Here is a 72,089-nt window from a genome sequence, read left to right on the forward strand (position 1 = left end):
TAAATATATTTAATTACAAATATATAATTATATATTATATAATATAATAAATATATAATATATAATTATTATATTATATAATATATAACATAATATATATTATATAATATATATAATAAAATGTATATAATATATAATAATATATAACATATAAATATATATAGCAATACCAAAAAGGAAGCATGTATGTGCTACTTTGCATTCCAAAGCCTAGTACTCAGAAAAACATGCACACACACACACAGGCAGGCACACATATGCACACATGGGCACACCACACAGAGGAGTCCTCTCCACACAATCTCAAAACATCCTGCCAAGCCAATAAAAAACAGTCTTAGCCACTCCAAGGAAAAACAGCCTGAAAACCTTCATGCTTCCTATTTTTATTTTGGAAGAGGAAAGAGAAGAGGTGATAAAGAAGGGGAGAAAAAAGAAGGGGATTGGCAAGGGAACAGCTTGGAGGCTGAAGGCTGAACTTCTGGCCTTCTTTTTTTAGATCTTTCAGTACTCCAGGCTCACTACTGACATTTGTCTCCTGTGAGCTGAAACCTCTGGGTACTTGAAAGTCCATCACATCCATTCATGTGCTAAGGCTTCCTTCTTTCTCCCTTCTCTCCCTGTTTTTGCCCTCCTTTCCTAACAAAAGGATTTTCTCTTAACTTGAGTGTGCTGTTCACCCACCTTGGAAGGATCACCATTTCCTGGGCAGGAAATATATAATAATTATATATTATATATTTACTTTATTATATAATTATTCATTATATATTTATATATCATATACATTTATATATTATATATAATTGTATATATAAAACCACATACATATACTCTACCCTCAGTATGTGGTAGTAACTCAGTTTCCCCTTGAGACGGTTAATTGCCCCCGAAGTGCTACAGTAACCCCTTTGCTTATCAATCTCCTAGCATGCAGACCTCAAAGTAGTCAGGTGGCCGTGTTAGTTTACAGTTAACAGCTGTTGTTTGTCCCTGGTGGACAACCCCCTGTGAAAAGCACACAAAACCTGCTCCTGTTTTCTCAAAGCTACAGATGTCTTCTTGGGCTCTCCTTTGGAGCAACTTTCCAATTTCCTCTGAAACATGACCTTGGAATTCAAGGCATATTAAGTCTTTCACACACAAGTTCCATTTGGAAACCAAGAATGTGTAAGAAGAGGGAGGTGGAGGAGGAGAACATTCCTTTTCAAGGAAGGTGGGTTCTTCCAGAGGGGATTATATCACAGTCGTTCCTTGTCCTTGGCCCTAGCACCATCAACATTGTTGCTTGTGGATCTAAAACTCTATTTTCTGGTGTGATGTGTCATGAGAAAACGAACATGAGAAACCTACATGGAAGAGCAATGAGATCATGTGATTCTTGGGACCTGGTGCTATATTAATTCAGAAATGTGAAATAATTCTGGAAAGAAAACCAGAAAAACTATCCTCCAGTCTTGCACAGGGCTTCTTTTAAAAATAATAATAATAATTTTATGAGGTTAAAAATAACAAAAATTATAGGTTGAAAAAATATTGAACACTTAGTTCAAGACAGAAATTGGTAGAGTAGGAGGAGAGATTTGCATTGGCTGAGTTTTAACTTATAAATCAAGAAAAATCAACAGAGAATTTAATCTAAACATGCACTGCACATAGTTTCTACTGGGCTTGTGTTACCAAGGTTAGTGTTGTGGTTAAGTTGGCTAGGAAGGAAGCATGAAAAATTGATGACATCTGTCCTCTTAGGTCTTTTTTGCTTTTCTGATAGCTACTTCAGAGGCCTTGGCATTTTGTGATAAACTCTTCAGAGGACTGGTGAAAATGTAATCATGGGGATTGAACAATTGGAAACCAGAAGTCTGTTTGTGTTTCTGGGACTCTTGTGAAGCATTTTCCCCTTGCCACCAACAAGATCAGAGAATCTGGAGGTTCTATAGTAGAGTTGTCCTAAATAATGAAAAGCCACTAAGATGGTAAGAAAGATTAACAGTCATACCAAATCAGTGAAAATCAGGGTATCCTTGCCTCCTGTCACCATCACCATCTCATTCATTCGTTCAACAAAAACTTAGTAAAACACTGTGGCAGATGCTGTTGGTTATTGCCCATCTCCTTTGGGTCTTGCCACTTGTGTGGACTCCAGCCAACTTCTTCTGCCAGTATCTGTATCTCTTTGTTTGAGGGATTCTCCAAAGCCATTCTGCCACAACCACTTCTAGATGAGGAGGTGAGGAATTGGTGCCACCTGGAGCAGTCCCCCACCAATGATTGGCAAGAGTTTCCTTATAAATACCTCAGCTCCCTTACTCCTGGGTGAGATAATGCTGAGGTGCATTTCTTTACCATATCCCAGTGTCCCCATGGGACTGACCTTCTGTGGCCCATGACATTAGCTGGTCTGATGGCACATCCTTTACCATCTGCTTTCCTTCCCTGTGTAGCTCCCCATCCCCTCCCAGTGTTTTCTACACCTCCCGAGTCCACTCTTTCTACTTGCATCCTCACTCAGAGTCTACTCCTGGGGAACCCAAACACCTACTGTGTGCCAGGGATTCACTGATTGACGATACAGCAGATGATGAGATTTCAGACACCAGTGACGGGCTGGTGGGAAGATGTTTGATGGAAGTTTGAGAATTTATTCTAACAACTTACTTTATAGAATTTGTATGAGGCTTGAACTTATAAAACTCTTAAAAGAGTGTTTGGCATATAGCAGCAACTAAGAAATTATTAGTTATTATATTCATTATTCTGATGAGCTAAGGCATTGGGTGTTTACTAGTTCTCTTGTTAAAATAGCAATTTCTATGCAAAGGTAGTACATTAAGCTCTTAGTGGCCATTAAAGCTTTAAGAGGAGTAGATTTGTCAAGAAGCTTTCATCACTGTGCTAGACTTTGAAGGAATGAGTCAAAAGGCAAGGTAAGCTTTAAAGGTGGTAGGGGAAGGAGCAAGAGCTGACTGACATGAGCCCTGGGATCAGTTCCTGGGATCTCCTGGTAGGCAAGAACCATCGTGGGGCTCCAGGTTGCCTGAGTGCCAAGGCACAGTCTAGAGCAGGCAAATCCAGGCTTCTCTGAGTCCAAAGCCCTCAACAGAAAAGTGGCAGTGCTGAGATTTGAACATAGGTCGCACTCATTCATTTATTCATTTAGTATTTTCTTAGATTTGTTCAATTTTTTTTTTGAGTTGGAGTTTCAAAGGTTATCAGAGGATTCCCAGTGGAAGAGCAAGTATTTGTAAACCAATGGTGTGCAATAAGATATCCTAAGTGCTTTGGGAGAACATATGTGTGGATCAGAAACAAGAGAATGGCTCCTTCTGCCCTGGGAGGAAGGGGAGGAGGGTCATGAAGAGGGAACTCTTGATCTGAATTTTGGCAGGCGGCTGACCCTCCAGCCTACTTCATTCCATTGCATCCCCAGTGCTGCTGGGGCATGGGCAAGTCACTTCACTTCTCTGAACCTCACTCAGGTTCTTCACCTGTGACATGGGGATCCTCACCCCAAACTCACAGGGCAGCTCTGAGCATTGCAGAAGAGCAGGTGTGGGAAAGTACTGAGCAGCACCTCTGAAAATGCCATTTTCCATGCAAGATGCGGCTAAGCAAACTACTTCTTAATATGAGGATCACCTAGGCCTGAGGGAGCCCTGGCACAGGCTGCATGAGGACATGAGCAGGAGGGCACAGACAAGAAGGAGTCAAGCTCTGGAGTCAGATGGCTTCAAACCAAATCTTGGCTTTATTCCTTATTGATTATGTGACCTTGGGCAAGTTCCTGAAATCTTTGAGCTTCAGTAACTTCATCCATGCAGCATGAGTGATAATATTAATAGTTCTCACCTCTTGGTATTGTTATAAGAATGAAATGAGATAATTTAAGTGCCTGGTGCACAGTAAGCACTCAGTAGATGTCATTATTATTTAGAAGGAACTCCTGGTAGAGGGAAAAATTATGTGACAAGATTCCTATCCTCTACATGTGGATGACTATCATTCAACAATCTAGGATTGGGTCCGAATGTTTGACACTTTAGATTTAGGGGGCTTTGTGTTTTGACTCACTGGCTGCAGATATTGGCAATGCCTGACTCAGGTACCCTAGACTTTCTTCTCCATAGGCTGAAGGCTCTGTACTGGACACACCTGTGACTCCCTGCCTAAGAGGATGCAAACTTGGTCTGCACACCCGGCAGGCTGAATGTGCCCTTAGACACAATGACAAAGGAAAGCTGATGGATGAGCACCCTGGCTTCCTTGCCCTCTTGTTGGGGTGTGATTCTGAGGCATTTCTACAACGACCTTGCTAGTCACCCTGCAAGATTCAGTTCCAGTTGCCCATAGTGGTAACTAGCTGAACAACATACTCCTTATTACCTTCTTTCCCTTCTCTATCTCGGGCTCCCATTCCTCCACTAGTATACTCTAGGATCACCTCCTAAGTAAATTAACTGCACTGAAATCCTTCATTATGGGTCTGTTTCCGGGAGAACCCAAACCAAGACACTCACTGGCATGTGCCTCTAAACAAGTTCAACACGGGCCAAATGAAGTACAAGGTCATATAGCTACCTGCATATAATCACAACTGTCTAGACAGCCAGTTCAGGCCCAAGCAGATTTTTGCTTGCTTGAATTATTTGGGTTGGCTTGGCCAGGCAGCTCTGGACTCCCTCCAAAATTCTTCCAGCCCCCGCTTTCCTTTCGTCTCAGAGACTCAACCTCTGAAGCTGGCAGGCCTCAGATGTGAACAACACAGGATTCTGCGAAGGGCGAAATGTGGGCTGCTCCTGTGAGCAAGCACAGGATAGAAATGCAGCTTTTCTCTTGTTCTCAAAATGAAACACCAAGGCCCTCCCATCTGTTCTGAGTCCGGAGATGAGGCTCAAACAGTTCTCTGGAATCAACGCCACTATTAAAGGTGAGATATCAACACAGAGTTGGAGGTATGTATGGGAATGGGAGCAAGTCGTCACCACTTGGAAACACTAATAGCAGGTCCACCCTGGGGTCATTCACATCTGGCTCCCATGTTACTCTCATGACTATACAGCAGAGCTGATGTGATTTATGCATTTATCATGATGCCCAGGCCCTCGTGAAAAGTCTGCCAGCTAAGCAGATGGAAAGCACCAAATTCATCTCAAATTCAGAGGTGGGAAGGAGATTTAATCACAGCAGCCCTCCTCTTCCCAATAGACCCCCTTGAGAAGAAGGAGCAGGGAGGAGCCAGGATCTCAACATTGCAGAATTAGAAATGAGAGGGCATGGATTTCAAGAGAAGACAGAAGCCACTGAGGTAGTAAAGAAAAGTGAGCATTTATTGAGGGCCTCACATGTGCTGAGCCTTGCGCTAAGTAAGCACATCATATACATGATTGTAGTTAGTCTCTCTCCCTTTCTCCCTTTCTCTCTCTGACTCGCTCTCTCTCTTTTTCTCTCTCTCCTTCTGTCTTTCTCTTTTGCATATATTATCCAAGTTTAGAGATGGGAAAATTGAGATTTAGAGAGAATAATTTTTTTGCCCAAGATCACTTGCACAAAAAGAGGGTAAAAAAGAGAAATGAGGCTTGACCTAGGTGTAACTTACCCTAAGTTTGTGTTCTTATCCATGGCACTTAGAAAGCCTGACTCATTAGAAAACCGTGAATTGTGACCCTTCTGGTCCTCCTCATTACCAGGTCTGGCAATAGATATTTGGGGGTAAATGTACCCTCTGTTAAGTACTAGCATGGAAGATACAAAGATAAATAAAAATGGGCCCTCTTTCCTTATTATCACTTTGATTTTTTTTTCTTTCTGTGCCTTTTATCACCACATTCAATTATCCAACAAGCTTCTTTCACAAAGTCATCCAGACTTTGACCTTCCTTTTGACTTCCCGAGTCACCAGGTGATGGGTCCTCATCACATCTCCTCTGGGAGTGTCACGGCCTCAGCCACCTGGTGGCCTTTCTGCCTTCAGTTTATTGGGATAACCTTTTGAACCATAACCTCTGCAATGTCACCTGATAGGCAGAAGCTGACATCTATTCCCTCTGCTATCATTGGGACACATAGGGAAAGAGGACAGGATTGGGAAATGAGTGGCTCGGAATCTGGCCTTGCTCTGCCATTAACTGCTGGGTGACCTTGACCAAGTCACTTCTCTTTTGGGGCCTCAGGTTTTCATCTGTAAAATGGAAGAATGGGATTTAGGGGTTTGGAATTTCCTGGGAGTGTTTTATGGGCCTCTTTAGAGGGTTTATTGATTCATTATTCATTAAGCCCCCAATATGTGCCAAGGATTGTTCTTAGCAACAGGGATTGAGCAGTGAATAAAAACAGAAAAAGCACCTGCTCTTGCTCAGCTTACTTACTTTCTAATCAGGGAGACCAGCCAGGCGTGTGGCTCACACCTGGAATCCCAGCACTTTGGGAGGCTGAAGTGGGTGGATCGCTTAAGGCCAGGAATCTGAGACCAGCCTGGTCTGGCCGGTACAAAAATAGAAAAATTAGCCAGGTGTAGTGGTGCATGCCCATGGTCCCAGCTACTTGGGAGGCTCAGATGGAAGGATCACCTGAGTCCAGGAGGTCAAGGCTGCAGTGAGTCGTGATCATGCCACTGCCCTCCAGCCTGGGCAACATAGTAAGATTCTGTCTCAAAAATAGATAGACAGAATGATAGATAGATAGATAGATAGATAGATAGATAGATAGATAGATAGATAAAGGAGACCAACAGTAACACATAATCTATTTCAGGTAATTGTCAGTGCTGAGAAGAATAATAAACTGGATAAGGACACAGGGAGACAGGGTGCTATGCTAAATAGCTGGCCAGGGAAGGACTTATGGTGGCTTGACAAAGCGGGTCCTGAAGGCGGTGAGGGGCAGAGTCATGCAGATGGGTAGGGTAGAGTTCTCCAGGTAGAAGGAACAGCCTATGCAAAGGCCATCGTGGGTGTGAGCATGGCATACGTAAGTAACAAGCAAGGGGCCAGGCATGGTGGCTCACGCCTGTAATCCCAGCACTTTGGGAGGCCAAGGCAGGTGGATCACCTGAAGTCAGGAGTTCAAGACCAGCCTGACCAACATGGAGAAACCCTGTCTCTCCTAAAGATACAAAATTAGCCGGGCATGGTGGTGCATGTAATCCCAGCTACTCATGAAGGCTGAGGCAGAAGAATTGCTTCAACGCAGGAGGCAGAGGTTGCGGTGAGCCAAGATCATGCCATTGCACTCCAGCCTGGGCAACAAGAGCAAAACTCTGTCTCAAAAAAAAAAAAAACAAAGCAACAAGAAAGGGACCAGTGAGGGAAGTGGAGTCACTTACAGCATGGCAGGAAATACTGTTAGAGACTTGATGAGGCACATGATCATAGAGAGCTTGGAAACCCTGTAGGACTGTTGGAACTCACCAGAGGGTTTGAAGGAAAGAATGACAAGACCCAACTTAACATTTAAAAATGTAGCAATAGAATGTAGATTATCAAGAAAGAATTAGGGAGATCAGTTAGAAAACTTTTGCAAAATCCAGATCAGAGCTGGTGGTGACCTGACCAGCATAAGAACTGTGGAAGATAAATGCTCAAATGTGGAGTCACACTGGCAGGATTTGCTGATAGATGGAATGTGGGGTGAGAGAAAAGGGAGGCAAGGCTTATGGCCTGCGAAGCTAGAAAAATTAATTGCCATTTACAGAGATGTGAAATTCTGGGAGGAGGAGCAGGTTTGGGGGGCGGTAAGGAGTTTGGTTTTGAACACTTTAAGTTCAATAGCTAGTAGACATGTGATGTAATAGTAGACGTGTAGCTAGTAGACATGTGATGTAAGGCATTTGCTTTATGAGTCTAGCATGCTGAGAAGCTGTCTGAACTGGAGAAAGAAATTAGCGGCTCATCAGCATTAGGGATGGTGTTTAAGTGGTGACACTGACTGAGCTTAAGTAGGGCATGAGTATGCATAGCAGACTGGGCTATGGAGCACAACAGCATTTAATGACAGGGAAGAAGGGAGAACCCAGTAAAAGAGGCTGAGAAGGAACAACCTGCAAGATAGAAAGAGGACTGAGAAAGGGGCATCCTAAACTAAGAGGACAAGTCTTCAAAGAAGAGGATGTGATGAGCCATAGCCAATGCTGCTAACAGGGCAAGATGGAGGAGGACTGAGAAGTGACCACTGAATTTGGTATCATGAGGGCCACTGATTGCCTTTTACGTGTGATTTCAGTGAACTGGAAAGTTGTGAAGAAGGCTAAGTGTGCAGGGCTCTGACCCCTTCCTTGGTCCCCTTCAGCCAGTGGCGAAATCTTGGCTCACTGCAACCTCCGCTTCCTGGGTTAGAGCGATTCTCCTGCCTCAGCCTCCTGAGTAGCTGGGACTACAGGTGCACGGCACCACACCTGGCTATTTGTGTGTGTGTGTGTGTGTGTGTGTGTGCGTGTGTGTGTGTGTGTGTATTTTAGTAGAGATGGGGTTTCACCATGTTGCCCAGGCTGGTCTCGAACTCCTGAGCTCAGGCAATCTGCCCGCCTCAGCCTCCCAAAGTGCTAGGATTACAGGTGTGAGACACCACGCCTGGCCAAGTTTTATCAAAAGAAAATAAATCCTCAATAATCTGGACACCAAGAGAAGAATGGAGACTTTCTACCTCAATGTGAGTTGTAGAGGAGAGAGGAAGTTTCAGTCCTCCAGACCTTCAGACCACCTGGTCCACCATCCTTAGGAGACTAGATGAGAGACACCTGGGCTAGGGTAGGCTGAAGGCAGAGGTCAGGGTGGGATCTTGAAGGGTGCTGTATTAGTCTGCTCTCACACTGCTAATAAAGACATACATGAGACTGGGTAATTTATAAAGAAAAAGGTTTTATGGACTTACAATTCTGCATGGCTAAGAAGGCCTCACAATCATGGCAGAAGGCAAAGGAGGAGCAAAGACACATCTTACGTAGTGGCAGGCAAGAGAGCTTGTGTAGGGGAACTGCCCTTTATAAAACCATCAGATCTCGTGAGACTTATTCGCTATCACGAGAACAGCATGGGAAAAAGCCGCCCCCATGATTCAATGACCTCCAACTAGGTCCCTCCCATGACACGTGGGGATTATAGGAGCTACAATCAAGATGAGATTTGTGGGGGGACATAGCCAAACCATGTCTGATGCCTTTGGGGTGTTAAATAAGAGGACCAAACCTTGCTGATAAGATAGGGTACACAGAAAAGCACACGGAGGGAACCGGAGCTCAGAATCCAGAGGCTGGCAGGCACCAGGGAGCTTTGTGGGAGCCAAGCTATAGCCTGCAACTCATCTGTTTCAATTGCATTAGCAACACATAACACCATCACCTGGGAGGAACCACATAGCTGCTCTTCCCATTGCTATCTGATGAGCTTTTGCCACCACCTATCTTACCATTTTTGTTGGATTTTCCAGCTGAAAAGATTCCTGCTCATGCTCTTAAAATTTTGCAGCTCTGATCCTCACTACCCAATTGGACACACTGCTTTTTAATGACTCAGGACACTTGTAAATCCCCTGAAACAGCATGGGTGAGAAGGTGGTGCTCTTGATACCCAATGGCACCAGGAGATATAGATGAGAAATTCTCCAGCAGTAGCACCTGGATTGAGTTGGATAATGATGAGACTCACCTCAGATAAAGAGATTTTATTTGAGAAAATATTTTTGATCTTAAAAGTGTTTGGGAAGATTCTGGTTTCAGCTTCAACATGTAAAGAGCTTAGAAGTTGTCACTCCCATCCTCACAATGAGAAAAAAGATGAAAAAACTGAAAAGGAATCATTTTTCTTAGACCCATCAGAGATCTGAGATTACAGAGGAAACCACCACCCTGAAATCTGGCGGGTTCTTAGGAAGCCCAAAGACAATAGAAAACCCAAAACAAGGACAAGAGAGACGAATTTGAAGCCTGTGGCACCCACAGATACAGCAAACATTAAACGCAGTCCAACATGTAGCCAGGTTAACATACATCCTCACATTAGAGGCCTATTTACCTTTGTTCCTATTACCTGATACAACATATTCAGCTTTCTACAAAAAATTGCAAGGCATTCTAAAAGTCAAGGGGAAACAGTCTGAAGAGTCAAGCTGAGCATCAAAACCAGACTCAGCCACATGGATTTTGGAATTATCAGCCACATGATCAAGGCCAACGTCAACACTGATGTTGAGACAGAGTTCCCTGGACCCCTTCGTGGGACTTGTGACAGGGGTGGGGCTTGCTTACTCGGCCACTGTGCTCAAATTCCTTGCAGGAGCGGGAGCAAGTAGGTGGTGGGTGCCGGGGCCGGGGCAAGTAACTTTTGGCCTCTGGCCCCATGGTAGCACCTAGGGGTGTGTTGCAATTAATGCTCTTTTAGCAGTTGCTGTCCACAGATGGCTAAGTATTAACCAGCTCAGTGGAGAGTCGGGGTGACAGCCTTTTACACTCTGCCCTCTTGGTACCAGTTCCTTGTCTGGTGTCCAGGAAGAATCAGGTCACAAAGACTTGAAGGATGGTGAATGTGGAGGTTTTTTTGAGTGATGGAGGTGGCTCTCAGCTGAACGGGGCACTGGAAAAGGGATGGAGTGGGAAGATAATCTTCCCCTGGATTTAGGCCATCCCTGGCTGAACTCCTTTCTGACCATTTAGCTGTCTCTTCAATGTTCAGGCACTTATTTTCTCTCCTTTTCTACTGTGCCACTCTGCTCCTCTGCCAGTGGAGTTTAGGTTTTTTTATGGGTACAGGATGGGGGCGTGGTGGGCCAGGGTGGTTTTGGAAAAAGCAACATTTGGGCAGGAAAACATGGGTGTGAAGTTCTCTTTAGGATGGCAGGCCGAGGCTCGTGCGTGGGGCCTTTGCTGAGGAACCGTCTTCTCCTATCCAGTATTTCCCTGCTTCCTGTCCATATCAATAGTAGGTACCCTTGATATGATGTGATGAAAATGATACTTTACCTCTGTGGTTTTCATCCCAAGAACAGATCGCTCCAGTCTAATTTGAGGAAAACATCATCTATAACCATACTAAGGAACATCTTCCACAATACCTGCCCAGTACTCTTCAAAACTGTCAAAGTCACCAAAAACAAGAAAAGTCTAAGAATCTCTATCAAGAGGAACCGAAGGAGATGTGACTATTAAATTAATGTGACATCCTAGATGGAATCCTGGAACAGAAAAAATACATTAGGTAACAACTAAGGCAATCTGAATAACATGAACTTTAGTTAATAATAGTTTATGAACACTGATTGATTAATTGTAACAAATGCACCACAATAATGTAAGATGTTAAAAATAGGGAGAATTGGTGTGGGGTATATGGGTACTCTCTGTACTATCTTTACAATTTTTCTGTAAATCTAAAACTGTTCTAAAAATAAGATCTCTTCAAAGAAAAAAATGTTTTGCAGCACCTGGGCTATTCATCACCAAGGTGTCTGTAGCGCTAATAAACTAAGGGTTTTTTTGGTTTTGTTTTAACTGTTCCATCTAGGGAACCCAGAGGCCCAACTTATTCCTTGGTCCACTGTATAAATACAAAAAAATTGAAAACCCTGGGTGAAAAAAAATGTGAGCAAGGATGTGAGCAAGATGTGAGCAAAAAGATGTGAGCAGGATGTGAACAAGAATGAAAAGGCTGCCAAAATTGATTTTGAAAAGACAGAAAATTGTGATGCTTAAGAGCACAGTCTCTACTATTGATTAGCTGAGTGACCTTAGGCAAGTTATCTAACCCCTCTAGGCCTCGGTTTTCTCATCTGTAAAATGGTGATAATAACAAGAGTATCTAGCTCTCATAAGACCATTATCAGGATTAAATGATACAATGTATGATGGTTACAACAGTCTTTTGGGACGTGGAAAGTACTATAATATAATATAACATATATATATAAAAATGTGGAATAAACAAAAGGTAATTATCTGAAATTAGCAGTCTATGTGGAAGCAGTAGGGTCTGTGGCCAGAATATGGTAGTTATTGTACTATCTGTATTTCCATTAAGAAAAAAACAAAAAGCACAGACAAATCCCCATGACTTTCTTTTTTTAATTTGTTTGTTTGTTTGTTTTTGAGACAGAGTCTCGCTCTATCACCCAGGCTAGAGTGCAGTGGCACGATCTCGGCTCACTGCAAGCTCCGCCTCCCGGGTTCACGCCATTCTCCTGCCTCAGCCTCCTGAGCAGCTGGGATTACAGGCGCCCGCCACCACCACGCCCGGCTAATTTTTTTTTTTTGTATTTTTAGTAGAGACAGGGTTTCACCGTGTTAGCTAAGGTGGTCTCAATCTCCTAACCTTGTGATCTGCCCACCTTGGCCTCCCAAAGTGCTGGGATTACAGGCGTGAGCCACCGCACCCGGCCTTTAATATTTGTTTTGAAATTGAGTCTTGCTATGTTGTCCAGGCTGGCCTCAACTCCCAGGCTCAAGTGTTCCGTTTACCTCAGCCTCCCACGTAGCTGGGCCTACAGGCATATACTACCACACCCAGCTTAAATTTTTCCTGAAGATTTATTTACTACCAAGAGAGAAAATTTTATTTGTCTGACATTGTACTAATCACTTTGCATGTATTTAACGCATTTTGTTAAATACACACAAAGCTCCCATTTTCTGATTCTCTCATTTATTTTCCTTTTTTAACAACTAGGAATGTCTATTCAGCCCATACTGAAACTCCCTGGACTGCCCACTGAAACTGGACTGCTCCAAAATGCCCATCCTTCCCTAATTCCCTAATTCCTGCAGCTGAACCATGAGGCTACCAAGGGGAAAAATATGTTTTCAGCTTCATTCTGTCGTAATCCAACAGTAGCACTTTTTGAGGAAAGCTTATTTCCAGGCTCCTGTGTCCTTTCCTCTTCTCTTTGAGCCACTTTTGCCTCTCCTATCCTAGGAATGAAGTGTCATAGCTGGTGAAGTTGCCCAGATTGCATTCTGATGATGTGTGGGGCTCAGAAAGCTGGAAATGAAGAGCAGGGTGGAATGACTTCGTCTGCCCAGCGTCTCTTCCTCACAAGCCTGTTGCCCGCCGCTGTGGCCATTTTTCCAACCATGAGCTTCAGCTGAGAATCTTCCATCCTCAGGTGTCAATTTATTTTCCTAAGTTGGAGGCTTGGTCTTGGTATCTGGAAAGCAATTTGGATGTTCATGGTGGCTAAAGCTATCCAGTGGAAACATAAGTCACCATCGAGTAATGAGACCAGACTATTGGGTGTCTCATATCCTGGCTGCAAATGCAGATGCCAAAGAGTTCAGGAAAGATTTCAACACAGGCAGCATTGTTGGAATAAGTGACAGTTGCCATGATGACTTAGGGGCCAACACCTATTTGGACGTGTGAGATCTGGTGTTTTAAAAAATCAGTTTCATTATTTATTGATGTACCTGATGCTTCCAATATGGTTGATGGGAGAGTTGAATCCTAGAAGCACCATAGCAACATATTGCTTAATTCTCTATCATTCTGTTATTTATCTTCCTAGGACTGGCTCAACAAATGGTCCCAATTCTTAACCAATTTTATTCTTCTTGAAGGAGCAACACTTGTATTTCTTAATCACCGTTATGGCCTGGATTCACGGCAAAGTCCACTTAATTCTGCCTCCTAATTACTATCATATCTACCCTTTCCATCGCCATCTTAGCTCCTATCTCAGGCTCTCCACAGATTTTTTTCTATGCTAATGCAATCTTTTCCTTAGTCTTCTCTGTGGTTAGCCTCACTGCTGTCCTCAACCCAATGCATTCTTCATCTTGCATAAAAAGTGACATTTTACAGATACATCAGAAATACATACTAATATTTTATTTATATAATTAATAAACCCTGATACCTTTTAAAGTGTAGGAAGATCTTTCTTTGGCAAGTCTTTCTTTGCTGAGTAAAGTGATGGGAATGGAAGTGCTAGAATAGCGCTCAATTGTTCTGCATGAGAAAGGGGAAGAGATAGAGGGATGGGGAGCCAGGAAGCATGATTCCTGAATAAAGACCTAGAGTCAGAGGAAATTACAGGCTTGGAAGGGAGAGGACCCAGAGAAAGATGGGGACTCAGCTAGGAGCCAAAGGAGGGAATGAGGAACGGGGATTTGAGGAGTGTCATTCTGTACACCCTGAAATCTGACTTCCTCCCCAGTCTGACACATAAAACTTCCAGTTTCTGTAGTGATGTAGAAATCTCTACATTGTACAAATGTAGAGAAAATCTTCATTTGTCACTAATGTTTTGTTGAGGGGATTGTTCTTTTGGGGAAATGAGTGGAAGCACCATGTCACTCTACAAGAATGGCGTGAGGCAAACCAACACCAAGACAGGATACAGAGTTGACCAATCTGTGTAATGCACACATCCAATCCCTGCTCCTCTGACAAAGTCTCCTATGGATTCCCATCCTTGCTGGTGGGAGCGGGGGCCTGAAACATTTTAGCATGGAATACCAGATCCTTCCTGATCTAGTCTATACATATCTGTCCAACTGTATCTTGTAAGCACCTCTTCTCAGTCTCACACACACACATACATCCTTTATACCCTAGAGCAATACAAGGACTGCAAAGAGGTTATATGCTGTTTCATCCTGCTAGACTATTCTTTCCCTACTCTTATTCAGTTGGAAAATACCTCCTTCTCCTCCCTCAAGCAGATTTAGGTGCTCCTTCCCCTGGGCTCTCATTTTACCTTGAAAGGCATACACTTTTGTTTTATCATCACACTGTTTTGTAATTGTATATTCACGTGTCCATCTCCCTAACATGACCATAATCTCCTTGAAGCCACATGTAGTTTTATCTCTATGAAAAACTTCTAGCACCTAGCAAAGGATTAGGCATTTAGTCTGATGTTTGGTGAGTACATTTACCTTCTAAGGCTTGTAAGTGTTATAAAGGAGCTACCAAAGAAAAACTAACTGACAAGAGGAAAAATTGGTCTTCTAAAAACTTGCCCAATATTTATGGTTTCTCTCATCATGAAGACCGTTACTTTGGTGGTCCTCAATAAACCATGACTCCTAGCGTTCCAACTCTTGTGTCAGCCTTCCCAACATTGCTTCTGGTCTTGGCCATGTTAGCTTTGGCCACTGGAATATTGGCAAGGATGAAGATAGTGGACGCTTGACCAGTGCTTGTACACTGGGTTTATCCACTTGGAGTGCTCTTTCTTGGAACCCAGATGCCATGCTCCGTGTAAGTCCAAGAAGCCATGTGAAGAAAAACCAAAGCCCCTGGATGATAGTCCCAGGTGAGCATCCAGCTGAGGACCACCAACAACTTTGATGCTCACAGTCATCAAAATCATCCTTGGCTAAAACCATTGTATGTCTCTCTTAAAAGCCATATTAAAGGCATGTTAAAGGTTTAACTGTATTGGTAAAATGCCACTGCCCATGGAAAAGAATGAAACCTCCTTTACAAAAGAATCACTACAATTGCCAAAAAAAATCTGAAACTCATTTATAAATTGGAGATGTTATGGTGGAAGCCTTTTATTAGTTAATGCATCTCTATATTGAGATTACAAGCACATTGTATGATCGCTGGGGAGAGGTATGGGTCCAATTAGTGAAGGGGGTGAATTCTCACAGGAGAAAAGAAAGTGACAGGGGGTCGAGCTGTTCAGGTGGTGGTTCCTACATGACCATAGTCCCATTTCCCTTATTGGCATCCTCATTTTCTGGTATTTCAACATGGATTCGGGTATTTTGAAAAAAAAAAAAGAAGAACATTATAGAAAGAGCAGGCTCAAGAATCACAGTCCAAGTCTGGGCACAACTACATGGAGCAGCTATAAGGATTTCATACTAGTCAAGGTTCTCCAGAGAAACAGAGCCAATAGGATGGGTGGATGGATGGATGGATGGATAGATAGATAGATATAGATAGATAGATAGATAGATAGATAGATAGATGATAGATAGATAGATATTGGTAAATATATAGATAATGATGGATAGATAGGTAGATGTTGGTAAATATATACATACTGATGGATAGATAGATAGATACATAGACAGATAGGTTTAGTATGAGAAATTAGCTCACATGATTATGGAGGAGGAAGAAGACCCATAGTTTGCCATCTGTAAGCTGGAGACCCAGAAAAGATGGTGGTATAGTTAAGTCCAAGTCCAAAGCTCTACAAATTAGGGGACTCAGTGGTGTATGTCTCAGGCCAAAGGCAGGAAAAGAACAATGTCCCAGATCAGTCAATCAGGAAAAAGGAACCAATTCTCCCTTCCCCACCTTTTGTTCTATTCAGGCCCTCATGACTTGGATGATGCCACTTTGGGGAGGGCCATCTGCTTTAGAGTTTACCAATTCAAATGCTAATCTCCTCCCTCACATACATGCCCAGAAATAGTATTTAGCCAAATATCTGGGTACCCCATGTTTCAGTTAAGTTGACAAATAAAATTCACCATCACAGATTTCACCCAAGCTGAACTTGAGCCCCAGACTGTAGATGTACATGAGTGGATGAACATGTGTGTAGGTCTCTCTAGTATCATATATTTTATACATACTATTAATATATTTTATGTATATACATTATTCACTTGTTCATTCACAAATATTTTAAAAGTACCTTCTATGATTTAAGTTCTGGCTGGGTATTAAACAGTGAACAAGACAAATATGATCTCTACCCAAAGCTTATGTCATCACATTTTACAAAACAACTAAGTCCTATAGACAAATAAAGCAGTGATAAATAACTGATAAAAGTTATGAAAAGGAAGAGATACATCATAGCAATTTTATACTTGAAAAATTTATCCCTTAGGTGTAGGGCCTACACCTTCACTATGTAAACTTTTACATTTTTATAGTTCAATAAAAGATTAGCATTTGGTATTTAAATGCATATTTAAGGGAACAATGATCCCAGTGACTCCTCAGTTAAGTATTCCTAAAGGAAGTTTACTACTCAAATCATGAGATATCATCACTATCCTCTTAGGGACAGTATGCACCAAGTACAGGAAGGTTACTCAAAACTTACTAAAAAAGGGACAAAAAGGAGAGTTGGAAATCCTAACCACCTCTCCTCCAAAGATTCTATTTCAAACCTAACTTTCCTGGTACTCTGCCAAACAAAACAACATAAACACCCAGATACAAAAGGAGCGGCTTCTATTGTCTAATTCCCCGTATGGATAAGCTGGTTGCCAGCTCTATAAATATTTAATAAGAACCAAGCTCAACTAGACCCATTAATGACTCTTTGAAAGTATTTTTATTATGAAGTAGCATTAGATACATGTAAAAGAATGCATGAAACTTTGCTTCCAGCCCCTGAATTTTGTGAGTTCTTTGAATCACACTCTGCTCTCTGTTTATGGAGTTTTCTGTTTCTTGCAATGAAAGGAGCTGTGAACATAAGATGTAACTAAAGAAAGTGGAATAACAATATCAATATCTAGCAGTTTTTGAGCACTCCTTACGAGCTGGTTACTGTGCTGCGGGATGCTCATGCCTCATTTTATCAATCTGCCCCAAACCTTTGATGAGGTAGTTGTATCATCCTCTTCCTCTTTGTTTTTTGTTTTCTTAACATTTTTTGCTTGTTTGGTTTTGTAACAGCTTTATTGAGATATAATTTACATACCATACAATTCATCCATTTAAAGTGTACGATTCAGTGGTTTTTTTGCACATTCACAGAGTTGTGCAATTATCAAGACTATTTTAGAATATTTTTAATCACTGCAAAAAAACCCCCTCTGTAACCTTTAGCTATTGCTTTGCTTTGAGTGTGGTGTCTCTCAAAATGTTATGAGTATGTTGAAACTTAATACACATTAAGATGGTAATAAGAGGACGGCCTTTTGGGGAGTGATTAAGTCATGAGGACTCCACCCTTATGAATGGATTACTACCTGTATAAAAGAGGCTTCAGAGAGAGTTTGCCCCTCTTGCCTTCCACCTGCTGCTATATGAGGACACAGCAGCAAGGTGCCATCTTGGAAGCAGAGAACAGCCCTCGCCAGACACCAAAATTGGTGGCTTCAGAACTGTAAGAAGTAAATTTTTGTTCTTTATAAATTACCCCGCCTGTGGTATTTTGTTATAGCAGCATAATTAGACTAAGAGAGCTATTATCCCTAATCCCTCATCATTTCCCCTGTCACTAGACTACTATTAATCCACTTTCTATCACTATTCATTTTCCAACTCTAGACATTTCATATAAACAGAATCATACAGAATGTAGTCTTTTGTGACTGGCTTCATTCATGTGCTGTAGCATGTTTTCAAGGTTTATTCATGCTGTAGTATGTTTCAGCACTTCATTTCTTTGTATGACTAATATTCCATTGTGTGTATACATCACACTTTGTTTATCCATCATCTGTTGATGGACATTTGTTTCCACTCTTTGGCTGTTATAAATCATGTTGCTATGAATAACTGTATACAAGTTTTTGTGTTAACATGTATTTTAAAAAATTATCTTGGGTATATACCTCGAAGTAGAAATGCTGGGTCAAATGGTAACTCTATGTTTTAACTTTTTTAGGAATGGTCACACTGTTTTCCAAAGTGACTGCACCATTTCATATTTCTGCCAGCAACATTATCGTCTTCCTTTTACAGATGAAGAAACTCATATCATGGAAAAGCAAGGATGAAATTCTCTGACCACCCTACATTTAAAGGACCTTTAAAGAGAAAGAACTGACAGTGTAAGTGGAAAAAGAGCAATTGGAAGTAGCAGGATAAGGAAAAACCATTATCATACAACTGGTGGGAAGAAGGAATGTCAAAAACATCAGTGTGAAAATAATTGCAGCAAAAAGGTAAATCCCAGTAATTACTGAAAAGAGTTTTTTAGGATGTGGGCAATGGAAGGTACATGGTGATTCTCAGAAGTCTCATGGGTAAGCAGTGAGTGAGATTGCCATGGGTGACAGCATATGTTACATAAGGAGGTGAAGGCAGCATGATTTTGAAATTCAGGTGATGGAGGGTAATGAGTAGGAATCCTTCATCTTTGAATGGAGAAGCCATGAGCAGGTCTATGGAGGCAAGAAGCTGGAGTGATTAAGATACTGTACAATGAGGTAAAGTGATGTATTGGAAAAGCTGAGGAGGGGATAGCTTCCCAAGAGTTAATGAATGGGGGTGTTTCATACAAAGAGTGACCTATTTCTCTGTGGCTACAGATGGAAGGAGAGATAAGAGTGACTGGGGGCCAGGCACAGTGGCTCACGCCTGTAATCCCAGCACTTTGGGAGGCCGAGGTGGGCGGATCACGAGGTCAGGTGATCGAGACCATCCTGGCTAACATGGTGAAACCCCGTCTCTATTAAAAATACAAAAAATTAGCCGGGCGTGGTGGCGGGCGCCTGTAGTCCCAGCTACTCGGGAGGCTGAGGCAGGAGAATGGCGTGAACCCAGGAGGTGGAGCTTGCAGTGAGCTGAGATCGCACCACTGCACTCCAGCCTGGGCAACAGAGTGAGACTCTGTCTCAAAAAAAAAAAAAAAAAGAGTGACTGGGGGATACATTCTGGTCTGATTACATATCTTCCAGAGTTAATATGTTGATTAGGTTCAGAAGTCCTAAGAAGATGCCAGGACCTGAGCTGTTTTCCTTCCCTCTCTGCAGGAGGAAGGTGATCTCTGGGCTCCAACTCCAACCCCCACTATGCCCTCATAATAGTTTCCAATGCAATGGATAAGAAGTCAATGAGTGGCAAGAGTGGCTTTTTAGCCTACCCCACCCATTCAAGGAAGGCTTAAGCCTTGAGTCAAATCCTAGAGTGAGAATTTCTTTTGTATTTTCTGAGTTTCTCTGTGCATTCATTATAGCACTAATGGAAGCTGGATTTTCCTGATAAGTAAATGTAGATTCCTGAGCTATAAGAAACCAGCTTGGAGAACCCTTCTGAACTGTCATTAATCATGCTTGTTCCTTAGTATATTTATTATGTATTACATTTTCTTCTTCAAAGTCCCAAAAAGCCTTCCTAATTGAGAAGCCAGGAAATAGAACATTGTTTCTTAAAAGTGGAAGTGATAGTACTTTCTTACGGTAAGTCTGGGCCATTCCAGTTGATAGTACTGATTTATAAAGCCCGTTGGGGTTTTCCTCAGAGGAGAAGGAAAAACCTCATTGCATGTACTAGCAGCACACTAACCACAGCCCCCGGCTGATATCAGAGGCATTTTAATAAAATCCAGCATAGAAATGCAGATTTTGTTACACCGATTCCAACTGATAATTAACTACAAACGTTTGACAATCTCAGAAAAAAATGTTTGGCATGACTACATGTGGTTTAAAATCTAGATTACAAATTCTGGGGGTGGTGAGGGGTGGAGAAAGCTGTACTTTCAAGTAAAATGAGAACTTTTGCTGTGGACTGTTAGAACACCTCCTGGGCCCCAGTGAGGGCCACTTCCGAGCAGCTGCAGCCACTTAGACCAGTCCTGCATCTTCCCTCTGCAGAGAAGGATGGCCTATCCCAGGGTCCCTTGTGGTTCTGAATGTGGTCCTGCGTAGTCCATAGACAAGAAAATGTCCCTTTGCATAATTAACTTCCTCTGTTTCTATGGCCCTTTTACATTTTCCAAGGAGGTTTGCATCCAAGGAATCTCTTGTTATTGTTTTGATCACAGCTGATTGGAGAGGCAAGACAGGTGTTTTTACCTGAGGTCCACGGAGATCACAGGGTTTTTCGACTCGTCATGAGCTTGGGTAGGAGAAAGATGGTTCCAAGTTTCTTGGCAACATTGTCTGGAAATGTATTCATCAGACCCTGTCTAGCAGGCAGAGTTTAAAAAGCAATTGCTCCCTTTTGTGTGTGCCTTTAAGGATGAGAGACTAACAGAATAGCTTGAGTATCTGTGGGGCAGGAGGAGGTTTTATATGAAAGACACATCTGATATTGCTAGTACCTACAATACTGATGTTGGTTTCTTTTGGAGACCCCAAGTTCTCCAGCCTACTGGAGTTACCCTGTCCTGTGATATTTAAATAGAAACTGCTTGAACTCTCATTTCATAGAAGTGAAAACTGTTCTGTGTCTTCCCAACCCCTCACATCTGCAGGGATTCCCCACGTACTTATGAGTTTCCTGGGGAGTCCAGGTTTCTACTGAATTCTCCATTTCCTGACATCTCCTTGTACAGCTCCCCCTCTCTACCACCCTATGTCCACCAAGCTAAACTTTTCCCTGAGTTTTCCAAAATCCTAACCATAAAAGAAAATTATGTATAGTGTAATTTAAGTGGAGATTTTGGGGTGATGCCCAAGAGCAATTGCCAGAAGCAATATAAAGGTGAACAGCTATTCTCAAAATTCCCCTGACCACATAGCCCTGCTAGTCCAAAAGACAACTTTCTGTGAACTTAAAGAGTGAATCCTTCAAGGTCTTTATTATCATCTTTTTAAAAGAAAAACCTTAGATAAATTAAATTTAACACAGTTTAGTTGAGCAAAGAATGATTCGTGAATCAGGCAGCCCCCAAACCAGAATAGGTTCAGAGGCTACAACATACTCACAAAATGAAAGAAGATTCATGGACAGAAAAAGGAAGTAAGGTACAGAAATAGCCGGATTTGTTATAGCCCAGTGTTTGGCTTATTTGAACACAGTTTAAACAGCTGGCTGTCTTTGATTGACCAAAACTTGGTGATTGGCGCAAGAATAGGTTACAGTCTGTTTATACCTCCAATCAGGTTACAGTTCACTATGTATGGAGAAACATTTACACTGAATGTAGACTATATAAGGAGTCAGCTTTAGGCCAAACTTAATTTAGCAATTACCCCAACTTTAGGTGTTGATTCATTCTGTCACCATCATAAATGTACTTATTTGTTCTCCAGTTCCACTGGGAAATAGCAGAACAATGGGTTTTATAAGTTGGGAACAAGGACATCAGGCAATTTTTTGTAAGGGTTAGAGTAAAGGAGACCTCCTTGTGCTGCAGTTAAACAAAACATGGTCTGTTTTGGAACCTACCTACTTCCTTAAAGTTTCAGTTTGATTATATCACATTTAGCATGAGTGACTCCATTTTGGTTTGGTCTGGTCTGCTGTGGCCTAGTGCACGAGTCAATCCAAAAATGGCCTCCTGTAATTTTGTTTAACAATTTGCTGAGAAATTGTTCTAACAGTTATGTGAACCAGGAGGCCGATATTGCCAATATTTCTCCCTGGAGTTGTACAGTGCACAACTGACACAGCTGGGAGCGGTGCCATTCCTCCCACAGGAAGCTTCTCCCTGGCCACCCCTTCTCAGGGCCCAGGCTTCCTAAATCTTCACCACTGTCTCTCTTTCTCTCTCTGTCCCTACCCCTTCCTTCCATTAATCTCCCTAAGTTCCTTCTATTCTAGGTTCCTTTACTCACTTGCTTTTGATGTTCCTCGGAGACATTTATAATTCTTAGGCTATTATGCAGAGCATTTAATTTTCTACTTCTCTCCCTTGCCCATTCCATCTCGGCCCAAGGCTTACCTTTTCTCATCTGAAATGGCCCATCCTGGCATTTTACTATTAATTCCCTGAGGACTTCTTCTTCCAGCTTTTTCCAATAACTTTCCTCCACTCCTTGACATATTTATTAAAAAGAGAGAGATTTGGTTAGACTCTTTATTATGATCCCCATAGCAACTTCTATCTCTCCTTTAAAAATCTTCATATTACAAACCTGGCATACAGTGGATGTCCATAAATATTTGCTGATAAAATATTTATGATGGAATGTATAATGCTATGTGGTTTTGGTTTTTTAGACTATATTAGACTCTGAATTAATAATATCAGAATTCCCACCAATAGTTTTGGGTTTTACATTTAAGCCTTTAATCCATCTTGAGTTAATTTTGTATAAGGTGTAAGGAAGGGGTCCAGTTTCAATTTTCTGCATATGGCTAGCCAGTTTTCCCAGCACCATTTATTAAATAGAGAATCCTTTTCCCACTGTTCATTTTTATCAGGTTTTTCAAAGATCAGATGGTTGTAGATGTGCTGTCTTATTTCTGAGATCTCTATTCTGTTCCATTGGTCTATGTGCCTATTTCTGTACCAGTACCAGCTGTTTTGGTTACCGTAGCCTTGTAGTATAGTTTGAAGTCAAGCAGCATGATGCCTCCAACTTTTTTTTTTTTTTTTGCATAGGATCGTCTTGGTTATATGGGCTCTTTTTTGGTTCCATATGAATTTTAAAGTAGTATTTTTCTAATTCTGTGAAGAAAGTCATATGAGAATCCATGGACACAGGGAGGGGAACAACACACACTGTGGCCTGGCCAGAGGGGCTGGGGGAGAGAGAGCATCAGGATAAATAGTTAATGCATGCTAGGCTTAATATCTAGGTGATGGGTTGATAGGTGCAGCAAAACACCATGGCACACACTTACCTATATAACAAAACTGCACATCCTGCGCATGTATCCTGGAACTTAAAATTTAATTTAATTTAATTTAATAATAATAATAACATCAGAATTCTTGGTGTTTAGCAAAGTACCCAGATCACAGTGGGTGCTCAGAAGGTATTCATTAAATGAATATTCATCAACAAGTTAACCCGTTTTTTTACCTAACCCAGTGGAGTCTGCTGAGCTAACCATCATAAGAAATAATGCAGGAGGTATAGGGTTCATTTTAGATCTTTAGGTTTTTATGGCTGATTCATTCATTCATGGAATGAAATTATTTAACATGAAAAATAAACCCTCTAGAATGTTAGTCCCTTTAAAAGAGATTTTTAAGGACCTTATTCTCATTTCTTTCCCCCAGAGCCCTATGAAGCAGATAGTACCTACCCCTCCCCCTGCCACCCCACTTTACAGATGAGAAAACTAAGGCCCAGAGAGATTGAAGCAACGTTGTTAGGTTCACACATCCAGTAAATGATAGAACAAGAACTTGAACATAAACCTACTAATGCCAAGTCTTCTACATTTTCTGCTACATTATAGCTTCTCTGATTCAGAAGAAGAGGACTATGACTCCAAAGTTCTCTTTGCAATGTAGATGTTTATGTTTTTTGTAAAAATGTATATGTATATGTTTTTTGTAAAAAAGTAAAATGCATTACTCAGTACCAATGCAAGTCTTCAGCCTAGAATCCAGACCATTAAGCATGCAGCAGCACAGCATACTTTGAAAGAGGCCTCATAAAAACACAAAGTTGAAATTGTCTCTAAGGATTTTAGCTAAGTAGACTGAATCTAGTGGGGAAAATAAAATCTTTTCCCAGAGCTTCGCAGAAGTGGAAAGTGAAAGATTGAGAGCTTGTGAGAAATAACAGATACTTTAAAAGATGTTGATTAGAAATAGAAGAATGGTAGAAGTAGAAGGATTTTTTAAATGAATAAATAAAAATGGTACAACATTTGGAATATTTTTTAGAATCATATAATTTTAGGACTGAAAGGGACCAGTAAAAGCATCTAAGGCTGTCCTTTTGTAGAAAGAAACAACATTTTGAGTCACAACCAGGACCAGCTATATAATTAGTGCAAAATGAAATTGTGGGGCCCCTTGTTTAAAAAAATATACTAAGATTTCAAGATGATGATAGTACATCATTCAACCAAGGTTGGAACCCTCCTAAGTGCAGGGCCCTATGTGACTACACATTTCACACACCAGTGAAGCCAGCCCTGGTCACAATATTATTAACACCAGCATTTTATACTAATATGTCACTTGAGAGCTTACCTAGACTTTTCACAGGTAATCTAATTTGAGTTTTATAATAGCTCAGTAGAGTAAAGCAAGAATTGTTTTCATTGTAAAACGTGTCTACACAAGAATATATTTATCAAGATGGCCAAATAGGAACAGCTCCGGTCTACAGCTCCCAGCGTGAGCGACGCAGAAGATGGGTGATTTCTGCATTTCCATCTGAGGTACCGTGTTCATCTCACTAGGGAGTGCCACACAGTGGGTGCAGGTCAGTGGGTGAGTGCACCGTGCGCCAGCCGAAGCAGGGGCGAGGCATTGCCTCACTCGGGAAGCTCAAGGGGTCAGGGAGTTCCCTTTCCAGGGGTGACAGATGGCACCTGGAAAATCGGGCCACTCCCACCCGAATACTGTGCTTTTCCGACGGGTTTAGGAAATGGTGCCCCAGGAGATTATAGCCCGCACCTGGCTCAGAGGGTCCTACGCCCACGGAGTCTCGCTGATTGCTAGCACAGCAGTCTGAGATCAAACAGCAAGTCGGCAGCAAGGCTGGGGGAGGGGCGCCCGCCATTGCCCAGGCTCGCTTAGGTAAACAAAGCAGCCTGGAAGCTTGAACTGGGTGGAGCCCAACACAGCTCAAGGAGGCCTGCCTGCCTCTGTAGGCTGCACCTCTGGGGGCAGGGCACAGACAAACAAAAAGACAGCAGTAACCTCTGCAGACTTAAATGTCCCTGTGTGACAGCTTTGAGGAGAGCAGTGGTTCTCCCAGCACGCAGCTGGAGATCTGAGAACGGACAGACTGCCTCCTCAAGTGGGTCCCTGACCCCTGACCCCCGAGCAGCCTAACTGGGAGGCACCCCCCAGCAGGGGCAGACTGACACCTCACATGGCCGGCCAGGTACTCCAACAGACCTGCAGCTGAGGGTCCTGTCTGTTAGAAGGAAAACTAACAGAAAGGACATCCACACCAAAAAACCCATCTGTACATCACCATCATCAAAGACCAAAAGTAGATAAAACCACAAAGATGGGGAAAAAACAGAGCAGAAAAACTGGAAACTCTAAAAAGCAGAGTACCTCTCCTCCTCCAAAGGAACGCAGTTCCTCACCAGCAACGGAACAAAGCTGGTTGGAGAATGACTTTGACGAGCTGAGAGAAGAAGGCTTCAGACGATCAGATTACTCTGAGCTACGGGAGGATATTCAAACCAAAGGCAAAGAAGTTGAAAACTTTGAAAAAAATTTAGAAGAATGTATAACTAGAATAACCAATACAGAAAAGTGCTTAAAGGAGCTGATGGAGCTGAAAACCAAGGCTCGAGAACTATGTGAAGAATGCAGAAGCCTCAGGAGCCGATGTGATCAAATGGAAGAAAGGGTATCAGCCCTGGAAGATGAAATGAATGAAATGAAGTGAGAAGGGAAGTTTAGAGAAAAAAGAATAAAAAGAAATGAGCAAAGCCTCCAAGAAATGTGGGACTATGTGAAAAGACCAAATCTACGTCTGATTGGTGTACCTGAAAGTGACGGGGAGAATGGAACCAAGTTGGAAAACACTCTGCAGGATATTATCCAGGAGAACTTCCCCAATCTAGCAAGGCAGGCCAACATTCAGATTCAGGAAATACAGAGAATGCCACAAAGATACTCCTCGAGAAGAGCAACTCCAAGACACATAATTGTCAGATTCACCAAAGTTGAAATAAAGGAAAAAATGTTAAGGGCAGCCAGAGAGAAAGGTCGGGTTACCATCAAAGGGAAGCCCATCAGACTAACAGCGGATCTCTCGGCAGAAACCCTACAAGTCAGAAGAGAGTGGGGGCCAATATTCAACATTCTTAAAAGAATTTTCAACCCAGAATTTCATATCCAGCCAAACTAAGCTTCATAAGTGAAGGAGAAATAAAATACTTTACAGACAAGCAAATGCTGAGAGATTTTGTCACCACCAGGCCTGCCCTAAAAGACCTCCTGAAGGAAGTGCTAAACATGGAAAGGCACAACCGGTACCAGCCACTGCAAAATCATGCCAAAATGTAAAGACCATCGAGACTAGGAAGAGACTGCATCAACTAACGAGCAAAATATCCAGCTAACATCATAATGACAGGATCAGATTCACACATAACAATATTAACTTTAAATGTAAATGGACTAAATGCTCCAATTAAAAGACACAGACTGGCAAATTGGATAAAGACTCAAGACCCATCAGTGTGCTGTATTCAGGAAACCCATCTCACGTGCAGAGACACACATAGGCTCAAAATAAAAGGATGGAGGAAGATCTACCAAGCAAATGGAAAACAAAAAAAGGCAGGGGTTGCAATCCTAGTCTCTGATAAAACAGACTTTAAACCAACAAAGATCAAAAGAGACAAAGAAGGCCATTACATAATGGTAAAGGGATTAATTCAACAAGAAGAGCTAACTATCCTAAATATATATGCACCCAATACAGGAGCACCCAGATTCATAAAGCAAGTCCTGAGTGACCTACAAAGAGACTTAGACTCCCACACATTAATAATGGGAGACTTTAACACCCCACTGTCAACATTAGACAGATCAACGAGACAGAAAGTCAACAAGGATACCCAGGAATTGAACTCAGCTCTGCACCAAGCAGACCTAATAGACATCTACAGAACTCTCCACCCCAAATCAACAGAATATACATTTTTTTCAGCACCACACCACACCTATTCCAAAATTGACCACATACTTGGAAGTAAAGCTCTCCTCAATTAATGTAAAAGAACAGAAATTATAACAAACTATCCTCAGATCACAGTGCAATCAAGCTAGAACTCAGGATTAAGAATCTCACTCAAAACCGCTCAACTACATGGAAACTGAACAACCTGCTCCTGAATGACTACTGGGTACATAACGAAATGAAGGCAGAAATAAAGATGTTCTTTGAAACCAACGAGAACCAAGACACAACATACCAGAATCTCTGGGATGCATTCAAAGCAGTGTGTAGAGGGAAATTTATAGCACTAAATGCCCACAAGAGAAAGCAGGAAAGATCCAAAATTGACACCTTAATATCACAATTAAAAGAACTAGAAAAGCAAGAGCAAACATATTCAAAAGCTAGCAGAAGGCAAGAAATAACTAAAATCAGAGCAGAACTGAAGGAAATAGAGACACAAAAAACCCTTCAAAAAATTAATGATTCCAGGAGCTGGTTTTTTGAAAGGATCAACAAAATTGATAGACCGCTAGCAAGATTAATAAAGAAAAAAAGAGAGAAGAATCAAATAGATGCAATAAAAAATGATAAAGGGGATATCACCACCGATCCCACAGAAATACAAACTACCATCAGAGAATACTACAAACACCTCTATGCAAATAAACTAGAAAATCTAGAAGAAATGGATAAATTCCTCAACACATACACCCTCCCAAGACTAAACCAGGAAGAAGTTGAATCTCTGAGTAGACCAATAACAGGAGCTGAAATTGTGGCAATAATCAATAGCTTACCAACCAAAAAAAGTCCAGGACCAGATGGGTTCACAGCCGAATTCTACCAGAGGTACAAGGAGGAACTGGTACCATTCCTTCTGAAACTATTCCAATCAACAGAAAAAGAGGGAATCCTCCCTAACTCATTTTATGAGGCCAGCATCATCCTGATACCAAAGCCTGGCAGAGACACAACAAAAAAAGAATTTTAGACCAATATCCTTGATGAACATTGATGCAAAAATCCTCAATAAAATACTGGCAAACAGAATCCAGCAGCACATCAAAAAGCTTATCCACCATGATCAAGTGGGCTTCATCCCTGGGATGCAAGGCTGGTTCAATATACGCAAATCAATAAATGTAATCCAGCATATAAACAGAACCAAAGACAAAAACCACATGATTATCTCAATAGATGCAGAAAAGGCCTTTGACAAAATTCCACAACGCTTCATGCTAAAAACTCTCAATAAATTAGGTATTGATGGGACATATCTCAAAATAATAAGAGCTATCTATGACAAACCCACAGCCAATATCATACTGAATGGGCAAAAACTGGAAGCATTCCCTTTGAAAACTGGCACAAGACAGGGATGCCCTCTCTCACCACTTCTATTCAACATAGTGTTGGAAGTTGTGGCCAGGGAAATTAGGCAGGAGAAGGAAATCAAGGGTATTCAATTAGGAAAAGAGGAAGTCAAATTGTCCATGTTTGCAGATGACATGATTGTATATCTAGAAAACCCCACTGTCTCAGCCCAAAATCTCCTTAAGCTGATAAGCAACTTCAGCAAAGTCTCAGGATACAAAATCAATGTACAAAAATCACAAGCATTCTTATACATCAATAACAGACAAACAGAGAGCCAAATCATGAGTGAACTCCCATTCACAATTGCTTCAAAGAGAATAAAATACCTAGGAATCCAACTTACAAGGGATGTGAAGGACCTCTTCAAGGAGAACTACAAACCACTGCTCAAGGAAATAAAAGAGGATACAAACAAATGGAAGAACATTCCATGCTCATGGGTAGGAAGAATCAATATCGTGAAAATGGCCATCCTTCCCAAGGTAATTTACAGATTCAATGCCATCCCCATCAAGCTACCAATGACTTTCTTCACAGAGTTGGAAAAAACTACTTTAAAGTTCATATGGAACCAAAAAAGAGCCCGCATCGCCAAGTCAATCCTAAGCCAAAAGAACAAAGCTGGAGGCATCACACTACCTGACTTCAAACTATACTTCAAGGCTACAGTAACCAAAACAGCATGGTACTGGTACCAAAACAGAGATATAGATCAATGGAACAGAACAGAGCCGTCAGAAATAATGCCACATATCTACAACTATCTGATCTTTGACAAACCTGAGAAAAACAAGAAATGGGGAAAGGATTCCCTATTTAATAAATGGTGCTGGGAAAACTGGCTAGCCATATGTAGAAAGCTGAAACTGGTTCCCTTCCTTACACCTTATACAAAAATCAATTCAAGATGGATTAAAGACTTAAATGTTAGACCTAAAACCATAAAAAACCCTAGAAGAAAACCTAGGAATTACCATTCAGGACATAGGCATGGGCAAGGACTTCATGTCTAAAACACCAAAAGCCATGGCAACAAAAGCCAAAATTGACAAATGGGATCTAATTAAACTCAAGAGCTTCTGCACAGCAAAAGAAACTACTATCAGAGTGAACAGGCAACCTACAAAATGGGAGAAAATTTTTGCAACCTACTCATCTGACAAAGGGCTAATATCCAGAATCTACAATGAACTCCAACAAATTTACAAGAAAAAAACAAACAACCCCATCAAAAAGTGGGCGAAGGACATGAACAGACACTTCTCAAAAGAAGACTTTTATGCAGCCAAAAAACACATGAATAAATGCTCACCATCACTGGCCATCAGAGAAATGCAAATCAAAACCACAATGAGATACCATCTCACACCAGTTAGAATGGCAATCATTAAAAAGTCAGGAAACAACAGGTGCTGGAGAGGATGTGGAGAAATAGGGACACTTTTACACTGTTGGTGGGACTGTAAACTAGTTCAACCCTTGTGGAAGTCAGTGTGGCGATTCCTCAGGGATCTAGAACTAGAAATTCCATTCGACCCAGCCATCCCATTACTGGGTATATATCCAAAGAACTATAAATCATGCTGCTATAAAGACACATGCACACGTATATTTATTGCGGCATTATTCACAATAGCAAAGACTTGGAACCAACCCAAATGTCCAACAATGATAGACTGGATTAAGAAAATGTGGCACATATACACCATGGAATACTATGCAGCCATAAAAAATGATGAGTTCATGTCCTTTGTAGGGACATGGATGAAATTGGAAATCATCATTCTCAGTAAACTGTCGCAAGAACAAAAAACCAAACATCGCATATTCTCACTCATAGGTGGGAATTGAACAATGAGAACACATGGACACAGGAAGGGGAACATCACACTTCGGGGACTGTTGTGGGGTGGGGGGAGGGGGAAGGGATAGCATTGGGAGGTATACCTAATGCTAGATGACGAGTTAGTGGGTGCAGCGCACCAGCATGGCACATGTATACATATGTAACTTACCTGCACATTGCGCACATGTACCATAAAACCTAAAGTATAATAATAATAATAAAAAGAATACATTTATCAACTATGACATTCTGGTTGACTAAAATGACCCCATGCCCCTTGCACCATTTATGTTTTACATCATGGTATTAGCAGTTTCTATTAGAATAAAAGGGAAGCAATTAAGTTAATTTGCTCATAGATAGTCATTCAACAAACTCTTTAGCATCTACTATGAGCGGAGCACTTGTAAGCATTTCAGACACTGAATTGGAATTTTGCAATAACTTAGTGAAGAAGGTGAATTACCATGCCCAATGTTCTGATGAGCATGCTAAAAATCAGAGACACAAAGTTAGACAGTCGAGGTCATAGATTAGCTACTGAAATAATTAGGATTAGAATGTAGACTATTCTGTGATGCTCTTTTAAAAAGTATTAACTTCTCTAAAATGAGATAAAATGTAAAATTCATTTGTCTGCCAAGGAAATTAAAGCCAAATCAAAGAGTAAATGAGTATTCTCCCTTTTCTACCTCTCCTTCTTCTGCTACAGTTTCTAGAGTAGAAAATAAGAAATATAAAGATGAAAATTTCATACATTTTAGGAGATTGCCTTGTAATTGAATTAAAAATAAATTAATTGACCTGAGCCTTGCCCTTGAGGCCAAGACACTGATTGCTCATTGAATATGCATGAGCTCACCCACTTCACCACTGCCTTGCAAGTCAGGCAATGCCATATGACTTTTTCTGGCCAGTGGACTATAAACAAAAGTAACAGCGTATCATTTCCAGGCTGAGGTAGTGAGAAGCTCCTTTATAATTCTTTGGCTCTATCTTTCCTAAACTCAATGACCTTAGGAGCCATGTGTTAAGCTACTGGAATCACATGATAAAAGCATATTGGCTCCCTGAACCACCACCTGGAAAGCAGCTTCCCTGGAGAGTCACGAGACTTGGCAAAGAACTTTATGTGACCAAAATAAATGTTCATGTGAAAGTCACTGCAATCTGGGAGTGTGTTAATGCAGCGTAACTTAACATCACCCTGACTACTAGACTCATACCTACAATATTTTTCTCCTTCTGGTTTGGTTCTTCCCTGTCTTTTGACCCTCCGTGACTATAATTAACATATATAAAAGCTTTCAAAACCCCTCCTTAAGCTGCTTTTTTTTTCTCCTGAAACCTCCAACAATCCTGCCGGACTCTGCTATTTTCAAAGGCTGAGGCCTCAAGTCTGATTTTTACATTAAAGACATGCAAGCATGACCCAGAAGATGAAAAAACTTAAGAACATCCAAGAGTCAGGGGCTTTGCTAATCACTGGGCTTTGCTAATATAAACGAATTTAGGAAAAAGGTGATGAGCACTGAAATGATAAGCAGATGACTGTCTATCTTACTAACCCAGATAGTTGTTTTCAGGAAAATTTTAACAGGAAAATGTTTCAGCTACTTGTATTTTGTTTTGTTTTGTTTTGTTTTTTTAGCCAGAATGGCGAAGGAAAAACTGAGAACCCCCCTGCATGACCATACATCTCACATTTAAATAGCAATTTAAACAGTTATTTTTTGAAAACAAGATGACATGAGGTGTGATTATCACATAAGTAATGCAACTGACTTATCCCAAAAACGTATAGACAGCATGAATTTTCATAAGGAAAGTGGTCCTTTTCAGAGGCTGAGGACTTTGGTCAAAGAAGTTCTTCCGAATAGTTAGCATCTATGATAACTTCTCTCATTCCTGGATCTGTGTGTTAATTGCAGCAAATTTTGGGTGGTGTCTTAGCTCAGGCTGCTGCAGCAAAATACCACAGACTGGGCGACCTAAACAACCCTTGTTTTTTTGTAGTTCTGGAGGCTGGAAGTCCGTGATCAGGGTGCTGAAAGTCCATGTTCTGGAAGCCAGCATGATCAGGTTCTGGTGAGGGCTCCCTTCTTGGTTTGTAGATGGCTGCCATCATGCTGTATACTCACATGACCCCTTCTTTGTGTGTGCATGGAGACAGAGAAAAAATAAGCTCTCTGGTGCCTCTTCTTGCAAAGGCACTAATCCCATCATAAGGATTCCACCCTTGTCACCTCATCTAAGCTTAATTACCTCCCAGAAGTCCCATCTCCAAATATCACATTTGGGGTTAGGGCTTCAACATAAGAATCATGAATTTGGGGTGGGGAGAGGGACACAGCTGAGTCCATAGCATGTGGGAAACATGGACTTAAGGATCAGAACTGCCTCTTGCTAGCAAAACCTTCCCAAGAGCAAGTAAGCTCACTTCCGTGAGCAGGCAAAGGCTCTTGAAATAACACAGGTCAAAGGTAAGTGGTCCTGAATTGGTATGATCACAGTAAAAGAGGAGATGGGTTTCAGATGGAATATTCATGGCTTGCAGACAAAGTGAAAAATGTTTAACATGACCACCCAGGGTGGAAGTCTGGTGCCTGGGAGAAGGTTGGTGCCATTTACCCAAACTGGAAAGCCAGGAGAAAGAAGCAGTTTGGGGAGAAGGAGGAAAAGGACTTTGGCAACATGCCCACCTTGGGATCATCTTGAGTTTGTGTGGGAATGTTCCAATGTAAGGGAAATATAAAAATGCCACTTATAAGGAAGACTGCATCCAGGCGTGATAATTTATGCTTGTAATCCCAACACTTTGGGAGGCTGAGGCAGGAAGATCACTTGAGCCTAGGAGTTCGAGACCAGCCTGGGCAACATAGAGAGACTTCATCTCTATTTAAAAAAAAAAAAAAAGAATTAAAAAAATTAAAAAAGAAAAATATAGAGAAAAAGAAGACTGTGTCAGCCATGCTTGGGGAGGATGGATAGAAATAGAGTCTGCACATGACTAAGTTCATGAGTGGTCGCTTCACCACTAAGCTAAAATTCTCTATGGTGGACAAAATTCTTATATCAGCAATGATTTCTGGGCATTAAAGCTTTGTGATACAGCAATTAGATACTTGTAGGCAGAGTTGGCTAATTGCCCTTCCATGGCAAAGACAGCTGAAACAGGACTTCTTTACAGTACCACTTGGACACACAAATACTAACGACCATAATTTTTCCACGTATGCTGAGTACCCAGGCAAGAAAATGTACCTGTGGGAGGATCAGGGGAAATACACTGGAAACTTGGCCCAAAAAAGAAGGAAAGAAGTAAGAGGTACAAGCAAGAGGCTATAACTAGATTTCTGAAAGAAGTGAGAAAGGGGAAAACAGAAATGAACCAACAATCGCTGAGCTCTTCCCTTGTTCCAGGGCAGGTGCTGAAAAGACAGTCCTTCAACTCTGTCTAGTGGAGAAAAAGTCTAGTCCAGAAATGAGTGCAAGAAGGCATGCTGGTTCTGTCAGGCATGGTGGCTCATGCCTGTAATCCCAGCACTTAGGGAGGCTGAGGCAGGGGGATCACCTGAGGTCAGGAGTTCAAGAGCAGCCTCGCTAACATAGTGAAACCCCGTCTCTACTAAAAATACAAAAATTAGCTGGGCATGGTGGTGAACACCTGTAATACCTACTACTTGGGTGGCTGAGGCAGCAGAATCATTTGAACCCAGGAGGCAGAGACTGCAGTGAACTGAGATCATGCCATTGTTCTCCAGCCTGGGTGACAGAGTGGGACTCTGCCAAAAAAAAAAAAAAAAAAAAAAAGGCAAAGACATGCTGGTTCTTACAGGAGAGGGAAGCATGTTTTGCTAGGGGCACACCCCATTTAGATGAGCATTAGAGGAGTCCATTTTTAGGTGAAAACTGAGGCTCCATAAAGTTAAATGGGTTGCCTAAAGAATCACAGTGTGATCACTAGGGCTCTGTTGGTTCCATGTGACAGAAGCCAAGTCCAAACAAGTTCAAGAATAACAAAAACCAAAAAAAAAAAAAAAAAAAAGTGGCTCATATGATAGAAAACTACAGTGTGCAGAGGTTAATCCAGCTCCTTTCCTGGACCAAGGTGCCCCATCTGTTCCCTGTCTTTAATGTGGCTTTGTTCTGTGTTGCTGCACCTTCTGGAAGCCTTCCCTCCATTGGGAGGAAAGATGTTCCCAGAAGCCACAGGCTGCCATGGTCCTTCCACCTTGCAGCTCATGGCATCCCCAGAGGGATCCTGATTGGCCCAGCTTGATTGCCTTGGGCCAATTAGCACAACAGGTGGAATCAGAATCGTGAACTCTGATCACGTGCCTGCTGCTGTGGTGAGGCAAGTGCAGCCACCGCATGACTGATATCCCCAACAGAATCACCCACAGTAGGGAGGAATATTTCCACAAAGAAGTATATGGGCGCCATCCCCTTAAAAAGGGGACAAACACAATCCATGTCCTCAATACATATTTTAGAAATTTTCAGAGTTGAGCTGCAAGCCCAGGCTGCATTCTGAAGTTTGTGTCTTTCTACCTTGCAAAGTGCCCTTCCCACATACATCTGACAAATGAGAACAGAAAGAAGATTTAATGGCAGTGCAAATGAAAGGAAAGGCAGAAATAATTCTGGGAGGCCAAAACACCAAAGAAGAAATAAGAAGAGGAAGCAAGAGAAGCAGGATGAGAGAGGCTGTGGGAAAAAATAAAAACGGGGTTGGGAAAAAAGCACCAAGGCCTATCCTGCAGCCTTCAATCCCTCCTCTGGAATCCCTGCCAGAAGCTGTTGGTGTTTTTCAGAAAGCTTTTTCCCTTCCTCTTTGTTAAGAAGCTGAGAGCCAAATGCCCCATTAATCTTTCAAAAGGCCACTTTGGCTTCTTGGGGCAGAGCCACGCACGTTTGGCTTGCCTCCCTCATGTTCATTTTCCTTCCCAAAAGCAGGGGGACTTGGCAGGCCAACCCAACTGCCCATTTAGGATCACAGAGACCAGAGGCTGTTACCACTGTGGTGTGGTCTTACCTGGGAGGGTAGTGGTCATCCCTCGCCTCAAGGATTCTCCTCCCATCTGCTTAGTTAGGCTCCACTTGACCACATTCCATTTCTCAGGCCCATTTGCAGTGTGAGAAACTCAGTAAACAAAAATAAACCCAGAGCTCCAAGTGCCACCACCCCACTGGGCAGCTGCTGTACACCTGGTACAATGCAGGGTTAAGTTGGGGATACTAGGAAGTTGTTTCTTCTAGCAGAGCTACAGTTGGGGTGAGCAGGTGAAAAGGAGACAAACGGACTAAAGAGTAACATGGTATAACAGTGTTGTAACCAACACAAGCAAAACAATGTAGGACGTGTCACTTACGAGACTCTTTTTTCTTCCTGAGAGCCTTCCAGGAACCAAGTCCTGCACTTGGCCGTGAGGGCATAGGGGTGCATCAGATGTGAACTGTTGGTAGGGACACATGTCTTCCCTACACCACGGGGAAGTTTCCCCATGATGTTTCCTCCATGTGGAAGGAGTTCCGCTGGTGGGAAAAAGTTGGCATCTCTTCACCCCTTTACTCCCAGAGGTTGATCGATAGGTGAATGGTCAATTTGGAATAAGTGATGTGTGAATAGTCCACTTGCAAAGACTGTAACAGGGCACGCTTATCTCAGCTCCGCCTGTTTTGTTCTTTGCAGTTGCTTTGCCAGCGGAGAAGTCTACTGTTCTGAGCTGAATTGTGTCTCCTCCTCCCTTGCAAATTTCTAAGCTCATTATTAACCCCCCATACCTTAACATGTGACTGTATTTGGAGATAGGGCCTTTAAAGGAGTAATTAGGGTTAAATAAGATCATCGGAATAGGCTTTAATCTAATATAACTGGTGTCCTTATAAGAAGAGGAGATTAGGATACAGACACATGCAAAGGGAAGACCATGTAAAGATACAAATAGAAGAAGATGACCATCTACAAGCCAAACAGAGGGGCTTCCGAAGAAACCACCTCTGGTGGCACCTTGACGCTAGACTTTTAGCCTCCAAAATTGTAAGAAGAGAAACCTTTGTTGTTTAAGCCACACAGTCTGCGGTATTTGTGATGGCCACCCTAGAAAAATAATAATATACCAACTCCAGCTAGAGTTGGAGCCTATGCCCAGATAAACCTGTAAGACTTGGCTGAGCAGGTCTGTGCCTGACTCCATCCCTCACTGCCCCTACACTCTTCCTGGGGATCACGGCTTCAGTCCAGGGTTGTCTGGATTAAGTTACTAATAAAGCTAAGAGTTTGGCCTCCATCTGTCTTTCTTTTTGTCTTATTTCTTATTTTGTTCAGTTGTTGGGTGAAGAAGTAGGGATACTTTTTACTGGATTCCTTGAAAACTCCAGATTAGACTATAGCAGTCAGAAGAAAAGTTATGGCAGTAGCAACCGCCACATTTCAGTGGCTTAACAAGACAGCACCTGATTCCTTGCTCACATTCTGTTATCAGTCTATCATGGTGAAACTTAGATTCTACCCATCCAACACAGCTCGGCAGGGAGACTCTACTCTCCCCAGCCACTCAGTCACTCAGAGGCAGTCTCATGATGAGGATCCATGACCGCTGTGGCGGCAGGAGCAGGAGATGGTGAATTGCACACTGGCTCTGAAGCCTCCCCCTAGAAATAACACGCATCACTTCCCATCATATTTCATTGGCCAAGCAAGTTATATGATCACAGCTAGCATCAAAAGGGTAAGAAAGTGTCATCTTATTTTATGTCCAGAAGGAGGAGATCTGGGAATACTTGTGAACAGCTCTAATGACCACCACATGAACTACAGTCTCTGCCTGAGACAATGACAGCTTAGAGAAGGAGAATGAGTAATTGCACAAAGATTGTCATTCTTATGTGAGGAAATTGCCCTATTTGTGTGTGTGCATGACCCACCTGAAGGTGCTCAGATAAGCAAGTTGCTCCCCTAAGGAGCGAGACCTCAGGAATGATGGCCCCTGCTCCTGCTCACTCAGTAAACAAATTAATGGGTGCAGCACACCAACATGGCACATGTATACATATGTAACAAACCTGCACGTTGTGCACATGTACCCTAAAACTTAAAGTATAATAATAATAAAATTTAAAAAAACAAATATTTGTTAAGCACCTGTGAATATGCCGGGCACTGTCTGAACCCTGTGGGGTGTGGGGCATCCCTGATCTCCCACTGCCTTAATGCCAGTAGAATTCCCCAATCATTGTGACAACAAAAATATCTCCGAAGATTTTCAGTCTAAAGTCGGGTAGAATTATGGCAGAAATATATGTTTTTGTTGTTGACATTTCATTTTTCATGATAGGAAAAAACATGCTATATTTTTTGGGAGGGGCAGGGAGAAACATTCATTTTATAGCAAGTTAGGTGAGAAAAAGCACCTGGGGACAAAGGAAAAGCAATAGGTTTCCACCTTGATGATCCAAAAGTGAGTTATGACAGGCTCATAGAATGATCATCATCAGAGTTGTTAGGAACCTCAGAAAAATAAGTCCAAATCCCTTATTTTTTAGGCAAACAACAGGGACCTGATGATTGCAGAGACTTTTTTTTTTTTAATTTTTATGGGCACATAGTAGGCATATATATTATTGGGATACATGAGATATTTTAATACAGGCCTACAATGCATAATAATCACATCAGGGTAAATGGGTATCCATCACCGAAAACCTTTATCATTTCATTCCAATTATTCTCTTTTAGTTATTTCAAAAATGTATGATAAATTATTGTTGACTGTAGTCACCCTGTTATACTATCAGATACAAAATCTTATTTATTTTATCTAACTATATTTTTGTACCCATTAACCGTCTCTCTCATTTCCCCACCACCACCCCGACTACCCTTCCCGGCCTCTGGTAACCATCATTCCACTCTGTACAGAGACTTTTTAAAAATTTAATCAGGACTTCAGGTAGAGAAAGAAAAGGCACCTTTCCCCTTCTTCACTGTGCAAATCACAATATCCTCTGTTTTAAGCAGCTCTGGCTACTATAGCAAAATACCATAGACTGAGTGGCTTATTTAAAAAACCAGAAATTTATTTCTCACTATCGTGGAGGCTGGAAGTCCAAGACCAAGGTGCCAGCATGGTTGAGTTCTGGTGAGAGTCCTCTTCTTGGTTGCAGAAGGGTACTTCTGTGTCCTCACATGGTGGAAAGAAGGCAAGACAATTAATTCTCTGGGGCCTCTTTTGTAAGGGCACTAATCCCATTCATGAAGGATCCTCATGACCTAATCACCTCGCAAAGGCTCAGCCTAATACCATCACGTTGGGGGTTTGGATTTAAACATATGAATTTCAGGAGAACACAGACATTCCTTCCATTGCATCCTCCCTCCAACACTGACTCCCACAACTCATACTGTACCTACTACTAAATCCACTACTTTGAATTTGGATGGGTGCTGGCAGGAGGGACTGAGGGGGATCGGAGCGCTAAAAGGGGGCATAACGAAGAGGGAAACTGAGACAGTCAGTACTTGCAGAACAGGTGCTTCTCTTTTAGATGTGGAAATTCAAGCCACTGAAAAAAAAATTTAGAAGAGACCTGTAGAACAGTGGACTTCTGGGCTGACCCAAGCACAGACTGTACACATCAGACAATTTGGAAAGCACCTGGCAGTCACTGTGGAGGAGGATCTCTGATGTAAATACCAAGCAGTAGCATTATTACTGTTTATATTTATAGCATAGTTTCTAAAACCAGCAGCCAAAGAGTTCAGCGGAACTATTTGAGAATGAAGGCAGGAAATCAACTTGTAAGCATCATCAAAACTTTGTCGGTTTCCTCTTCCTCTTTTAGGCTGACAACATGGTTTTTGAAAGGATGAGAAAGTACTTAGTCAGAGCGGTTAGGTACTCCAGATGTTAGATCACCTGCTCCAAGATTTCAGCTGAGACTTGCAAATTTGTTTCATCTAAATTTCTTAAGCTAGTTTCAAGCCTTGGTCCCTGAGGCAGAATCGAAGACTATAAAAATAACCCCCGGTACAACTCCCAGGTTGGAAGACAGATGCTGCAGGCAGAAGTGATTTCCACAGTTAGAACTGCTTCTACTTTGGGGCTGCCCCAGAATTTCCGGAAATGATTAAGGAGATCTGAGGGACCACAGAGATCAGCAGGAGCAGTTTTTTTTTCATTTCCCTGAAGTATGTTTTGGGTATGTTGGTGGATGATGGGAAGGGTTTGTGGGACAGTTGCCAATGGCACCAGGAAGCAAGAAGCCAGCTCCCAAGTCAGTGCTGCCTGGTGTGAGAATACCCCATGGCTCCCTTCTGCATGGACAGGCCTGGGGTTGAGTGTACAAGTGACTGGAAAACACCACAACTCCCTCTGCCCCGCTCTGCGAGCAGTCACACACTTGCAGCTCAGGAAAGAACTCAGTAGGTGTTTTCATCTTCCTTGGAGCAATGAGTGTTCATGTCCCATGTGCAGCTGTAATCTACAAGCATGTCAAGTGGGGTGTGTGTGTGTGTGTGTGTGTGTGTGTGTGTGTATGTGATGGGAGAGATAGCTCCTGTCATCTGAGGACACTTTGTTCCAACTTTGGCCTTACTTTGTTCTTGTGTCAAAATGTATTGTCTAAGACCCCAAAACACCACCTGGTGAAGATTTACCACCTAACCTTAGGGACCTTCTGTAAAGTAGCATATCAGTAATTTGCAGAAAATATTGTGAGCCCTTGATCCAAAGAGAGCAGAAGTCTGACTCCTTCCTTGTCACCTATCCTCTCTCTCTCCTCCAGTAGCTTGCTGCCGGTCCACTGATGATGCTCACCTGCAGGACTCAGCCCACCCAATTTCTACCTGGATCTTGTACTGGGGTATGGGTGCCCCCCGCAGGATTGCTTCCCCCAGGGGTCTGTGCTGAAGTACAAGATCACCAGACTTACCTAGGGCAAATGAAAGAAGTACAGCCAGGCAGGATCTGAACTGTATTGACCAGGGAAGTGAAAATCAAAACTGTAGAAGTGGTTCCAAGCATCAAGTCTGGTGAAAGATGAGGTGAGATGTCAACAGCAAGATGCATCAGCAGAGCAGAAGGAAGAAGGAAGCAGAACCCAAGGCAGCTTGAGGCAAGTTGACCAGAAGACAGGACATGAAATGGATGGACATGTCAGAGGTCCATTTCTACTTGACGGAGACAAACCCTCAAGGAGGTAGAAGGGAGTGGGTGGCTGGTAAACCAATTCCTTCCATAAGCAGCTGCATCAACAGCCTCCATCTTCCCCCTTGTAGGGTTTGGAGTTGAATCAGGCTCCCAGTCCCAGAACTCGGGGGCATGACTGTGGACTGTTTCAGCTCCCATGAAGACCCTTGGACTCTCCTGGCTGCCAAGTAGATCAAGGACTTTTCTGCTGGAAGCAAGCTCTGATATTCAAATCTTAGCTCTCCCAGTGCCTAAGTGGACCCAGGCCATATGACGGTCTTCTTTCTAAACATCCCCTCTAATTCTGAGCCTTTGTGCTTAGTGTCCAGCAACTCCAGCCAGCCTCAACAGGGCCCTCCTGTGACACTCAACTCCCCCATTCCCTGGGGACTGGATTCTGCATTTGATGACCTGACTTCTGGGACGTGTCTTTCTGTATAATTTCAGGTTGAGAGACTTTGGCTCTATCTCAATGACTCCTGAGTAAATGGCAAGAATTTCCTGCAACTGTTCCTCACTCTTCTGTTGGGCAGCTTCCAGGGTGGGATAAAATCATTATATAGTCATCTACAAGGCCTGAGTATCCTCTCAGGCTGGCTTTTAATTAGTAACCCCACCCATGCTGGATTTATTGAGTAGATTTTTCCCCATTCTCCTCCATCTGCATGTTGTTGAAAGTTTAGGATGCCTTGGGCCCAAGCCCATCCAGGCGAAGTAATTTATAGCCTACTTTCATCTACTTCTTTTTGTAAACACAGGCTCCAAGCCTCCTGAGAGCTATATGTTTTTAATATTTCATGGATAGTAGAATGAGTAAAGTTCTAGCTGTCTGGGGTTTCTTCTTTGTGAAATCCAGCTATCCCAGTTGTAGACTGTGGAGAGAGTATCAAGTTAGATTAAATTTTAAGCAGTATCCACATGCTAGTACCTGGAGAGTTTGCCAGTAACTACAACTGAGAGAGTCATACAAGGAGAACTTCCCAGCAGCTACTCTCTGCCTTAAAATGTAGAGCCATCCTAGAAGGTTCATTATTCTACCTCCTTACTCAACGAGTCATTTCACAGGGCTCAGGAATCTATAGGAGGGTTAACATTCACTCCCTAAATCCAAAGAGCCCTATGGAAATCTCAAAAAGGGAAAATAGTCCATGGAATAAGGCAGGTATGTATCTGCTTCTGGCCTGTGTGTGTGGAGGATGACAGTAGGCCCTGAATTTACCTTTCTGTGATGGACACCCCTTAGGTTCTTATGGTTCATAAATCCATACAATCTATTGTAGAAGAGTTTGAGGAATGGGTTGATGGAATAACTCTGACTGTAAACTTGCCTCTCTCTCTGCTCACTCAATTATGTAGAAATAGACTATCAGACAACTTCAACTGTTCAGAACATGATCCCAAACCAGAGACTACCACAAAGATAGATGTACAATCACTTTATAGGTATGGATTCCATTTCTTCAGTGAGTTTATTGTTTTTCTTTCCAGAATAGGTAAGAATCTTTTTTTTATTTATTTCATCTAGAGACACATCTACCATGTTGCCCAAAGCACAACTGGCAGGAAATAGAGATTTTTCTGGATGATAATAGCAGAGTTAAAATGCTTCTTTTGGTAATGTCCACCTATTATAAAATGTCAGTAGCCCACTCACTGGAGCCATCCAGAAAAAGTTGTTGCCTTCCACAGAATAGCCTTTGCTTTTTAAAAGTAATGCTTTTTTTTTTTTCCTGTTTACAGACATTGTAATTTCCTTTGAAATATTTGAAAGCAGCAATCATGTGGACTCTAGAGTGAGACGGGCCAGGATGGAATCCCAGTCACACTTCTCTGTGACCTAGAACTCCTGCAGTGCATTAACCTTCCTTTAATTTTCTTTAATGCTGGGATAACAACCAGAAAGCCATAGAGCTATTGAGAGGAGCTAACACAGGTAATCTGGCTCTAGGAAGACTCAAGGATTTCTTGTTGAATTTAAACAAAGTGAAACAGATCTTAATCCCAGTGTATTTTAATTCCAAGTTTGGTTTGTTTCTCCCTGATGAGTTACCACCAACCCCAATGAGATTGACAGAAAATGCTCTTTGGTTACTTATTCTTCCAAATATCCTTTCCTTCTCTTTAAAAAATAAAACAACACATCTGGGATCTATTATATGGTGGTATATATTTCAGTCTATGTTTCTGCTAATGCCTTAGTAAACAGAAACCGCATGAATGTTGACTGCTCAAATACAGTAGCCGCTAGTCAGCCTCAAGTGAGGCTGAGTATGAAGTTAAACATTACAAGAGTAAAAATAAGTGGGTCTATCAAAAGTGGAACACTATCCCCGGTAGTATCTGAATCACTTTTTATAATTAAGATAATGCTCTTAACCTCCTCCTACTGCTTAGAATAAAGAAAGTTTTAAAAGTCTATGATGTTCTTATTTATATCAAAGGCGAGTGTATCAGTTAGCAACACTTCTGGATGTTAATATCAGTACATTTAACTGACAGTGGATTAAACCAACAGAAGAGTATTTTGTTGTTGTTTTTATATTTTCTTAAACAGAAACCTTGGTCGAGGGCCAGCATCTCTGTGATTTTCTTGGTTTTTCCTCATGGTTGTAGAAAGCTGCCCAGGCACCAGCCATCAAGTTCAAATCCAACTGAAGAGCCAGGAGTAAAGAGACAGGACCAGCCACGTGCCACACTTGTTTTTTTTTGTCAGAAAACCCAGACTTTTCCCAGAAACACTGAACGGAGAGAAACACTAAACATCTCATGGCCAGAGCTGTGTAACAGGGCCACCCCTATCTGCAAGAGAGACTAGAAAAGTGAGGTTTTATGTATTCCAGCCTCTGTAGTGGGGAAAGACAAGACAGAAAGGGGTGGGCATGAGTGTTGGGTTAGCCAATCTCTAGTATCTTCTATCATGAGTCTATAAAAGCCTTTGAAGTCTGAAGCCTATTGCAAATCTCCCCAAACTAACTCTGAAAAACAACAAAGGCATCAGGCTATGGAGGAAAGAAGGAGAACTTTGGAATAGACTCACAAAAGTTTAGATCCTGGCTCAGTCACATACTGAGTTGAATAGCCTTCTCTTTGAACCTCTACTCCCTCACCTGTAATAATCTTGCCTCATAGAGTTATTGTGAAGATGAAAGAATGTGAAAGCACTCTTTTTTTAATGCTGATTATCCCTCTACCCATGTATATTATTATAGCAAAGATAATGGTGGAGGGTGGTGGTAGTGATGTCAGGGGGGTCATTCTGCTAGGTACCTAGGCTTTCAGACAATATTCCAAGAAAGTCACAAGAAATAAAGAAGTAGAGGAGTAGTGAAACATCCAGCTCCGTCCTGTTCAGAAAAGCCAGGCCCACCAGTCCATGATAACTTGGCCTTCTCTTCTTTGGTTCTTCTTTCATGTAGGTCATTATTTCACAGCCAGCCACACACAACCTCACTGAGTCTCACTCACCTTTGAATCTCCAGCACATGGTGCACAGTGGTAGATCCTCAGGGAATGTTTAATGAACAGGTGAATCCCCCAGAAGGGCAGATTAATTGGAAAAAAAACAAAGGAAGTTGGAATTCAACCAAATATATTTAATAAAGACAAAGTTGTTTGGGGAATTATCCAGCAGCTATTTAATAATAACTAGATAAAGAATTCTAAGAGGAATATTTTAAGGAATTTCAGAAGATCTAAAAAGTATGCTTCCACTGCATACTTTCCACATGCAGTGGAAGCATACTTTTTAGATCTTCTGAAATTGTCACAGATCTACTAGGAACGAAAAACAAAACCCATGGGCTGTATTTGAAAAAACTAAGCAATAAGGCATATTCTCAAACCACAAAAATACAGTGGGTGAGAGGAAAATGCCAATAACCACAAGACCTGCATTGATTCACTATATGTGCTGAAGGAGCAGAGGAATCCACAGGATGACTAAGGACCTGAGAACAGGAGAACCCCAGACAGCCCATGGATGTTCTCTGAGAAGCACAGAGGGCTAGTCTGGGAAGAGCACCTGACACCAACATGGGCTTGGCCCACTGGAATAGGGGTGAATACAAGGGGTCTACAGAAAGGACTGAAAATCCTGGGGTGGTCTACCCCCTATGAAATCTTGAAAGTGGCACCCAGTTCTCCCTTTCAGGACAGGGTCTCACACTGAGGAAAAAGTGCTGGGAGTGAAATCAAATTTAGCAAGATCAAGACAAGAGTGATGAGGTAAGGGAAATTTTAGATAAAAGTGGAGGAGAGGAAAAAATCAAACAAAATTTCATAACTTTCATGTATGTTTATGTTTTCAATACCACATGAAAATTACAGAAGAGTGAGTTCTATAAAGTTAGAAATATTATGTGAAGAGAACCACCTTCTAAAAATTAGCAGAACTCAATTCTGCTAATTTTCCACAGAAAACAATGGAGGTCAATTCTACAAAAAGTTATTTTAAGAGAAAAGGGACTAAGACATATGCAACATCCCCATGGACAATGAAAATTTGCCAGAAAGACATGCCATAGAGGAGATCAAAGCTATAATCTATTACTTTAAAATGAGTAAAAGACATTAAGAAAAGTATACCAGACATGTAAGAATAAAATCAATCAGAATTAGAAAAACTCAGAACTCAAAAAGTAATTCAGAATAAAATAAAATATTTTAGAAATGAGAACTAAACTATAAGAAACACACAACAAATAAACACCATATGATGCCTTCAGAGAAGGCAGGAAAAATGAGAAACTTTTAAGAAATCAAAACCAAATGAAGAGCTGAAAAGTACTCCAGGGAACGTGACAAACATTGAAGACAGGTAAAGAAGATCCAATATATGAACAGCAGGAGTCCCCTATCAAGAAAACTAAAACCAGGGAACAGAACAAATTCCAAAAACTATAATTCTAGAAAACTTTTCTGAAATTAAATAACATTCAAAATTACATATTGAAAGAAAATATTGTGTACCTGAGAGTAACAACAGAGACTGAACAATAATGAGAAATACTCTAGTAAAATTGCTTCTTCTGGCAGCAGAGGGCTTTTGCTTTGTATCAGAAATGAAACTTGGGTAAGGGAGAGTTTTCTGCTTGTCCCATGGTGTCAACTGATCACCACCATGCACTCCTGCCGGGTCCAGAGTGGATAGGCTGCTCCTAGCAATTCTGTGCTGCCTTTGAACGTTCACAAACCCTGCTCTCCACCGTGGAGAAGCATGTTCTCAGGTCTCCTACCTTCTTCCATCTTTCTCGTGAGTACTCAGTGGAGGCCCATGGAGAAGAGCTGTTTAATAATAACTAGATAAAGAATTCTAAGAGGAATATTCTAAGAGGAATTTCGAGTACACACAGTCTAAGTACACACACACAGAGTCTGAGTACACACAGACTTCCCCTGTCTCTGGGACTCCCAGCAGTTCTACACCATCACATTAGCCCACACTTACATTTAAGAAGTTGATAAAATTTTGGTTGTTCTTACCCATTTTATGCCTGCCTCCTCCTCCTCCCACATTCCGTCTAAGGTAAACCATTTTGGATGTCCCATTCCTTCTCAGAAGGAATAACCAGTCTTTGGAATTCAGTTTACCTTGTTGTGTTAAGACCTGAACTCTCTGTTTGACTAAAATAATAAGATTTTGTAGATGCCATGACTTTGTTGTTGTTTTAAGGATGGGAATGTATTCTTTTATGGCCTTCTCCATCTTAAATAAAAGTGAAACTCCAACTTCTTTTTAAAAAAGCTATTTTTAGTAATTATAATTGGTAATGGCAGTATGAGTATTGTTATTCTGACTATTGTATGTGTGGTGTGAGATAAAGCAAGTGAGCAATAATGGGATATTTTAATTGTCTCCTTCACTGCGTCCTTGGGAGCCAAGGTATTTGGCATGGAAAAAGCAGATACATATATGACATGGAAGGGATAATTAAAATCCTCCAGCTCTGAATTTCAATTGAAAAGACTAGTACAAACTTATGATTGATACATATAAATATGTTTATCATGCTATTTACTAAAAACACCTGGAAACAATGACTAATCAAGTTACAATAAGCAGCTGTAGTGCCCAAATTATGATCTTCAAATGTTATTTCCTCCAACAAGAAACCAGGGTTTTTTGGAGAAATTGCTGATTCCAAGTCTGTGGCAAGAAATGTAATGACAACTGGCGATGTGTGTGTGTGTGTGTGTGTGTGTGTGTGTGTGTCTGCATGTGTGTAGCTGGGGGAGGTAAACCTAGGACATCTTATCCTACCAAATAGAAAGGATGCTACTAAAGACTATTATGGGCAGTCAAAACAGTTCAGCTGCCAACCTTAAGAGGTTTCCACTGGCCAACGATGGGACACTTTGAGTTCAATAAAGACAAGAATGTACTGTATTTAAACTCAATATATTTAAAATCATGAGTTCATAATGACACATTTAAAAAATCTAATCGGTCACTTTTAGAGGGTGATAGGGAAACCACCCATTATCTTGAAAACAGGTAAGTAATGAGAAGGAATCAAGCATTTGTCCCAACTTTTATATATACACAACTGGGTAACAAAGCAATAGATGAGGGAAGGATCTCTTTATACATTATTCCAGCTAAAAAGTAAAATGTGACATAGAATTAGAATGTCACCATTTTTAAGCCTCAATGGCTGTGATGTAACAAAAAGAGAGACAGCCAGTCATATGCCATCTAATGAAAGAACATGCCACTTCCTGTGATCTTGTAACAATAACTGAGTCAATATTTTGTTGGTCTCTGGATCCACAGGCTGTGATCTGCAGGTAACACAGAGGACAGAGAAACAGGTGCTCATGGTGTACTCATGTGTACCATGAATACACAATCAGCAAAATATAGATAGTGGGAAATTCTACAGGTCAAACCACCAAGGATCTTCAACAAATAAATTATAAGCAAGAGCAAGGGATGGAGAGAAAATCCGTAGATTAAAAGGAAATTAAAAACAACAATTTTTTTTAAAGTGAATAAGAATACACAGTGCTAAGGATGTACACTTGAGTAAAAAAATATAAAGAAATATAAGGAAGTGATTACTATAATAGTCAGGATAGTGGTTATTTTTGGAGAGAGGGAGGTGACATGTTCTGGGATACCTCACAAATATCTATTTCTTAATCTGAGTGGGTGTTAGTCTTATAATTCACTATCTGTTTGTTTTGTATGACTTTTTATGTCTGTTTTATTTTACAATAAAAGTTTTAAAAAACCTGTTTGACTTTAGCAAAACCTCTTGATCCCATCCCCAAAATGGTGAATTGCACATATCCACGTATAAAAATGAAATACAACATAAAATTGCTTAAAAAAATAAATAGGCAGGAAGTAAGAATATATTTTAGATTGAGTTATATTTCCCTAAGTGCCTTTATTAAAACCCATTTCATAAAATCTTTTCCTTCCTTTAAAAATCCTTTCAGAAGATTCTATGCACCTTTATTCTAGACTTGGCAAGCTAAATAGCTAGAAAGTATTTCCTTTCCGAAGTCCAAGGAACATGCAATCCTCCATATAATAAAAAAATATGTATTAAGGCTTCCAATTCTCCACTCTTTTCTTTCATTTGAGTGGGGAAAATATGTGTAGAAATGCACATATTCACATATTTACGAAAGCTCTGTGAATGCTGTAATAGGAATGTGGAAGTGACATTAAAAGGGAAGCCTTCTTCATGCAACATGCAAAAGATAATGTCTTTTTCAGCAAGAGTTAGAGGGTAATAGAGTTTTACCAAAAGTTTAAACACATTAAAGGATTTCATTTGCCATCTGAGCTGAAATGTCAAAGCCAAAATGTGAACCCAATATAGGGATTTTTATCAGTGATTGAACTTGCTGACTTCTGAAATGGGATCCCAGGCCTTCCTAAGTCTTTTGAAGTTCCATTCTGCTTTGTCTTCAAATGTCTCCACATAATCAGGCCATTGATGCCTTGTGCTGTCCTGTGAACGCAAGCATTTGCCCACAACTCCATTTCAGGGCTGGAGACAAGGAGAGGTTCAGCTCCCTTTGACACTGGGTCGGCTGGTCAGGAAGTTCTCAAGTGTGCAGCACTGTGAACTTTTGGCAGAACAGCTGCCCAGTGGGATGCCAGCGCTTTCAATTCCCATCAGCTCAGGGCTTCAAAGGCTGGGGGCATCTGTACCCAGTGACCTGTGTGGCTGGCCTGGACACATCTCTTTCCCATGGGATGGTGGGGGTAGAGGGGCCAGATTGACATGCCTGACATAACTTCATTTCTCAAACTTGAGAGCCAGAACATGTGCGAGACCCACCAAAATCAACAAGTTCACCCCCGGGTTGCACTGGTCACTGAAGGATCACCTGCTTTTTAGAAGCTTCACTTTCCATTCACACTGATTATGATGGTAATGCTGGCACACACCATGTATGCATATTGTTCCTTTAAATCATTTCAACAACTACATAGTAATCATTCTTTCCATATTACAGATGAGGACAATTCACCCAAGATCACACATATAATTAGTGGCAGCACTGGGATTTGAACTCAGACAGCTCAGGCACCCCAGGTTTGTTTCTTTAACCACCAACCTATAGCACCTATGACTGGAGAATATACATATACATATATACATATATACATATACATAGCCCTGTACAGGGTACCGCTGACTATAGCTACTACTTATTTAACCCTTCAATATATTGGGCAGTAGACCAAGCTTTACAAACATTTCATTTAATTATACAAAGTAGATAGAGATAGAGATAGAGATAGATATGTGTAATATACTTGCAGATACTGATATAGATAGATTCCAGTATAGATATATAGACAACAACACAGATACATAAACACCTAATTATTAGAGTCAGACTCTACTTAGACTCCCTAAATTTAATCCCAGCTCCACTCCAGCTGTTTGACTTTGAGCGATTGATTTAGCAGCCCTGGTCCTCAGTCGACGCATCTAAAAACACCTCCCTTACAGGAATACAGTGAGGATTCAATGAAATGATATATGTAAAGCATATATAGTTCCTGACAAAGGATAGGCTTCCAATAAGTTAGACATTACTATTATTATTATAATATACATATAATAATATAAAAGAGTATGTTATTCTTATTGCTATTAGATAGACAGATGATCTACTTTCTAAAACAATTCAGAAAGCTTGGTAAAGAAGAGAAGTGTTCTCCAAATGTATCTGGGTCAAAGTTTAAAAAAAAGTTATGCTGAGCTGTTTCATCCCCCAAGCAGATCAATATTTTGGCAATAAAGCACCAAAGTAAATTGATGAGGCTACAGCTGAAAATAATCCTGAGACTCCTAGCCCCTCATGCTGCGCAAAAGCACTGCTCTGAGCAGGACAGGTGCTAACACTCAGGGCAGTGAGCACTCAACTCATGGTACCATAACAGGTGCTGTCTGTCGGAGGACACAAAAAAGTCCGGTGACCCACTCATCACAATTGATCTTTCAGGCCCTGGATGCTGGTCCTTCTACAGTCAAATCTGTTTCTGTCCTCATGGGCCCTGCAAAAGGATTTAGTATCCAAATCCCATTTGGTGTTCAAATAATACATCCTCATGCAAGGTGGACTTGACGGAATGATAATACAAACAACCGTAGAGGGTATTGAGTCAGTGCTTTGGACCAGGTGCTGCATTAGACACCAGATGATCATAATGCACCAGCATTATGATCGCCTTGAGGTCCCATATCTACTGAGTAGCAGAGGAGTCCTCAAGCTCATCCACTGCTAGGGCTCATGCTGTTAATTCCTGTATTCTACTCCATCCTTGTTCATTTCCAAAGTCTTGTACACTTTATTTCTCCCTTCACCACCAATCCTACTTAAGGAAAGTTATCAGTCTAAGCCAGCTACTTCTATGGGAATTAATTACTTAAAAAAATAGCTATGGATCAATTATTTCTCTCTGTGTATCCATGGTTCTTGGTACACAGCTTCAGTATAGCAGGGAGCTGAACATGATCTCTCTCCATCATTAGACAGTGACACTTTGAAGGCAAGAACGTTGTCTTATTTGTCTTTCTAACCCTAGCCCTTAGCATGGTGCCTGGCATATAGCAGACCCTTAATAAATATTTGCAGGCAGAATAAATGAATGAGTGGATAGTTGGATGCATACATGAATAAATGATTCAAATAACCTCATTCTTTTTTGTTGAAAAGTCTGCACTGAGTCTCAGGTTCTTAAACAGCAAGAAGCGATTGAGTTGCTACAACAGTTAGTGCAATATCTGATACAGAGTTGGTGCCCAATACGTTTTATTGAATAAAAAATATTAGTACATAATTCGGTCCTTAAGGCAGCATAAATCACCTGGAAGATCTATTTTAAAACTATTTGTTCTTCCAGTTCTGAAATCTATCACTAATTAAACCAGGTTAGCAAGATGCTGGGGGCCTGGGTTGCACCAAACGAGGGCTCCACAGGTTGGCTTTTATGGTAGTAGGCTCTGCTGGGCTGGCGTCAGCCTATACTGAAGGAGGCTTCAGGCTGATGACATTTGCCATCATGTCCCCGGTCAGGCTGCTGTAGATGACCTCATTCATTACACACAGAGTTGAGGTCCTGTCTGATTTCAATATTAAAAATAGTTCTTCTGATAAACTGGTCAGTTTTTATGTCATATACTTGGTGAATTGTCTATATTTCCCTTATTCCCAGTTTGTAATGTAATATACTTGGTGAATTGTGTATATTTCCCTTTTTGTTTTGGCCGCTAAAAGATGAAGTCGAGTTTGTAGCTGATCATAGCAAAGGAAAAGGCTTTTTGTTATATACTTTTCCAATGTCAGTCTTGGCTCTCTTTCATTTATGTACTCTAAATTCCTCTTTCCTTCCTTCTTTTTTTCTTTTTCCTTCTTTCTCTCTTCTTTTCCTTTTCTTTTCTTTCTTTCTTCTTTCCTTTTCTTTCCTTTCTTTCTTCTTTCCTTTTCTTTCTTTCTGCTACTAATAATTTTATGTCTCTTTGTTATCTATGAATGATGGTAAGCCATCAGGGATCATCAATGAAACTAACTAAATTTAAAACAGCTTATTTTATTGACTAACTACAGATGAAGCAAATGTATTCAGCAAATATATTGTTATTCAGATACACAGTGATTTTTACCTTCCCCTTGTGTATTTAATGTATTCAGGACTAGAACCATCTCTGGAAGTCAACAGAGGATAAACGCATAAAATATTAAATAAAATATGATATTTTAACAAGTCTGCTAATATCATTCCCTGTGCGTTGGGAGGCTGAGTTATGGGAGGATGATCTTAGCTCTTTTTCTGGCTCATGGGAGGCAGTCACCAAATGTTCATCGCAGGAGGAAAAGAAAAGGGGACAAGAAACACGAAGAAAGAGAAGAAGGGATAGATGAACAAAGTGGGGAATGGAGAGGGAGAGAAGGTCAGTGGAGATGTAGGGGTGGGGAAACAACTGAAGGTACAGAAAATGAACTGACAATTGAATTTACCTTATTAGCTAAGGCCAATGTTTGGACCTCATTGTCTCTGATAGGTTATCTGGCAGCCAGAAATAAGAGGGAAGGTCAGAGTTGATATCACTGCACTTACGGCTTTTTGCTAAAGAAGATGATGTTTCTGTCCTATTCAATTTCAATACAAGCTACATCCTAACCAAATTTTAGAACCAACAACTCATACCTCCTGCTTAGAATGAACCTTCTCATCCCAGAATTTCCTATCCTGAGAAATATAAGACAAAGCTTTTCTCTCCTATTTCTACTTAAGTAAAAATCTGGCCAGTTTTTCCAAAAAGTAAACTTCAAATTAACAAAACTATTTTGGAAAACACTTTTATTATATTAATTTTTTCTTAGAATAATGGTAAACAAATTCATTGTAAAAATATGGAGGCAAAATTGTATTAAAATTATATAAAATTGTCTTTAACTGTTAGCATTGTCAGTTATTTTCATCCAGTCTCATTTATTTTCACATATATGGGGTAGACATATATAGTTATGTGTACACTCAGTCCTGCATCCTTTTTATGTTTTTAACTATATATGTTCCTATTTCAAGAAAAGTCCTCGAAATTTGATTTTTTTTTTTCCTGAGACAGAGTCTCGCTCTGTCGCCCAGGCTGGAGTGCAGTGGTGTGATCTTAGGTCACTGCAACCTCCGCCTGCTGGATTCAAGCCATTCTCCTGCCTCAGTCTCCCAAGTAACTAGGATTATAGGTGTCTGCCACCATGCCTGGCTAATTTTATATTTTTTTAGTACAGACAGGGTTTCACCATGTTGGCCAGGCTGGTCTCAAACTCCTGACCTCAAGTGATCCACCCTCCTCAGCCTCCGAAAGTGCTGGGATTGCAGGTGTGTGCCACTGCGCCTGATTCAAAATTTACCTTTTCTTAAATGTATGCATCATATTACATTTATGGAAATTCCATTATGTATTTTGTCTTGTTATGGAATCTTTAGATAGTTTCCAAAGGATGAATATTCTATACATTTTTTCAATTCCTCTAATCGCAAGGCACTCAAGTAATAAAGTTGTGGTATTAGTGTTAACAGGATCAAACATCAGGTGGGAATCAAAAAAAAAAAAAAAGCAGGGACCACAGTATGGTTGGGATTTACATAGATTAGAATAGGATTCAGGACAGCTTTTGTGGTAGAGATTTTAGCTGTTCATATTATTTCTGGTTCTTTTCCTTCCAGGGACTTGGTGTAGCTTGTATTTCTGTACTTTTCCATCCTCTTGAGGTCAGACATGGCCATGTGACTTATTTTAGCCAATGGAATGTGAGAGGAAGTGAAATGAGCCACACCCACGTGGAAATATTAATTTTTCCGTGTTCATGATTCTCCCCCAGGAAGGATTGGCTGCTAATAACTCACAGCTCTCCTCTTCTCCAGAGAATTGCCTTAACCACCTCTCTCAGAGGAATTACATGATCTCCCCACCCTGAGGGACAGCCAGCTATGAATTACTAACCCAGTAGTATAATTCATGTTCACAAGCTCCCCTTGGGACCAGGCTGAAGCTAGTCTAGAGGAGTCCATATCTTTGCTTAATTTGCTTTTACTATACTAGCCCATCTGCCTCATTCCTCTTCTCCAAAAAGAACTCCCTCAATAAATCACTATCACAAGATTCCAGATCTCAGGCTCTGCTTCTAGGGACCCATCTAAATCTCCCTTTTTTGGGTGATGTGGTAATGTGATCCTGAAGCCTCAGTCGGAGGACAGCACTATGGAGTGCAGTCAGGACACTCCATGAAAGTAAACCTTTGTGTTATCAATACATGCAGACTTGGAGATCTATGAGTCTCTCCTGACAAATAGAATACTGGAAGTAGGTCCCCCATAACAGGAGTTTCTAGATCTAGATTTGTGTGTCTCACTTCACTCATGGCAAACCAGCTACCTCTTCCTTTTCTCTTCCCTTTACCTACTCTACACAATCAAATGCCTCTTAGATCCAGATTGGTTATGACTCGTTACGCTTTTTAGTCTACCTTCTGGATGCTATTTATTGCATCAGTTTCAGTTTTATGGGCAACCTCATTTTCTCTGTGTTTTCCAGTTCAGATTCCCAAAAGTAAAAATCTGATTGGCCAACCTCATTTCCGGGCCTCAGGCGAGTCTATGTCCTGGCTACCTTTGGGTGGAGTTAGCCATAGCCTAAGTCATGAGGCACATGACATGGTTGTTTAGTGTTTTCCCAGATTTCCCTGAAGTAAAAATATTCTGACATGGGTCTATAACTTGAAATTAGGCCATGAATCCAATAGGAAGAGCCAAATGGCTTTCAATCTTATGTGGAACACTTTTCTCTTTGGATTACTCCTTTGTTTTCGAAGTCATATTCAAATTGGTGGCACATTCAGTGGGGTCTGGGGACTCCCCTTGTTGCTGAAAGGGCTGATTCCTTCCACAAAAGGCCAAGTGGGAACCAGACATATAAAAAGCCATAGCACGCCCTGCTGCAAACACGGGCATGTGTCCTGTGTAAGCAAAAGAAGTCCTCATAGCTCACATGATACGAAGAGCCCACATAAAGGTTTAGGAATAATTCCCAAGCGTCTAAAGTGTGCTTAGTGCATCTCTCCCTTGGGGACTGCATTGGCAATCAGTGTCTGAGAAAACACTCCAAAGTTAGGGACCCTGTCCAGGTGCTTTTTACCAGAGATGTCAGTAACAATCGTTGTCATGTACATACATATACTGGTCCATTTGTTTCATCATTCATTGAACAAATATTTGTTGAGCATCAACCATACTTCAGGTACAATTTCACTTCCTGGGGATATATCAATTAACAAAGTAGATGAAATCTTGGCTCTTGTGGCGTTTACCTTCTATTTCAGGAGATGCTCAACAGGCAAACATGGAAGTCTTATGTCAGTTAATGATAATGACTACACAAGAATTCAGGCAGGGTGAGGGGACTGAGAGTGATGGGGTTAGGGGTGATAGTCTAGATAGGATGGTCAGAGAAGACCTCATTAGGAAAATGATATGATGTGAGCAGGCTTCAATGAAGTAAGGGAGGGATTCGGTAAAAGATCTGGAAATGCAAGGATCCAGGCAGAGAAACAGAAGATACAAATGCTTGGCTGGAAAAACTATGAAGTGGAAGCATAGGAAGCAGAACAAACAGCCTGTGTGAAGGCCCTGAGGCAGGAAAGTACTTGGCACAGTCAAGGATCCTAAGGCCAGCACCTCTGAGTGCAGCCCAGAGAATCAAAGAAGCAATAAGTGAGAGGTGCTCATCAGTGATAGGCAGGGCCAGAAGACTCTGTAGGCCCTTTGTAGTTTCCATTACAGATTTCATGTTCTATCCTACATGAAATGGAAACTGGTAAGATAAGCCAAATGCTATTTTTTGCAGTTGAGTTCAGAGCTAATGGCTTGGTCTGGGGGAGAGAAGAGGAGAAGAGAAACAATGGAAATGGGAAAATGCGTGTAGGGCCAACAAACACTTCAAATGTAGGATGGACAGGGCATGGTGATTGATTGGAAGTGAGAAAGAGGTGACAAAAATGGCTCCCAGGGGTCATTGGACTGCTAGCTGGGTTGAGGTGTCATTTACTAAGAAGGGGGCCTGTCAAGCGGGAAATAGATTTGGGAGAGAATAGAGACCTTAGCCAGGTGCGTAAGCCATTATAATAGTGTAGTATCATTATTATTCATATTTGATAACAAGTGAACAGACTCAGAAAGGTTATTTCACTTGCTCAAGATCACACATCTAGTAAGCAGAGGAGCCTACTTTCATACCCAAGTCTACCTGATTGATGCCAAAAACTGTTGTTTCTCACTTCAGTTCTCATACAGCCTCTTAGGAGGAGAGACCAGAGCATCTCATGGAGCATAATTAAAATAGTGACATAGGAAGGCCAATCAGAGAAGTGCCCTGAGTATCCCCTATATGGGTCAAGATAGCCACACTGAGGTCAAATGCCAACACCCAGATTTCCCAAGACCAGCTGTGACTTCCAAGACCAGAAGTCAACTGCCTGTCCCAGTGATTCTGGTCAGAATGGCTTCTTTTCTCAAAACTTTACTGTGGACTGAAAACTGTTAACTTAGAGCTCTGGTCCCCGAATGTGGTCCCTGGACCAGCAGCATCAACATCATCTGCGAACTTATTAGAATGCAAAATCTCTAGCACAGCCCAGACCTACTGATTAGAAACGCCGTGGCTGGGGCCCAGCAATCTGTGTCTTTAAGAAACTTTCTAGAAGATTCTGATGTACACTCAAGCTTGAGAATTACTGAATTAAAGCATCTGGTTTCAACTGATCTAAGTTTCTGCCTCTGTAAAGCCCTTGCCTGAAGTGATTGAGGTATAATTCCAATAACAGGCAGGGGTTGGGCTCATGGGGAAGCTATTGCTGAAGTTGGATAAAGGCTCAATTTTTTTCCCCTGTCCAATTCTCTTACATAAATTCCTGTCCAAAAAGGAAATTTCTCCCCCACTTTTTTGTTAAAAAAAAAAATGGGGGGGGACTGTTGTTTTGTGGCAAAAGGAATGTTTGGCTAATTTTAGGAAGATGGCTTCAGTTATAGACAGGAAGTCTTGAGGGGAGGGAGACTTTGACTTGAATTTTTTAAAATTGTGTTCCTTTATGTTTTTTCTTTAGAAAAGGAAAGGCAACATGATTAACAAACCTCAGCTGACTTTAGAGTTCAAAGAAATCTCTGACTTAGAAGATGAACCATGTGGGAGCCATTCATAGAGTCCCCTCAGCAACCGTTGAATACACATAGAAAGCAATGGCCCTCAAGACTTTGCTTTGAACGGAGAATCTTTGCAGTGTAAATTGACTTTTGGAAGAAGCAGAGCATCTGGCTTCTTGGTAAGATGGATCCTGGAGAATGCTCCGCATCCCTGCCTGCTCAGCTCCACTCACCATGGTGCACCTCAGATTGGTCCCCTCAGGGTATCATCCTGGTAACCACGTGCTGAGGAGTACATCCAGGGTTATCGTTTACAGCAAACAGGGCAGATCGGCCCTTTCACAAGTGAGAAAACTGAGACTTACTTAGGAAGAACATGGGCCTCTTGGATGAATAAAAAATGGTGAGCCATAGGAGTTTTAGATATTTTATGTCATCAAATTTTTGAAGTGAGAAGTAGTCTTGTTTTCCTTTCACAGCTAAGGAAACTGAAGCCTAGAAAGTAGCAGTAATTTACCCAAAGTCACTAAGTTGGGAAATGGGGGTACACTGCTCAGAACCACAGCCTCTGAGACCAAGTCCTACTTGACAGGTCAGAGAGGAGTGCTTTAAAGTAGCCAGTCCAGGAGCTAACATGGACCTCATATTCATCTCCAGAAAAGTCAACATTTAAATATAATTGCTTGGTTAAAATTCAATTTATCAATGTACTAGTCAGGGTTCTCCAGAAAAACAGAATTTTTCAGTCAATGATGGACCACACATACTATGGTGGTCCCATAAGATTATAATGGACCTGAAAAACTCCTGTCACCTAGTAATGTTGTTACCGGGGCTCCTTGCTCCCAGAGCTCCCAAGATGGTGTCCGTGGCTTCCAAAATGGCAGAGGGCTCCTTCCAAGATGGTGGCAAGCCTCTGGACCTGGGGTTCTTGGCCTCATGAATTCCAAGTAATGGAATCTTGGGCCATGCGGTGAGTGTTATAGCTCTATTAGAAGCCGTGGGTCACGGAACAGAACCGTGGAACCCAGTGACTAGTGTTCAGCTCAGTTAGGATGAACCTGGGCACTTAGCCATGCAGGAACAGTGGCAAGCCTTCAGCCCAATCGGGAGTGGCAATAGACGCCTCATTGGATCAGGAGCACAGTGGACATCCTGCTGGATCTAGAGGGATGGAAGTCAGCGGCGGGTCTGCGATGGGTCTGCTACTGCGGCAAGTAACAGTGGTGGATGGTGAGCGAAAGCTCAGCTTCAGCCGTAACAAACACAGACCAGAAGAGAGTGCAGTTGCAAGATTTAATAGAGTGAAAACAGAGCTCCCATACAAAGGGAGGGGACCCAAAGAGGGTAGCCATTGCCGGCTTGAATGCCTGGGTTTATATCCTGATCATTGTCCCTCCTGCTGTGCTCTCAGGCAATAGATGATTGGCTATTTCTTTACCTCCTGTTTTTGCCTAATTAGCTTTTTAGTGAGCTCTCTTTACTACCTGATTGATCGGGTGTAAGCTAAGTTGCAAGCCCCGTCTTTAAAAGTGGATGCGGTCACCTTCCCAGCTAGGCTTAGGGATTCTTAGTCGGCCTAGGAAATCCAGCTAGTCCTGTCTCTCAATGTCATAGTCTTCGTAATGTTGTAGTGCAATGCATTACTCCCGCGTCTGTTGGTGATGCCGGCGTAAACAAACCCACTGCACTGCAGTTGTATAGAAGTCTAGCACATTCAATTATGCACAGTACATAATACTTAATAATGAAAAATGATGATGTTACCGGTTTGTGTATTTACTGTATCACTCTAAAATTATTATTTTAGAGTGTACTCCTTCTACTTATTTTTTTAAAGTTAACTGGAAAGCAGCCGTGGTCAGGTCCTTCAGGAAAGGTATTCCGGAAGAAGGCATTGTTATCTTAGGAGTTGACAGCTCCATGCATGTTATTGCCCCTGAAGACCTTCCAGTGGGACAAGGTGTCAGAGTGAAAGACAGTGAAATTGATTATCCTGACCTTGTGTACACATAAGCTAATGTGTGTGTTTGTGTTTTATTTTTTAACAAAAAGATTTAAAAAGTAAAAAATTTTAAAAAGCTTATAGAATAGGGACACAAAGAAAGAAAATATTTTTGTACAGTTGTACAATGTGTTTGTGTTTTAAGCTAAGTGTTATTATAAAATAAAAAAATTAAAAGTCATAAAGTTAAAAAGTTACAGTAATTGAAGGTTAATTTATAACTGCATTTATTATTGAAGAAATAATTTTTTAATAAATTTAATGTAGCCTAAGTGTACAGTGTTTACAAAGCCTACAGTTGTATACAGTAATGTCCCATGCCTTCACATTCAATCACCACTCATTGACTCACCCAGAGTAACTTGCAGTCCTGCAAGCTTCATTCATGGTAAGTGTCCTACACAGGTGTATCAGTTACCTTTCATACTGTATTTTTACTGTGACTTTTTTGTTTAGATACACAAATCTTACCATTGTGTTACAGTTGACTACAGTATTCAGTATAGTCACATGCTGCACAGGTTTGTAAGCAATAGGATATATCACATAGCTTAGGTGTGTAGTAGGCTATACTATCCAGGTACACTCTCTGATGTTCGCACAATGATGAAATCACTTAACTGCACATTTCTCAGAATGTACCCCTGTCATTAAGCGATGCTTGACTGTTTCAATATACAAGAGGAGATTTTTTATGAAAATTGGCTCACAAGATTAGGGAGGCCATGAAATCCCATAATATGGCCTCTGCAAGCTATAGAACCCCGGGGCCTCTGGCGTAAGTCCCTGGGATACAAAGGCTGGAGAATTTGGAGTTCTGATGTTCAAAGGCAGGGAAAGATGGATGTCCAGTTCAAGCAGAAAGAGAGAATTCCTCCTTCCTCTGCCTTTTTGTTCTATCCAGGCCCTGGATGGATTGGACGATGCCCGCCCACACTGGGAGGGCCATCTGCTTTACTGAGTCCACTGATGCAGATGCCAATCTATTTCTGAGACAAGAATTGTCAAATTCTCCTGGGCTACTCAAAAACCCCAACCCTGATCCCCTGAAAAGTGTAAAAGAAATGTGTCCCCTTTCTTTTTGGCACAGAGCCATGACCTTGGGCTATCACCTCCATCCCACTGTGTGAGGCCCTGTGGGGAGAATCAGAGGCGATTTGGGGAGAAGCTTACTACCCACAAGCGTGGCACCTTCAGGTTCCCTTGGCAAGCCTGAATCAGACTACACGTCCAGGAGGACAGGCCCATTCAAAACAATCTGCTTTATGTGGATTTAAACTGCTGTCCCCTGAGGGCATCTTGATTGCTTTGACCTTCTGTCAGATTTGACCCACGGTGAACGACTGCGACCTAAATGACAGCCTATCACCTTCTGCGTAGAAATATTTGATGACATCCCACTGCCTTCAGGATGAGTCCAAGCTGGAATAGAAATTAGAAATTGTGAAATTTACAAGCAGCAAGAAATCTACCTCTCAATTGTTAAAGATTTGCCCATTCTCTCCTTCATGATTGATTTGCTTAAAACATCCACCTTCCTAATGATGATGATGCTGATGATGATAATGATGATAAAAATAGAGAAAAAAATCAATTTAATAAAACAACAGTGCTCTAGCAGAAATTTGAATATAAAATAGCTTTTACTGGGAAGTTCTGACTTTTTAGGTTGCAGGGAACAAAATATCTTTTTTTAAAAGAAATCAAGTCTGAGTCAATCATCTTTGCCATCTCCCCATCCCTGGGATTGGCTTAGAAATAGGCATGTGTCTAAGTCAGGCCAATGAGACCTCAGGGGATATTTTGTTGGGGCTTCTGAGGAAGAAACTGTTTTGCTCCTAAGGACGAGCTCCTGAAAGAGATGCTCTCTGGTCCTCTGGGGTTATTGTGTGTGGATTGAGGCGGTCATCTTTTTCCTAGCTGGACCCCAGAGGAGGACAAAGTCCAGTGAATTGCAAAGAAATGACCCAAGATCACATCGGGTCTTGTAATATGACCTCTTCCCCCACTCAAGTGTCACTCACAGCTGTCTGGCATAGTATGCCTGGCACAGAGTCTGGCACTGTGAAAGTGACTCAGCCCAGGAACAAGAGGATGAGCAAATAGATGACGGCTAAATCTGAAGATCTCTCAATGATTTTAGTTTGAACTGGTTTAACCTGGTGCAGGTAATATGCTTCCCAGACTGAAGTTCAGGGAAATATAAACCAAATTTTTGATGAAGAGACTTGGGTAGCATGTTGGAGAGAAGAGTGGCAAGAGAGAATGGAGGGAATGAGTGCAACAGGCCGTGGTTTGGTACAGTGCCCAGCCAGAATCACATGTGTGAGGCTGTCCAGGCCACGTACACAGCGTTCTCCTCCAGGTTTGCGCACACTGAGCCAGTGAGGCACTTGCAGGGAGTCTGGAGGAAGCGTTAGACCTTTATTAGCTTAACTACTTTACCAGAGCCTAGATTGCATCCAAACCTGGAAGTTTTCAACAGCAAGCTTGCAGTGGCTTTCCAAAAGCTTGGGGCTTGCCTTTCCTTCAGTCAGAAGGCAAACTGTGCCAGGTACAGCTGAGAACCAGAAAACAACCATGTAGATTTTGAAACTTGCATTGGTTGAGAATTTTCATGCCTTTCTGCTATATAGACATTCAGCCGCACTGTAGAGATAGGTTCAATCCAACCTGCAGGAAGCCTGGCTCTATCTGAGTTAGTGGCTGCCTTATCTTAAGGGAACTTCAAAGTCCAATTGAAAAATGCTGGGCTAGATTGAACTTGAGCACTAATGTAGCTTGGACTAAGTTGCTTGGCCTTTCTGGGCCTATAGGCCCCTCATCTACAAAGCGAAGGAAAGAAAAAAACCAACACTGACATTCTTTGCGTTGAGAAACATCATTACCTGAAATGAAAATCCCAATAGCATTTAGAGAACAAAGAGCATGGGATCCAGGGACAGCCTGGGATCTGAGTCCCAGCTCTGCCACTCACTAAATGTATGACCTCACTTAACTCACTATCCAGCTCTGAATCTGTTTCATTATTTCTAAAATAGAGATCGTAAAACCTATGTTAAAATTTTGGAAGAATTAAAAAAGATGATATAGGCACAGGCACAGAGTAGTTCGTCAATATTAATTCTATAAATATTTATTGAGCATATCCTATATGCCATGTACTATGCTAACCTCCAGAAAGGGAGAGGTGAGTAAATGAGGCATCACCCCTACTCTTATGGGGGTAGACAGAGAAAACCTTAGAGTCGCATTTATGAGTGTCTAACTGTCATATGAGGTAAGATCTACCATGGACAGTCATCAGATGCTTCAGTACAGGCATAACAAAGGCTAGTTCCTATCACAACTCCTCACTCAACAGTGTCACCAAAGTCACCACTCACCAAATGCCTCCCTCATTGTCCTTCTCATGACTCACAAGGGAGAATTCATTGCTCCAAACTATAGTTCCCATTAGGTTAATTTTCTAACATCAGAAGTCTTTGGGAGATGAGCTGATTTCACTTGCAAACCATGCATAAAATAATTGAATACTATTCCTGGGAGTGGGAGGTAAGTCTTTGAACTGATATTGCAACCTTGTGATTGCTCATCTCTGCTGAAGGTAAATTTGATTAATCAACACATCCTGCTACAGTCATCTTCCCCAAAGCTAACTGCAAAGAATGAGGGCTTCCTGCCCAGTCTGACACCCACCTGGCGCCAGGTAGATGCGGGGGCCTCCAGAGAGTAAGCCAACTGGTGTTGAACGTGTCAAAGAGCCAAAGAACAGGGGAAATCTCACTCTACTAGCATGGGAGGTTAGCTTTGTCAGGCAGGTAATGTTTGGCAGCTGAGGGAAACTTGAACATGCCACCTCTAATGTTTGTGCACTTATTTTCTCATTCACAAATGGAAACAACCACAGTCTGATCTGTGCATGGTGCACAGTTTTCATTCAGATCACATGATATAAACATCCTATCAGTTCTTTCAAATCCATCACTTCATTTACACTTCTATAATCATAGTCCTAGTTCAAATCTTGTCATCTCATATTTGGATTATTGCAGTAACCTACTAATGAATCTCTCTTCTTTCAGTCTTATTTCCAAGTCTCTTCTAATTCAGTTATCATATTGCTTTCAAGTTTAAAGTATCAGTGAGAGTCTATCACCTTCTGCTTAAAAATATTTGAGGACAGCCCACTGCTTTCAGGATGAAGCCTAAAATCTTTACCATGGCTTTTGTGGCACAACTGTGAGCTGCCCACATGCAAGTGATGCTTCTCCTCTTCCATATCAGTGGAATCCAATATGACTAAACCAAGAGGATAAACTATGATTGTTCTAAGCCAACTACAATGATCTCTTTCCTCTTTGGACTAAGGGTGGGCCTGTGACACAGTTCCGGTCAATGAGATATAAGAGAAAGTCTACTGGGTCTTCAGGGAAAGACTTTTTTCTTCTTGATAAGACAGAAGTGTTTGAAAAGTAGACCAGTTTTCTGTATGTTTGGGGCTATAGCAGCCATCTTGTGATTTTAAGGGGAGACATTAGGGTAGCTAACTTTTCCCAGTTTGCCTGGGACTTCCCCACTTTTAGCACTAAACAGCCCACATCCTAGGGAACTCTTCAGTCTCAGGATAACCAGGACAGTTGGTCATCCTAGGAGACATCACTGACATACTGAGCATGATAAAGCAAAATGGCATGAAAAGTCTTCATGACCATCATTGAGCTGCTATATAAACTCTAAGGTTGCCTTTCTCAAGTTTTCTTGTGCAAGCTAACTAAATGCCTTCATCATGTGTTTTGTAACCTACAGTTGACGGCATTCCTAATTAATACAGCATTCAAGGTTTTTCATCATATGTCCCAATATGTCTGACTTTCCAATATGTCTGACTTTCCAATCTGAGCTACCACCATTCCTGCCCTTCTGCCATATACATGCAATGTGGATTACTCCCTATTCTCTGGGTTTACTGTGAATCTGCACACCCCTGTGCTTTTGTTAATGCCATCTCCATTATCCAAAATTTCTTTTCTTCCTTTCATCACTGAAAACTTCCAATACATCCCTGAAGGCCAAATTTCCTCCATTCTTCAATGCTCCCATGGTTTTAGCAAGCAGAGAAGCTTCTAGTATATAATTCTCTCTACTTATACTTTGAGTACTGTGAGGGGAAGGGATTATATCTTAGACGTTATTTATCTAAAACCCTTGCTCCAGTCCCTGCCATCTTTACCATACTCAATGAATGTTTATGGAATGAATAATAGCATTTATGGATGAATAATTATACAGAAAAAGTACATGTGTTTTGAAAAAGCAGAGACTCATGGAAAGCACAAGGCATAGTCCTTCTCTTTTTAAGTCTCTGTTCAAGAAACCTTCTTGGACTCTTTTATTCTTATTGAGATTTTCCTTCCCTTGAATTCACTCAACACCCATATTGTTACTGATTTCACCCTAGATGCCACATGCTTCTCAAAGCATTGCTGGCAATTATAGATGACTTGTTCTTGTATGCCTCTTTTCTCCCTAATAAAACAGTAAGGAAAGAATGGATAATACCTACTATTTGATAGCACAACAGGGTGATTATAGTCAATAATAGCTTAATTGTACATTTTAAAATAACTAAAAGAGTATAATTGGATTGTTTGTAAACACAAAGGATAAATGCTTGAGGAGATGGGTAACCCATTCTCCTTGATGTGATTATTTTACATTGCATGCCTGAATCAAAACATCTGATGGACCCCGTAAATATATACACCTACTATATACCTACAAAAATTAAAAATTTAAAACAAAACAATAAGGAAAGTGGCTTCCACTTACGACAAAGGCCACCTGATTTCAAGTCCAGTATTCTGAATGAAGTTTGGGCACCAGAAATGTTGTCTGAGCATAGTCAATAAATGCTGTGTTCTGCTTTTAAATCAAGAATGCCTTTGGCTTCAAGTAATGGAAAAACTACTAAGAGTGACTATGGCAGAGGGAGCTAGCTAACCATTAGAGATTTGGGCTCCCCTTCCATGGTATAGAGTTGTTTAGGGCTTCCTAGGCAGGGATTTCACTTCTCAGCCTTCCTGCGTTAACGGGGAGCTATATGTCTAGTTATAAGCCACTGGAATATGAACTGAAATGAACTATCACTTCCCAACTAAGAAGATTAAGGGGGCTTCCCCCACACTCTTATCGTCTTCAGGGATGACCTTGGAGGCCACAAATTAAAGATGGCAGCAATCCCAAGGTGGAAGGAGCATGAATCCCTGAGGAACCAGTTGGAGAACAGCCTCCTAGGAGAGCACTCAACTCAGAAAAGTCTCACTGGATTTTGTTTGAGCAAGAAATCAACAATTATTATGTTAAAAGACTGAAATTTGGGTTTTTCTTTTCTTTTCTTTTCTTTTTTTTTTTTTTTACAGTATTTAGTCTAAGTACAGTGGCCGACACAAATAGGATATTATTTTCTCACACAATAGAATACCTAAAGGTGGATAGTGGCTGGCATTGTTATTTACTGAAGACTTTTAAGTCTCAAACACTTCTTATGCTTTCACTTGACCACCTTTAGTTCTTTGCTTTTCATCTTGTGGCTGTTGCCTCATGATCACAAGATGGCTACTGCTGCTCCAGGCTTTACATCATCACACCAGCAGGGGAAGAGTCAAAAGGCTAGACTTTATCATTTTAATTCGAGTGGGAACTCCTAGCCAAGTTCCCTTCCTGGATCATTTACCAGGGCTACGTCATGTTGTCAACCCTAACTGCAATAGATGCTGGTAAAGGGACTATTTATCTCTTGCAGATTCTCTAGATGAAGACAGTATCTTCTAGGGAAGATGGTGGTGGAGAAGGGCTTTTTGGACCAGACAACCAACACTGTCTGCCACAGATTTTATTCCAGTTTCCAACCATTTTATTTATAAAATGACCAAATCAGGTTAGAATTTCTCCTAACAAGATTGGGACACTCATGCTGCCATTTCCTTCTTGCTTTTTCCTGGTCTTCTTTCTCCAGAATTCTTCAGAATCGTTCTCAACACACCACTCCCAGGAATCCTTGGCTATCCATTTAAGTTGGCTCTCCATGTGAAATTGATTTGTCACCGTTGGGCTAATTAGATGATACCCAGGTTCTCTTTCAGTTCTAATATTCTCTAATTTTCTCTCTCTCTTTTTTTTTAAATCAGTTGCTCTACTGATGTTGCTACAATGCTATAAATGACAAGCAAATCAGCAATATGTGTGTAGAGGTGCTCTCCTTACCAAAATATCCAGAATTAGTAATTTAAGGCTAATAAACGAACTAATCTTACAATCTGAATCTGATCTTTAGCAAGAGTCCGTTTTCATAAAGGTAACAGTTATCTCTTGCAAATAAGCAGTGACTTATTTGGACATAAGCAGTGACTCCTTTGCTTCTAATAGTCTAGTTTGAAGGGTCTTGGGCTGAGCAGATAGTGACCTGGATGGAAGTTCTGACAAAGAGAGAAGTAAAAATTTGCTAATTATTTGTACCCTGTTGATGAAAATACCCAGGGAGGATGCAGAAATGTCTTCAAATCTCTGAAGGTTCTTCTTATAGAGAAGGGCATGGAATGTTTCCATCTGCCTCTGAGAGTAGAACTAAGACTGAGATTGGCAGCACTATGACAGCAGAGATTGAAAATCGATGGTGTGGGGGCCATGTTCACCTCCCAGAGAATATTTAGAATGTTTTGTTTGGCCTGTACAGTCTTTAAGAGACATTTAAGATAAAGCTAACATCAAAACTTTAAAATTGCACATAAAAATAAAGATTTCCATTGTCTCTTAAAAATTAAGCAGATTGGAAATCCCATCCTTTGGAAGAGCAACTGTGGCTGCCACCCTAGGTTCTGCACTTGGGATTGGAAAGAGGCACTCCATCGAGGGAGATGGTTGCACCTTACTCCTCTTTTCAGATTACCATTAAAATCTAGTTTTTAATTTTAGTATTTAACAATACCCCAAATAGCCTCCTTTCAAGTGTGATTCTTTTGTGTACTCCACACAAGTTAAACTACCCTAGGTCCAAGCAAAGCGCTGGATCTGTTAACTCTGGGCTCGTATTTCTGCAGGGCAATAATCTATTGGTGTGAATAGCAGATGCCTGCTTTGGAAAGGCATCTCTTTAGAAGTTAACTACCCTCCTCCATGACGCCTTGTCTTTACCAGGCCCAGGTCATTCACTTATATTACCTCTCTCTGTACGTGCCTCAGTTTTTGACCTCTGCTACAAGGAAATAGATTTGGGCTTCATATAAGGGAAAATGAATTGTTAACTATCTGAAATTTCAAACAATGCAAAAGCTTTAACATGAGATAGTGAGTTTTCCTAATACCAGAGGCATTCAAAGAGAAGTGGGATCACCACTCACAAAAGGAGAATCAATGTGGATTGGGTGCTGGCTTAGAAGATATTCTTTGGAGGCCCCCTTCCTTTCATGCCTAAATGGCACCATTCTATGAATAATTGGTAGCAAAAGCAAAGCAGGACTTGTTCAAGGAGGCGCATGCAGGAAGAGGTCTGAGAGCTCAAAGAAAGTAATTGGCATGTTATTCCAAGGTTGGATCCAAAGCAATCTGGCAGCTTTATCCAAAGCAGGAAGAAAAATGTTACTGCACACTAGACTTGAAAAATAATCAGCACTTATTCCAGGAAAAAATAGTTTCTTTCAGTTGCTCAGGGCTGTGTGGTTTGAAGTGCACTTTTACAACATTATCTTGGTCCGTCTTCATAACTCTGTGATTGAAGAGCCACACGGGTAACAGTAATCCAATTATATAGATTGGAAAACTGAGGTCCAGGGAAATCATCACTTATACTCAGTAGCCAGGGCTTCTATTTAGGTGTCATCTTTCTTTGGCTTTTACTCTTCCAGCTTTATCTCAAATCACAAATCCTAGTCATAAAATCAAAGAAGAGTCTTTAGGGAATCATCTGCCACAAGCCCCCTTCCTAATGCTGTCACATCTGGGGGATCCACTGATAATCTGCCAAGAAGAGCAGCCAGTGCACACAGGTCATTCCATCTGTCTCACTTAGATCTTTCCTCAACAAAAGCCTGATTCTCCTTCCATTTTTGAGAGGACAGACAGGTGGTCGCCATCTTCCCCAGGACAGCCCCTCATAGACCTGAAGCCTGTTACGAAGCTGACTCTTCATCTTTTTCATCTCCAGACAAAATAATTGAATTAACCTTTCCCCCAAATGACAAATACCATCTTGAATATCAAACACCCTTTTCATATAAATGGAGAATTCCAGAGTGGCCCATTTAATAAATGCCTCTTCTTTAAAAGCTCCTCTTCCCAAAAGCAGGAAGGCTATTAGCAAGCTAGCTCTTCAAGTAGCCCATTAGTGGCCTGAAGAAATCTGCAAGAAATACAATTAGACCTCTGACCCCAGATCCGAGAGAGTGCTTTGAAGAGAAGAGAACGATCAAGCCTCAAAGCTGGTCAGTCTGTGCCGCTCACTGTGGACCCTGGGCGTGGGCCTCAGTTGCTCCCCTAGAAGAGTAAAGAGTCAGGGTCCCGGATTCCCTTGGGAACCTCCTTCTGCTCTCTGGCCTCATCCCATTTCACATACCAAAGTCTTTTGCAGGCAGCACCCTGAGGACATTACATTTGCTTGACTATAATTCTCGTAGCACAAATACATTGCTTCTTTTTCTCCATGGGAGGGGCTCGAGAACTTAAACTATTGTGACCCAAACTATTTTTCAACTGGCCTATACTAGTTCAACAATTACACTTCTGAGCTTCATTTTCCTTTAATATAAAAGAGAACAATCATTACAATACATTCAAATGGGTATTGTGAGACTCACAGAAAATGAAGTCTATGGAAAGCTTTTGTAAACTGTGATGTGTTGGTAAATATACAGGAATATTAACATTACCATTTTAGACACTCTTTTTTTTTTTTTTTTTTTTTTTTGTTCCAAGATGGAGTTTTGCTCTTTTTGCCCAGGCCGGAGTGCAATGGCACGATCTTGGCTCACTGCAGCCTCTGCCTCCTGGGTTCAAGCAATTCTCCTGCCTCAGCCTCCCAAGTAGCTGGGATTGCAGGCATACTTGACCACACCTGGCTAATTTTTGTATTTTTAGTAGAGACGGAGTTTCACCACGTTGGCCAGGCTGGTCTCAAACTCCAGACCTCAGGTGATCCACCCACCTTGGCCTCCCAAAGTGCTGGGATTACAGGTGTGAGCCACCGCACCCTGCCTAGCCACTCTTACTAAATGTCTCCTAGCCCAGCAGCTTCTCCAGGGGAAGAAAGAGACAACGTCTTGTTAAATTTGGCCCAAACTAGGCTGCTAGTGAAAAGGCCAGGCTGAGCAGCTCAGTCGGGAGCTTCTTGTACAGCTCTCTTTTGTTCTGGCACACCTGCCAGTCTGACATCTGACATCAGTGTAAATAAGCCCCCCCTAGGAATTGCTTTTATCTTTGCACCTGTCTGTTCCAACTTACTTGCTGTGATCACAGCCCACAGCTCTTGACGGCTGTGCACTGTCAGAAGGCACAAAAGAAAGCCTTTCCCTGGGGCCCATTTGTCTCTGCACAGTGCCCCAGTGGCTGCTTATCTATAAGTGGGTATTTTGACATTCCCAACCTGCTTATCCATCTCATGCCTCCTCCGAGTTACTCGGAGTCTGATGTCTGAACCAGAGGTTAATTTATTATTTTTTTCTTTCATTGCCTGGTCTGGAAGTGGGTGCTTCCCTCTATGAAATATTCAGGCAAGGTCCTATATCAATTTATAATAAACCTTTGTAATTAAAAAGATAATTTTTTATTGATAAGTCAAGCCAGGCATAGATACATATCTCTTTCTAAATACAAGTAAACAGAGAAAAATCTACTGGTGCCTGTGATAAACTGATAGATTCCCATTCTTCACCTTAATTCTTTAGACTTCCTTCATGTGGCTTTGGGGTTTCCCTATAAAGGCAGGGCACACTTCCCTACCCCACACAACTTGATTTGGCCGAAACATTGAGGCAAAAGTGAGGGTGTGTCTAGGCCTCAAGAGGCCTTGTGTGTTTACCTTGGACCTCTTTGGGCTTCTACCATTGCCAGGTAAAGGACAGTCTGGGCTAACTGGTGGGTTAGGAGAGGCATGAGAGATACCTAAAGCACAGCTGTTGTAGTCCAGCAGCCCCAAACAGACCCCGCTCTGCTGAGTCCACTGGTCACCTGCAGACATCTGAGAGCTTGCCAAGATCAGCCAATTTCCAGATAACCCACAGACACATAATAATAAGTGACTGTCATTTTAAGCTATTGGGTTTTGGGGTTGTCACATGGCAATTGCTCATTGAAACACTGCCAATGACATATACCTGGAGGAGTCAAAGGATTCATCTCTCTCTGGAATAAACTTGATGTTAAAAGAAGAAGTTTTTAAAAATGACTTATACTTTGTTCTTATTACAGAAAATTAATTATTAATAGAACACTTAGAAAATATAAATAAGAAAAAAGAGAAGAAAATAAAAAACAGCCAACATCTTTTTCCCAAGAAAATTGACATCCATGAATGTTTTGGTTTTTCATATTATCTTAAAAACAAATGGATTCATAACTTCCATGTTTAAAAATAATATCAATTAATCAAAAAGTAAAACATTAGTAAATCTGAGCAAACAAAAATATAATATGTCTGCATGTTTGAAGGAAATACTAGAAAACAAAGAGCAAGAAAAATGCAGGCATATTTGTTACACATATGACAAAGTGTTACTGTCTTTGGAGCCTGAAGAGTTCCTATACATTGATAAGAAGAATGTCTGATCCTAAAGCTAGGTAGTGAAGGACCCATGCAAAACTGATTGAAAGAGAAGTACAACCAAGAAACATCATGTGAGAAAATGTTCAGCCTTATCATCAAAGAATGCAAATTAAAGTGACTTTAAAATATTACTTTACTTCTGACATTACAAAACAACATTGAAATCATGCTTGGGGGAAAGGTGGTTGAGTACAATAAATACAAACACGATTGGTGAAATGGTAAATATGCAACCCATTCAGGAAATAAATATGGCAATTTGGTTTTTACATTTAATATTAAGTAAAAAAACCCCACTAAATTATCTACATAAAGTAGCTTACGTACAGTAAAAATCTTGAAATAAATAACACCAAAATGCTTATAAAAGTTTGTTTAGTTTTGCATGATTGCAACTATGAGCTGCTTTATATTTTGTTTTCATCTTTTTCTTAAGCCCAAATTTTCTTAAGAAAAACACTCAAGAAATGTTATCGTTAAGCCATGAAACCTCTAAGCATATACTTCATATTGACCTTTTGAGCGCGGACCTGGGTAGCATGGCTCTTAATGCTATGGTCAGTAAAAGTCAAGGTTTGCTGGCAAACCCCTCCCTAGACAGTGCTTTCATCATGTCACACAATGGTACCTGGCAATTAAATTACTTTCCTAAAATGTATTCTCCCACTCTGCCCCCTGGATTTGGTCCTCAGCTGTTTGCTCCTTGTCCTGGCAAGGGTTCAACAGAGCCTAAGATGGGAATTCTTGTGAAAAACATTTATTGAGGAACTGCTCTTGTGAGGAAGGGATGAGGGAAGCAAGGCAAGGCAGGGGAAGGAAGCTAAGGGAAGATGGGGTCCTGACTGAAGATTGGCTTCTGGCTGGTCCCCCGGGAGCTTGGAAGCGTGATCTCCAGCAATGCAACTCTAGGCCCAGCTTGCATTATTCTGGCGGTCCTTCAGTGGTAGGCATCCCCTATCTGACCAAGGTCCAGTCTCTGGAGAAGGAGATAGCTGAGGTGTGCTAGCAGCCTCATGCACACCCACAGAAGGGAAGGGAAAGGGGACCTGGGGGAACACCAACCTCAACACTGCAGCACCTCCCTCCAATATTCCCCGTGGCCTAGGCATCACTGAACTTGGCCATCTTGGATCTGGACCACATTCAGGGATGCACTTTTTTTCTTTCTTTCTTGGCTCTTCATCATCTTCTGCCACTTCCCTCTGACCCAAAGTATGATAGTGAGGACATCTTACAAGAATGCAGGCATGGACAAAACCAGGACGACATGGTTCAGCAATTGAGCACATGCAATTCGTTTGAAGATGTGGACTGTGTTCACCACAGAGAGGCCCAGACC

At 41.4% G+C, this 72,089-nt stretch overlaps 1 long non-coding RNA gene across 1 annotated transcript; it reads left to right on the top strand.

Moving 5' to 3' along the window:
* The first annotated feature begins 8,667 nt into the window (after positions 1–8,667).
* LOC134737618 (uncharacterized) lies at positions 8,668–18,796 on the top strand. Its single transcript, XR_010122693.1, has 3 exons — positions 8,668–11,183; positions 12,894–13,083; positions 18,594–18,796. It is a non-coding gene; the product is annotated as an uncharacterized LOC134737618 (long non-coding RNA).
* The last annotated feature ends 53,293 nt before the right edge of the window (positions 18,797–72,089 follow it).

This window comes from Pongo pygmaeus, chromosome 10, assembly GCF_028885625.2.
Source record: "Pongo pygmaeus isolate AG05252 chromosome 10, NHGRI_mPonPyg2-v2.0_pri, whole genome shotgun sequence".
In the NCBI taxonomy this organism is placed as follows: domain Eukaryota; kingdom Metazoa; phylum Chordata; class Mammalia; order Primates; family Hominidae; genus Pongo; species Pongo pygmaeus.